The sequence below is a fragment of the Elaeis guineensis genome, chromosome 11, assembly GCF_000442705.2.
Source record: "Elaeis guineensis isolate ETL-2024a chromosome 11, EG11, whole genome shotgun sequence".
Taxonomy (NCBI): Eukaryota; Viridiplantae; Streptophyta; class Magnoliopsida; order Arecales; family Arecaceae; genus Elaeis; species Elaeis guineensis.
The window spans coordinates 107246094-107318182 of record NC_026003.2 but is presented as its reverse complement, the minus strand read 5'-3'; the positions used below and the strand labels follow the sequence as shown (position 1 = coordinate 107318182).

At 36.6% G+C, this 72089-nt stretch overlaps 2 protein-coding genes and 2 pseudogenes across 5 annotated transcripts; 3 read left to right on the top strand and 1 right to left on the bottom strand.

The window, feature by feature from the left end:
* Positions 1 to 853: 853 nt before the first annotated feature.
* Positions 854 to 1734, bottom strand: LOC105054387 (heterodimeric geranylgeranyl pyrophosphate synthase large subunit 1, chloroplastic-like; annotated as a pseudogene).
* A 1846-nt stretch (positions 1735 to 3580) lies between these two features.
* On the top strand, positions 3581 to 10108 carry LOC105054389 (polygalacturonate 4-alpha-galacturonosyltransferase-like; annotated as a pseudogene).
* A 2746-nt stretch (positions 10109 to 12854) lies between these two features.
* Positions 12855 to 38323, top strand: LOC105054282 (PGR5-like protein 1A, chloroplastic). 2 transcript variants are annotated; one of them, XM_073245279.1, is made up of 11 exons: positions 12855 to 13221; positions 14603 to 14721; positions 14854 to 14950; positions 15090 to 15190; positions 17306 to 17362; positions 30518 to 30594; positions 31223 to 31274; positions 34795 to 34905; positions 35009 to 35106; positions 35213 to 35289; positions 35440 to 35627. In XM_073245279.1, exons 1-10 carry the CDS (start codon positions 13023 to 13025, stop codon positions 35280 to 35282), a joined length of 981 nt encoding a protein of 326 aa, XP_073101380.1. In that variant the 5' UTR covers positions 12855 to 13022; the 3' UTR covers positions 35283 to 35289; positions 35440 to 35627. The 2 variants fall into 2 exon arrangements, with proteins under 2 accessions (XP_073101380.1, XP_010934076.1); XM_010935774.4 differs by lacking the exon at positions 35440 to 35627 and adding an exon at positions 37917 to 38323 and having other exon boundaries at positions 12859 to 13221.
* A 5934-nt stretch (positions 38324 to 44257) lies between these two features.
* LOC105054283 (uncharacterized) lies at positions 44258 to 57107 on the top strand. Of its 3 annotated transcripts, XM_073245276.1 has the most exons (8): positions 44258 to 44517; positions 44604 to 44635; positions 47670 to 47767; positions 47856 to 47938; positions 54038 to 54115; positions 54209 to 54304; positions 56247 to 56300; positions 56457 to 57107. In XM_073245276.1, exons 1-8 carry the CDS (start codon positions 44428 to 44430, stop codon positions 56745 to 56747), a joined length of 822 nt encoding a protein of 273 aa, XP_073101377.1. In that variant the 5' UTR covers positions 44258 to 44427; the 3' UTR covers positions 56748 to 57107. The 3 variants fall into 3 exon arrangements, with proteins under 3 accessions (XP_073101377.1, XP_073101378.1, XP_073101379.1); XM_073245277.1 differs by lacking the exon at positions 56247 to 56300 and having other exon boundaries at positions 44259 to 44517; XM_073245278.1 differs by lacking the exon at positions 56247 to 56300 and having other exon boundaries at positions 44260 to 44517; positions 56481 to 57107.
* The last annotated feature ends 14982 nt before the right edge of the window (positions 57108 to 72089 follow it).

Sequence of the window (72089 nt, the reverse complement as noted above, 5' to 3'; positions counted from 1 at the left end):
AGTTAAATAAAAGCTGTACATAGTTAATTGCCACTACATACAGTTAAATTAACATAGTATACAGTTAAATTAACACTACACATAGTTAAATAAATATGATACACAGTTAATTTGCTATTGTATATAGTTATATATATATATATATATATATATATATATATATATATATATATATATATATATATATATATATATATATATATATATATATATATATGATATACAGTAAATTATCACTGCATATAGTTAAATTGATATGGTACACAATTAACGAAATATAACACACAGTTAAATAAATATAGTATATAGTTAATTTGTTATTATACACAGTTATATATGTATGGTACATAGTTAAAATTAATATGATATATAGTTAAATTAATATAATACATAATTAATTTTTTATTACAGATAGTTAAATTAATATGGTACATAGTTAATCTGTCATTTTATATAGTTAAATTTATATAGTACATAGTTAATTTGTCACTGTATATAGTTAAATTAATATGATGCACAGTTAAATTAACACACAGTTAAATAAATATGATATACAGTTAAATAAATATAGTATACAGTTAATTTGCTATTGTACATAGTTATATATAGATGGTATATAGTTAAATTGTCACTATCCAGTTAAATTAATATGATATACAATTAACTAAATATGACATACAGTTAATTCATCATTAATTACACATAATTAAATAAACATAGTAGATAGTTAATTTGCTATTATACATAGTTATATATACATGGTACATAGTTAATTTATCACTGCACATAGTTAAATTAACATGATACATAATTAGTTTTTCACTGTACATAGTTAAATTAATATGATATACAGTTAATTTATCACTGCATTTTTTAGCAACTCCTTGATGTACTCTCTCGACTCCTTCAACCCCATGAGCTTCTGATATATAGTCTTATCACTGATGAGATCCTTTCCGGCCATCTTCCCTAACTTCTTTAATGACTGGGTTACATCGAGGATGTCATCTATTACTTGGAATAGCAATCCAATACGCCTAGCATATCGTTGTAGTAGCTCGATCTAATCATTGGAGCCCCCACTGATATTTGCTCCTATGACCATCGAGACCTCCAACAGGTGGGCACTCTTGTGGAGGTGGATGAATTTGAGCCGATCGAAGCCAAAGGGGATTGCCAGCCCTGTGGACTCGATGTCCACCATTGCACCGATGACCAACCCCTCAAGCTCGATGGAGCGGGAGAGCTTGGCGACCATGCAGACGATGTGGGCAGGTGGGATGAGATCATCGACTAGATAGGAGGTGGGGTCGACGAGGTGGTCGAAGGCAAGGGTGAGGAAGGCATCGTCGGTGAGGATGTCGATGGGCTTGCCTAAGACACGGAGGTTGGAGGGCTTGCCACGATGGAGGTCATCGTCGTCCATGCAGGGAAGGTCATCGTGAATGAGAGACATGGTTTGGATCATTTCGATGGCAATAGCAAGGGGCATGGCTGGTGCTCGTGGCTGCCAACAAGCTCGTAGGTGGCAAGGGAGAGGATAGGGCATACACGCCTTTTCGCCAATGAGAAGGGAGCAATGTATTGCCTCATGGACTTAGAGTGGTTAGGGGGGACAGCGGCGTCCAGAGTCTAGTGCACAGCATCAACTTTTTGGAGTATGTACTCCTTAAAGTCACAGTACTCCACCAGCTTGACGACAGTGGCGAAGGCAGCGAAGGCATGGATCTTCATGGCTGCCTAGGGTAGGTGGGTGGGCTGTCCACAAGTGGCGGCGATGGTAGAAGAGGATGCGGGCTAGAAGGAAGGAGAGAAGAAGGAGGAGCAGTTAAAGAGATGCGCCAAAGAGCCCACCACTGGGCTGTATAAGAGACGAGATACAGAAGTCATTTTCTTATTTTGCTGCTTTCTTCTCCTCTATTCATTTTAAATTAAATTTTTGTATTTGATTTGGAGGCATTTTCGTTTCATGAGAGTCAAAACTTAAACCCCTATTAAAAGTGAACTAGAAGTTAAAGTTTTAGTCAACAGAGCTCAAAAGTTAGATCTGGTCCATTGATGGACCAAGTGTTAAAAACTTTTTACTTTTTTTTATTCAAAAAAAAATAAAAATTATCAGCTGACAAATCATAATTAGTTAATTTTTTATTTAAATTTTTAATTAAATTTGGATAATAATATATCTTTTTTCAATATTAGATGATATCCTGGCTTATTATTGGATGGTCCAAGATACATTCTAACTAATAATTTCTTCTTTCTTAAGTAATGTGATGATTTTTTATTGGATGGTTCAAGATTTATATAGTAAAATAATTTTAATCAATAATTTTTTGAGTGACAGAGTATTGCAAAATGATAGTTAAACATGTCTTCCAATCTGTATGGACCACTGTATTTCACCTTTTTATATTATTGATCAAATTATGTATGTTTTGATAATAAGTTAGGAAGGTTTTCCTGCCCCTTTTCATCACCCAATTTGTCCTCTCTCTCTTTCTCTCTAGTTCGTTGTTCTAAACAATTCTCCGGCAGGTTCAAGGGTATGGGTATCCCACGTGCTACCGCCGCCTTGCACCACGCCCGGAGTTTTATCTTCCCGGAAACACCTTCCAGCTTCCGGCCTCTTCTACGTGTTCATCTCTTTCTCCATGAGCCAAATAATTTGTTTCAAAACTCAGATATCTATAAAAATCTTTCACCTATTTTTGAGAGGAAAAATGGTAAAAAGATCGAAAGAGTTACCGCCCAGGCTCTCTCGTCCCACTTCTTATCTGATGTTTTTCATTTTTAATTTTATCCTTCTATGGCTTATCATATGTAGGGATGATAAAATCGATCCGTTCCGATGGATATGCATCTTATTCAAATATGATTAAATCTGAAAAATAAAATTTAATCGAGTTTGAATAAAATTCGAAAATTATAGTACGGATATGGATAGGATATACATAGTACTGTTTTCTACCCAAATTCGAATCCGAACTCGATCCGAACTTACGGGCATGGATAATATCCAAACCCATATCCGAATATATATATTTATAATTCTGTTCTAATAATCCTGTTTTAGTTGATAATATGTATAAAATTATTTTAATTATTTATATGTTCTATGTTGAATTGTAATTCTATTTCTATGTTTGATTTATATAAATCTGGACTTATAAATTATATTATATGTTGAATTGATAATTTATTTTGATTGATAATATATATATAATTATTTTAATTATTTATTTTTTTTAGATATAGGATAGACACGAAGTAAATTAGATATAGAAAAATAGATTATCTGTGAGTATCTTCGAATCCATTGAATTTGAAGATGAATATTTTTTTCTTATCCGATTGAATATCGAACAGAATTTAAATATAAAATATTAAATTTAAATTTAAAAATAAATAATATAATATTCAATTCAAATCCCATCTATTATCATCTCCAAACTCTGCCATCGCCATCTCTAATCGGCAAAATTGGCCGATGGTTTCATCCAACGGTCTACGTGGCGAAAGGAGAACCATCAGGCGCGAAGATGCAACCCGAACCCCTGACCTTTTTCATTTCCCGCTTGCGCTTTTCGGTTCCTTCCTCGATAACTTTATTCGCATCACATCGATCTCGTTCCCCTGCCGCTCCTCGTCCGTCACCAACCTCATCTCCCTTCCACTCCAAGATGTGAAACCAAACTCTGATGGTGATTCTCCGACACCATTAGTTCTCCCCAAACTTTAAAATTCCTTTTCTTTTCTCTTCCGTCCTGTAGGGCTCGGGTCGATCTCGCCAATGCGCCCCTCCAAGCGCCCCGTGGCGGCTACTGGGTTAGAATGCTTGCGTCATGATGTGCAAATCGTTTTCCTCAGAGTGGATCTAACTCGTTGAAAGGGGATTGAACAAGAAAAACTTGTTTGGTGGATTTTATTCATTTATTTATTTTTTTAATACCGTTGACTTGGCTGGGAATGGCATTATTCTACCATTAACGTTTTGCGTTCGAACTAAAGCAATCTCAACATATTTACTGGAATCTTTAAAACACGCTGGTCCTTCATTTGATTTGTTGTTCATGCTGAGGTGTAATATCATGGGAAAATTTGGTGTTCGATTGAACTCAAATTTGTATCTGTTAGATGTAAGTTTGTGTTGTTTTGGTGTATTCTTGGATAACAGTGTCTGAATTTAGCATTGTTGAACTATTAACTGTTATAGATATGTCTCTCAAGTAATGGAAAGTAGGTTGGGTCATTAACAAGGTCATGAGTGTAGAGTTAGGAATTGGAATTATTCTGTGAGCATTATAACAGATGCTCGATGTCTATGTTGATTCCAGCATTGCTGCTATGTATTGCGATGCATACCCATTTTAAGACCATATAGCGGATTAAACCACAGAAGATTTTGTCAGTAGGGAAATAAGTTATCAGTTATGGTGTACCAGAAATCTTCTCCTAAATATTCTTGCATTTTCTTGCCATTTAGGCCTTTAAAGTCTCTACTACTGCACGAGTCAATGAAATGATGCGCCTGCTTGTCTTCCAATTTCCTAGCATTCAGTTACATATTTGTTTGTGTACTTTTGAATGAAGATGTTTTTATTTCCTATATTCGTATGATTTTCAGAGTCTAAAAAGTCTGTGTACTCAGGAGAGAAATGTTAGGATTTGACGCCTCGAGATTCAGCCCACATTGAGTCCACAGCGAGGTTCGCGGCGAAAAACGGAGTCCAACGAGATCAAGATCACCCCAAACGGAGCTCGGATGGAGGAGATACGAGTTTTTGAAGTCGGCATGAGACTTGAGGCGGCGGAGGACCGCCGGCGGCCAGCGGCTGGCGGCGGGCTGGCAGAGCGGCTGCGGTGCGGCTGCAGACAGTGGTGTGCGGCCCAAGTGGGGTCAACGTGCAGGACGCGCGACCCAGATGCGAAGCCCAGGCGGGCGGGCGGCCCAGGCCCAGGCACCTTGCCTAGGCCTGTACCCCGATCCACCGTGGACCGAACGATCCACGGCTGGGCCTGTGGACCGTGTGGACGTTTCCCATCCGTTTCACGCGGTCCACGGTACTATTCTGTGGACCGATCACGATCAAACGGTGTGGGTTGATCCTGCTTTCGATCCGACGGCTGGAGGAGGTTATTTAAAGTTTGTTTGAGCCGGATTAGGATTTCTAATCCTAATCTAACTCTTGTTTAAGGCCTATAAAGGCTTGAGAACGGGAACAGTGGCCAATGTGGTGTGGTCTTTTGGCTTGATTTTTTCACGGAAATCTGAGTGCCTGTGGCGGCGTGAACCCGAGAAGGAACTGAGGAAGAGAGAGAGAGAACCACGTGACTGCTGAGAGAGAAGGCTCTTGGACAGCGGACGCCGGTCACTTCAGGGGTTCAGAGGGTCTTTCAAGAGAAAGAGAGCTTTTGTGAGGAAAACTTCTAGTGAGAGAGAAATTGGGTGTACGAGGATTGAGGATGAGATCTTCTCTTGTAAATTTTTTTTCATAATGAAATTTGCATATCCCGTAGAGACGAGTCCTTTTATGGTTGATCCACGTATTTTAATTATTATTATTTTTTTTTCTTCTTACTGTATCGTATGGTACTGAAAAGATTTTGGGAGGTGGTGTTTTAGTCATTCATCCAATAAAAAATATTTGTACTCTTACTGTCAGCAGGTTATCTGATGATTATAAAAGAACTGATTATAAAGGAGAAAAAAAAGGGAAAAGGAGTATGTACTCTGATAATTGTTGATTTTTAAAAGTGGACTCCTGGAGGTGTCCGTCTTTGCAATGCTTTTGTCAGAAAGCAGACTTTTTAAGCAATAAAATCTGCTTTTTATTGGTCCTATTTGTGTCCCTACATGGCTCTTCTAATAGTTTCATCTGTGACTGAGACCCACTATTCTAAAATTCCTTTGCTCACAATACAGATTGGAAGGGCATTCTACACATTTCAAGCAAACCGATAGCACACTATTTAGTGTTTACTTTCATACTTTTACTAGTTATAGGGTCAATTTGATGTCTCTTTTCCTTATGCATGTTAATTCTATAAATACTGTTGCAGATTGTTGATTGGAGGGAACAATTGGCCATGCAACACATGAAATCTATTTTTACAAAAGAGGTACATGTTGAATGGTTTGCCTTCTTCTAGTCTTCTTATGGACTTTGTTTAGTTTCCATGAGTTAGTATTCAACTAGACATACATGCCTCTGCATTATGTTCACAGGTAATTGATATCATTTCTGCAACCAGGTATGACCCAGGACCATGGGGTCTTGATTCACCCAGAAGAAACTGTCATCTTCATGGAAAATTGGTGGACAGGATGAAGCTTATCAGAACTTGACCATTTCAGATGTATTTCCAGTTTACTCTATATAAGTTTGTGGGGTTTCCCAGCCTCAATGTGCCTATTGATCTGGTTGCATGTTTCAATTTCTTGAAGCTGATTCAAGCAGCTTCAGATGTTGCATGAAATGCTTCCCGTGTAGAACTAGAAAATGTTACCGGGGTTGGTGATTTGCTAACAATCGATAAAGGGCTTAAAGATGATTCTGCTGCCATTTTTAATATAACGTTTCAACTGTTTATGTCTCTACTTATACATGAGCACTTTCATGTCTTTCTGATATGCAGATGGACATCAACTTCTTGAGAATCCTGTAACAGTTGCTTGATGGGTATTTAATTTTTCTTGCTGGTGCTATGCTTTTAAGATTGAACACCAATTCCAACTTCTTGGCTTTTGAAAAGTTCTCTCAAAGTGTCGAAGTGTAGTCGTCCTTGAAATCTTATTTGAGTAGATTTGTTGAACTAGGTTCCCTGAAGACAAGAATAAAGAATAGGATGCACTTTTTGACAGCACACATACATACACATATTTTGATGTTTGATACTTTGGAATTTCTGCTTCCATTAATTGGATCTGTCTTTTTTAATCTTGAGAATTGTAGCGATTGAGAGTGAGAAGACCAGGGAGGAGAGCATTTAAGTTGGTTAAACAGGATGATGAAGCACTGGTGAACTTGAAAATGCTGCCATTCAGCGCTCAAAGGGTGTAAACTCTGCAGTACTTGGAAAATATAGCATATGGAGGAAAGATATTGAGAATGGGGACTCTGATTTGACTGTAAGGTTGATGCAAGACTTATTATGGCTAGGGTTTATTCAGTCATTTCCAAGTCAAAAAATAAGACAGCTTTATGAGGAACTACATAATCGGCTAAAGGAAAGTCAAAGTGCACTTAGAGAAGCTAATGCTGATTCTGACCTCCATCACAGGTGAGGCTGTTTTTCTATTTCTGTCTTTCTACATAAGTGCATTATTATTTATTAACTTGAAATATAGTATTTCCAGTGGACCCGAGAGAATGAAAGAAATGGGTCAAGTTTTGTCAAAAGCAAGAGAACAGTTGTATGACTGTAAGGTAGTAACTCCGAAGCTCAGAGCAATGCTTCAGTCAGCAGATACACAGATTAGGAGCTTAAAGAAACAGAGCACTTTCCTAAGCCAATTGGCAGCAAACACAATTTCCAATGGGATCCACTTCTTCTGCTTATGTATGTGCTTAAGCATAGCCTACTATCTCCTTCCAGAAAAAAAGAGAGTTTCCAAGGAGTGAGAAATTGGATGATCCAAATCTTTACCATTATGCGCTCTTTTCTGACAATGTTTTAGCTGCATCAGTCGTTGTGAACTAAACAATCATGAATGCCCAGGTAATGGGTCCCTTTCCTTTTCTCGTCTCCTTTCTTTTCTCTTCTTCTTTTGGTTTTTGTAATTACTATGATGCCCAACTGACCCCCAACCCTCTTCTCTGTGTGCCTGTGTGCATTGAGCAACTAACATTCATATTGGTTTCAGGAGCCAGAGAAACATGTCTTCCATCTGGTTACTGATAAACTGAACTTTGGAGCCATGAACATGTGGTTTCTATTAAATCCATCTGGAAAAGCAAATTCATGTTGAAAATGTGGATGAATTCAAATGGCTGAACTCATCATATTGTCCAGTTTTGTGGCAGCTGGAGTCCGTTGCGATGAAAGAATATTATTTCAAAGCTGGTCGTCATACAACTCCCTCTGCAGGTTCTTCAAATTTAAAATACCGTAACCCAAAATATATCTTAATGCTAAATCATCTGAGGTTCTATCTACCACAGGTTCATCCCAAATCGAATAAAATCTTGTTTCTGGATGATAACATTGTTGTTCAGAAGGATTTGACGGCATTGTGGTCCATAGATCTAAGGGGAAAAGTAAATGGTGCCATAGGGACTTATGGCCAGAGTTTTTATTGGTTTGACAAATACCTCAATTCCTCAAACCCTCACATTTCCAGGAATTTTGATCCAAATGCATGTGGCTGGGCCTATGGGAGTGAGTATGTTTAATCTTAATGAATGGAAGAAGAAAGATATTACTGGGATTTATCTCAAGTGGCAGTCATTGGTAAGTTGACCAAAAGCCTCACTTGAATGCTATTCTTCTCGAGTTATTGGTATTTCATATAGAACACTGATGCTGCTGTATTTGGTCTGGTTTGTAAGATAATATCGAAGACCTCTTAATCAATCAATTGAGCAGGAGCTGTCTTTATGCATTTTGTTATGCCTGTGTTTTTCTCAAAGCAGTATCTATTAGTGAAACCTATTTAATTCCCTCTTCATATATTCGTAGTTTGTAGATCAAAACATTAGTTATGCAGGCTGCATAAGGCTGCATGTTTGTGTATGGATTCCTAACTATAATAAAGTGATCATAATCTTGACCAATCAACATTATCTCATATGTTTTAGCTTGATTGATGGATCTTTGCTTGTCATACATTCCTGTCAAAAACCCAGTCATTTCTACCAGTTTCTTTTATTCTTTTATGTTGCCTTCTTAATCTTTAGACTATTCAACCTCCTCTCATCATCTAGGCCACCTTTCATCTCTCGTGAAGACCATCCAAATCATGTAATTTCCACGTTTTTGCGACTCATCAGCTTCCTCCATTTTATATACACCAGCTTTCCTTTGTTGTTTTCCGGACCCTCAATCTCTGTCATCTCACCCTTATAAAAGTTTGTTTCATGTATCTTCACCCTTTATATGTCTAATATCTATAACAAGCATAATGCCGTATCATCTAAAATTTCCTAAAAGCTTACAAACATTTGAATATTACTTCAGAGGTATGTCTTGGTTTCATATTTTCTGATATATTTCTACCGAAATTTTTATGATCTATTTCCTTTCCTGTGTCAGGAATCCTGAGATGATGGAAGGAAATGATTTCACATTTTCTTTAGGTTGTTGATAAAGAGTAGAGACCAGTGTCTTGCTCCTAAACTTGTTATCACTGAATACATGCGAATCGCATACTCTAGCTTTTACTGATTATATCATGTCATCCTGTCAAAGTTCTCATAAATCAAACCAAAGATTTCATTTTCTTTATCTCATCTGTTCATAGATCATCAGTACGCTTATCTGTGAATATTGTAGGGTTAAAAGCAAAATACATAATGTTGGTAGACTCACTGTAACTGAAAAATCTTGTCTGATTGTGTGAGAACCATCAATCTCCCTGACCAGTTACTGCTCAACCCTGTCTTCAGTTGTGTCAAAAAAGCCTTATTTATGTCTATCATAGTTGCTTTTGGCATTTTATTTTCATAGCTTCTTTTAAACCTGAGAAACTCAGCATATTATTTTTTAAAAAGCATACATCTCATTTGCATCCACTCACTAACATGCACGATGCATGATATTCTTATGGTTTAGGCATTAATTAGATTTCTTTCCTATGCTAGAATGAGAACAGGGTGCTATGGAAACCTTGTACACTTCCTGCTGGACTTCTGACATTCTACAACTTGACACATCCACTAGACAAGTCCATGCATGCTTTTGGCTTGGGGTATAATCCAAGCATTGATTGCTTGGAGATTGAGCGTGCTGCTGTCATTCATCATAATAGGAATATGAAGCCTTGGTTGGAGATTGCGAATGACCAAGTACGGGCCTTACAGGACCAAATACATCAAATACGACCGCCTGTATGTCAAGCTATACAACCTTAGTCAATGGTTAGACATGGTATGATTGTGCTTGGAGGATGTGCTCGGCATTCTTTGTCCGGTGCAATTGTGGATCATGTTTATCCTCTGTTTGGCATGAAGGATGGATTGAAGGAAGGATGAATAAAAAAAAAGATAGATGGAACATCTATCTATCATCTCATGTTTAGTGCAACACGAAAGAACAAGTGAAAATGATTTTCTTCTCTTATTGATATAGAAAAAATAAAAAAAAAGAAGAATGATATTTATATAATATTTTTACTAAATTATGCTTTGATAAAGATATTATTATTATCAATTTATAACACTTATTTATACTAAAAAAAGTAAACAATGTATAAACTTATAATCTTTATAATTTATAATTATATAAAAAATTATATAAATATTTAATTTAATACATGATTTTATAAATTAATTATATAAATAATTAATTAATTTATAATTTAGTTTAAATAGTTAATAAACATTATACAACTAGTTAATTAAAAAATAATAAATATAAATAGAAAATAGAGGATAATTTAATTATTTAATTATAATTATAAGAATTATATACTAAAATTAAAATAATGACTAATTAAATTTAATAGTACATGTAAAAATATATATAAATAATATGAATAAAAAAATAAAGAAGTATTATATTTTTATTAAAAAAATTAATGAGAGGTAATTTTGTCAATGTAAAAGTTTATCTTTCAATGTTCTATCCATCCATTCTTTATCCATTCAAATTAGTGGATCATGATGGATAGACAATCTTTTTTTTTTATTCATTTTTTTTGTAATTTTTTGAATCAAACGGTAAATAAAGACCATTCATCTTTTCAATCACATCCATCCATCCATTTTTCATGATCTCAATCAAACATAGGGTTAATTTTTATTCCTCGTTGATGAATTCTGTAACTTCTGATCTATAGTGAAAGGCCATCTTAATACTTGATTTCTGGAGGACAATCTTGCCTTTTGTTGGTATTGAATTTGTAAATCTCAATTGATTGCCCTTATCCCGCTATATCCTATTTTATCACCCGATTATCTCTATCCCACTGTGCCTTATTTCTTCGCACCATCTTCTCCTTCTCTTCTTCTCACTCTCCAACATCTGTCCATTGATGCGGAGGCTGTCATCATCCTCCCGGCGTTCCATTTCCTCCTTCTTTAGTTTGAGTGGCATCTTCTTTTTTTTATTCATTTCTTTCTTTTGTTTTTTTTTGCAAGGTTTCTCTTTGGGATGCATCTTTGATCAACCGGTTTGATCTCATTATTCTCATCTGCAGCGGTTGTCAACCTTCGGCAAAGTGAAGGTAAAATATTTGCCGAAAATACTGAATGTTCATGGATTTTGTGAAAAAAAAGAGAGATTACAATGTTATCTTGATTAATTAACTTTAGTGTAAGAAACCTGATTAATATTATTTTTGGATGTAAATAGAAAGAGAAATATGGATTAGGTTTAATTTTTTTGGTACTACCTGTATACGTGATTCCTTAACTATGGATCATCACATACTAACTGTGTATCATGCTTCCTTAACCATTTATTATGATATATTAATTATTTACAATGTTAATTTAATTATGTATGATGATTCCTTAATTATGTACTATGATTTCTTAACGGGTATATAGTTAGAGTTAGCATATCATGGTATACAATTATGTATCATGATAAACAGTTAAGGAGTTATGGTACACAAGTAGCACCAAAAAAGTTAATCTAATTTATATTTATCTTCGTACCTATGTCCAAAAATGATTTTAATCAAACTTCTTGCACTAAAGTTAATTAATCAAGATAACATTGTAATCTTTTTTTTCTTTCACAAAATCCACCAACATTCGGTGTTTCGACGGGACCTCTTTGCTGGCTATTGACAACCCAAATGGAAGAGGATGATAGGATGAAGCTGGTTAACCAGGGATGCATGCCAAAGAGAAATTCTATGGATAAGCAAAGAGAAGTAATAGATAGAGGGGATAGGCATTACTCGTCAAAGATAGAGGAAATTAAATGCCGGAAAGACCTCCATGTCGACCTATGCCAGATGGAGGTGTGAAAAAAATGGGATACAATAAGATGGGCAATCGCCGATCGAGCGATGAAATATGATATGATGGGGCAAGGACAATCGGACGAAATTTAAGGATTCAATATTAATGGAGATCAAAAACATCCTCAGAATCCAGAATTGAGATATTCTTTCGGACTGAAAATTATAGAATTGATCCATGGGGATTAAAGATTGAGGCTCCAGTTCATGATTAGATCGAGTCTTAAAAAATTTTATTTTTTAATATCATTTTCTTTTTGCTGCACATTTTGTTTCTCTATTCCACATTGTTGTTTCATGCAGAGCTCACTGAGTGCCGTCGATTGTCAGGCGGTACTGTACATGCATATATTTGGAACATAATTAGAAGATTAATGGAAATGTTAGAGGGTTAATTTCCCATAAGCTCACTACTTTTCTTACTTTCATTTTAATTCATGTCGCCCAGTAATTTTTTTTTTTTTTTTGGGAACCCATCTAGTTTCTGGGTGGTTGCAACTTGCAACTATCAAAAGATCTAGGATCCAGGTTCGACCTTTTGCATCAAATCTTTAGACCAGCCTCAATATCCTCGCCGCCAGAAAAATCAGGAGACTCGATGGCTCCCCGCTCCTCACATGTACCTGGTTACGCGTCAGGAAGTGATTTGTTCTCCTGAATGCCATTCCGCCGGGCTTCCTTCACCCGCTAGGCGGCCCCACACAAACAACGGTCGGGGAGACTTCGATCTCCTGCCTCTCCGATCTCCTTCCCTCCACACGTTGCCCCATTCCCTTATCCCGCGTCCATCCCCCACCAGCATGGCCCAATCCCGGTTCTAAGAAGCACATTCTTTCCTTCTGGGCAGCACCCACCCACCTTTGTTTGCCATCTATCGCTCGACCAGAAACAGATGGCCTCCGAGGTCTGGCTATCTTCGCTCTCCCCTCGCCTTCCCTCCGGATCTCCTCTCCACTTCAAGCCCTCTCTCCTCCCCTCCTCGTCCTCTTCTTCCTTGCGGAGATCTTCTATCTCTGCTGCCTCCCTTGGGCTTCCCTGTCACCAGCGGCGCAGGGTGCTCGTGCTGCGTCCCAGGGCCACCGATCAGCAAGGTCAGAAGGCCTCATCTTTCTGTCTTCTCAATGTGCCTTTTCTCTTCGTTTTTGTTTTAACTTAAATTCTGATCTTATGTCGGTAATTTTGCAACCTAAACTTTGAAGGTGTTGTGGAAATGCAATAAGAGAGGCACGACAAATGAAATTGGCGTTTCCCCTGGAAGTATTAGTTGATTGTAATAATGAAATTACTTTGTTGATGATGGCATTTTTTTGCGTGACGTTGATAGCATGTTCGGAATGTGAAGAGGGCTCTAAAGTAATGGGGATGAGACATGCTGTGTGTGATTCAGTGAAGTATGAATTCGGGAGTATGGTGTTTAAATATTTTTTCCTCTTAAATAGTTTGCTTGATATCATCTCCATTATGTAAGTATCTTTCTTTTGAGAATACATGTTTAGCGCTTTGGAGGACCAGTTTCTGAACAAAATGAATTGAGTTAGAGTGAGAATCCCATGCCATCAGTGGAATATAGTTAGATTAAGCAAATGATGGAGTGGATACAAATCTTAATGACCTCAATCTTGAAAATCATGACTTGCACTCACTAGAGAGGAGAGGAAAGAGGAAAAGGATTGGGAGAGAGGAGAAAGATTGGAAGAGAATTTTATATAAGCCTGAACCTGGTTCAGTTCCGGAAAAGGCCGAGAGCATGAAACTGGACAAAACCAAACAGTTTGACACGCTTCAGGCCAACATTAACATGGAACATATCGGATTATTGAACTGTCTTAGTTATTAGCATGTCTTGGTTTGGCAATGCCCTGGACTTCTCTGTTTGGTATGGTTTAGCAGTTCTTGCTTCTTATGAGTTGTTAGGGCCCTACGTGTTGATAATAGTCCAAAGTAAAACCAAAAGTACTTAAGAGCAAACAAGAATCTGGTGTAGAATGAATTCAGCAAAGCATTAGCCCTTTGACTGAAATCACCTATTCCATTAAATGGAGCTGCTACAACAGCAACCAGGATAAATGTTGTGAAAATTGCTGTAAACTCTCGCTTAGGAAATTAGCCCAGATAGAGACAAACAGCACAACTAGATTACGAGGCTGACTGCAAATAAGTTTGTTCCTATAATGACTAGAAAACTCACCACCAATGAGTTAATTCATTTGTCTTCTCTGATATTTCCACCTTTAGAAAGAATGATGTTCCATGCATGACTAACTGGAGAACTTGCTTCAAGAGATTGCTTAAACACAAAGTAGATTTGATGGGAAGCACCTAAAGTTGTTCTTCAACTCAGCAAGTTATGGATACCATGAAAAACTTTCATCTCTTATGCTTCTTCGGCATGTCTCTTGCAAATTTCTTATACATTTGTAGTCAAAGTGGCATACAATCTAATTTTATCCTTTTGTCAATGTCCCATTCCAGGTCAGGTTCAGGGTGATGAAGTTGTTGATAGCAAAATCTTGCCATATTGCAGCATAGATAAGAAGGCAGAGAAGAAGACGCTGGGAGAACTTGAACAGGAATTTCTACAAGCATTACAAGTATTCTATTTACACATGTTTATTTGAGTTATCATATCTGTGACAAACATTCGTAATTTGACAATTTGACATAAATATGCCTTACTGAATATATTCTGAGAGATGGTCACTCGTTATTTCTTCTGCATTCAGTCGTTCTACTATGAGAAAAAGGCAATAATGTCAAACGAGGAATTTGATAATCTCAAGGAAGAATTAATGTGGGAAGGAAGCAGTGTCGTCATGCTAAGTATGTCTAACCTTTCCTATTACACGTCATATGACTATTTCAGTCCTTTGGCTATTCAATTGAATTTCTATTTACAGCACATAGGAAGATATTTTAATATTATTATTTTCTGAATATTCTTTTTTCTGTGTTATAATAGGTCCAGATGAACAAAAGCTTTTGGAAGCTTCAATGGCTTATGCAAGTGGGAAATCCATAATGACAGATGCTGAATTTGATGAACTGAAGTCAAGATTAAGGGTTCGGTTTCTATGAACCTTTTCTGGTTTCATCACAATGAAAAGGGGAACATAACTAAGAATGAAATTAAAAGACAAGGCTTTCTTGAATATTTTTCAATCTATCCTAATATTATGCAGTCGTGAATAATTGGACTTATTGGAGGTTGGATGGTAGCTTTGCCATGATTTTAGTGGTTGACACATTAGCTTTGATTAACCTTAATAATGTTTAGCATTTCAAACATGCTATGCCTGTGATTGATTTTTACGGATGGTATGATTCATTACAGGCTATGTGTCCAACTGAAAGTGATGTCTAATGGATGGTTAATTTACCATCATTTTGTTATGCAAATAATGTGACACATAATTTATTGATGGCTGTGATCCCATCACATATGATTAGGGGTGGCAATCGGGTCGGTCGGTTCATAAAGGATCGGGTCAATGCAGGTCGGGTAAGAAAATCGTCAACCCAAATCCGATCTGTTTATTAAATGGGTCAAAAATTCAAACCTGGATCCGACCTGTTTATTAAATAGGTAACCCGCCCGATCCGTTTAACCCATTTATTAAATAGGTCAAATTAGGTTAAACGGATTAAATAGGTTAAAAGGGTTAAACAGGTCGGATTAAATGGATCAGAAACAGATTAAACAGATTTTAAACAGGTTAAACGGATCTTAAATAGGTTAAACAGGTTAAACAGATCAGGTAAAATGGGTCAGAAACAGGTTAAGCAGGTTAAATGGGTTATTGACTCAACCCGATTTGAACATTAAACGGATTAAACGGATCAGATATCTAAAACAGAAATCCGACCCAATTATTAAACGGGTTAAACGGATCGATCCGTTTATGATCTAAACCCGTTTAGCCTAAACCCAAACCTGTTTATGGTGGGTCGAACATGGGTCGGGTTGGCAGTCGGGTCATATTTTGCCAGCCCTACATATGATGCAGATGACTCTTTAATTTAGACTGAATGATCAAGACTGGACACCAAATAGTGGGCTTGTAACATTATTCATTTAGATTCATTTAGTTCAAATATCTCCGGTGGATTAAAGGGGATACAGAAATTGTTGATTGCATTTAAGAGTCTCAAGTCTCAACCATTTCAAAGGTTAAAATTTGAATAGAAAGAAAAGCTGAGGGTAAAGATGGAAAAAGAAAAGGATAACACACTTCCTTCATTGAAGTAGGAGAGATGGATGAGTAGTTGTTCTCTCCAGATGAATAATAGCAAACATGTTTATGAATTTGTTTGGACTGAACCCTTATTCTACAAGATTTTTTCACTTATGCTCGATAGTTAGTACATTTGATTGGTTAATTTTGTTTCATCAACAAGAGGTTCCATGCACCCATCTAGGTTGTTTTTTTGACCTCAATTTAGGGCAACTATTTTTTCATACATGCATGCATGCATACATATGTACAACTCATTCATGCATGCTTCCTTCCATGCATACATATGCATGCATGCATGGTTACATACGTATGCATGTACTTACATACATACATACACAATCACTTTATCCAAGGCAAACACGTAAATTACAAATATCACTTCATGGTATCTCCTTTATGCTTGCCATGCTTGATAGACATCTCAAAGACATGTAATTCATAAATTATGGGCAGGATGGCTGTACATATTGTTGATTAAAGGGCAAATTACAACCTCTAATTTAAAATTGTTATTCTCAAGGGCAGATTACCTTTTGCAAGACAGATCACCTCATCTTTTGATATTTTCTATTTACCTTTGATACGTGTACGTTTTGTGCTAAAATTTTGTCAATGTAGAGATAATTTATCAATAAAAATCCTAGACTACAAGAATTAGTGGTATCCTTTGATTGGTGGATGCATGGGTTTGTTGATGTCGTGTTTCTTTTCTTTTCTTTTTGGTCTGTTAATCCCTATGTATTCTTTTGGTTTATTATGTAGGAAGCTTAAATCAATTACATTATAGTCTCCTACCGAATAATTTTCAGACTGTTCTATGTGTCCAAAATAATTCTAGCAATCTAAAGAAATGAATTATTATCTGTCATACCTACAAATGTTATCTGGCTCTCTTTTTGTTCTTGTAGTTTATAAAATTTTTTATGTGCATGATTTTTAGAAAGAAGGGAGCGACATTGTACAAGAAGGCCCACGATGCAGTCTTCGCACCAGAAAGGTACATTAGTGAGTTTTCTGAATATTTTTGATTGTCTGTGGCCCATGTATCATAAGTCAATATATGAATTTCAAATTAAATGATTCATTTGAATGTCTTGAAGAATCTGAGAATAATAATCACATAGACCTGCTTTTCTGTATATTATGCCATGATTTTTGATGTTTGATAAAAACTGCAGCTTTGTGTATTTTCTCTCTCATCCGATTCAATGAATAGATTTTGCATTTTTCTGGGAGACTAGTATGAGTCTTGTAGGATTATTTGTTTCTCTAGAGTCAGTGTTGATGGCTGTGGTTGTTGCTTTTTTACATTTGATGGTTCGTATTTTTTATATTTTCTGTATATAAAGCACAAAATAAAAGTTTGTTTAGCTGATGAAGATGGTAAGTATGAAATGGACAGACTATTAAGCAGTTTGCTGTGTTTGAAAGATATGCTATATTAGGCTTAGGTATGGTGAGATGGACCATCTTTCTAATAATTTGAATAAGAAACATGTAAGATCAAGTAGAGTTCCCTGTCTCACTGAACCTGATGTTTCAGTTCAGTGGGCTTAGCAGCAGTTCTAGTATCTAGTGATCATAAGATATCTCAATAGTCAAATTTTGGTTAGAAATTAAATATTTTTTCAGACTATATGCAAGCTTAAGGCTTATGACATAGCATAGGGGAGCCTAAATTGTCTTAGCAAATACTCTGAAAGCAAAAGGTATTGGGTGCCCATATGGGTCATACATATCATGCTGTTAGTTGGCATGCATTGGTACCATAAGATGTTCTTTTTACATAGGTCAAATTTAATCAATTTATATCATTATATAGAAATGTTTTAGATAGCTAAAAATAGTTCTCAACTAATATATAGAAATCTATATTTATACATAACCTTAGATATATGTGATTATTGTTGTTTTAAAACATTTACCCTGCATGACTTCAAGTCATACAGACTAGTACTATAGAACTATATCTGCACATTAAGGACACAAAATAATTCTCAACAGCTCAAGTTTCGTGATGGCAGCTATAGGTGAATTGCATATATTCTTACATTACAATTGACACTGTAGTTACTGTATAGATTGCTGCTACCATAGGAAGCTCATATACCCATAGAAATGTCAAAATGATGTTTTTTTTTTAGTTTTTAATCATGTCCAATTTGTAAAGTCAACCTTCAAATCTTCAAAAAAAAATAGAGCAATTCTTGATCTTTTTCAAATAAACAAATCTATTGATCGCTGTCATAGGCGGTCAAAAATAAAAACCGACTCAAATTATATAGATAGGGTGAGTTACGATCGTATTTACAAGGATCAGAGGGCTGAAATGCAATTAACTAAATAAAAGAGAAAGGTTGATTCTTAAAAGTTGATAATATTTTAATTAAAACTAACTAATTTAAATCAAAAATAAATTAAGAGATATATATGATAAAAGATGTCTTCAGGTTTCCAGATGATCATAGACATAGATTCTGATATTTGTTCTTATCTAAGCAATTAAATTCATAATCAATTAGGAATTTTGCAAACCAATCCAAGCATTGGCTATCTTGTTGAGTACGAACTATATTCTGTCAAGATCATGGCCTGTCCTACAAGTATAGGCTATCAAACGATTAGATTGTACAGATCTTAGCAAGTTATATAAATATCAAATCCTAGAATAAATTACTTTTGCTGAGCATGGGTCATATCTTGTCAAGATTATGATCCATCCCATCTATAGGTAACTTATTCAGGAATCAAGTATAAAAGAAAGTGAATAGAACTTGAAAGCATTTTATTAATTACAGAGAATAGAAAACAAATACACAAAATTATGTAAAGACATCTATGCTCCCCTACAGACTGCATCTTAACCAAGCATGGCTCCTGGATACATCTTCTAAAAGATTCAGAATCCTATCACAGTACCTCCTCTTCCTGAAGATATCTTCTTTTTCTCCGCTCTCCCTTCAAATTCGAAAACAAAATCTAAAAAATAAAGAAAAAAAAAATTTGTGGCCGACTGCCTGCTGCCTCTGCCTCTCTTCTCTTGTTTTTGGATGCATTTCTCCTATACGTAGTCCCCCCTTTTTATAGAGTGCAGGCTTCCCCGAGTCTTGGTAGTCCATGGACTCCTGATTCCTCCCAATTGTTAGATGTGTGCCCTAAATGCCAGATTGGCTGACACATTCCTGTACAAATGTAAGGGCAAATTTGTAATTTTGACTATAAATGATTAAAAGGGTTATTCTACTATCACATTGTGTACATTATGTCTGTGATACATCCTTTGAGTTAGTAGGAATGTTAATTCATATTTTCAAGAGTTGAAAATTTAAGGCATGAATTTACATAACTAACTCATAAACAGCTCCTGACTATAGGATCATCACGAGGATGGTGATCGATCCGGAAGGTTGGTGTACGATCGCTTTCTTAGGGTAATGTGTCTTGAGTCTACGGTGTGGAGACACCGGAGCGAGAGTACAGGTATTCGTTGAGAACGAGAGTACTGAGCGTGACCACCTCGAGCAGTCATAAGAAAGTCTACCTTCTCGTCGATGACTAGTTCGATGCTGCAGCTATGTGTTTAGTTTTTTGACCTGAGTTACATCGACAGTTCACCTTGAGTGTGTTATAGTTTGACTATACATAACTCGGTCTCCTAGCCATTCGGAATCCTGAGGTGTATGTTGGCTGCAGCATATTCATTGTAGGAATCAGATTGTACCAAGATGGGATCTATCAACCTCGGTAGATGAGAGTAGTCCTATGATGATCGAAAGATCGAGTCCTTAAGCCCATGGCCATGACAGAGTGAAATAATAGAAAAGAATTTTTATTGAGGTTTCACATCGGACTCGGATCGATCGATTGATTCATATGATTGATGTTGGGTTTGACGAGTTCACCTTAACCCTAATTCAGTTGAACTCATAATAGAAGAACTCAATCACACAGGTAGCTGCATCGAGAGGTTCGTCTTCATTTCTGATTGGTTGTCACCATATACTGTTAGGTGTCACTGGTGGATTTTGGGAGCAATTAGAATGATCTTGATGATTGATCATTCTAATTATCTGAATCAGAAGAGTTTTGGTCCATCGAAAAGAGTTTCGATGATGTCGATGATGAGATCACGACATATCTCATTATCATACAGAAATGAATCTAACTGGGTCACACAAACAAGAGTTAGGGTCTGGAGCTCATCAATTGAGCTAGCCCAGTTCGATTGATTTGGATTAGATCCAATTAGGTTCAAGAAAATCGTGCTTGCATACGATTGAGCCTAACTTTCTCCTCGTATAATCTTTTCTATCTCGACTGAGCCAAATGTGATTTGACTCATCCAGAGAACCTTGAGAAGGTTTCTTTCAGTCTGACTGGAGCCAGTTTAGCTCAGAAAGGATTGTCTTAAATTCATCTCATTAATTCATGAGATAAATTTAAGACAACACCTGCTAATTCTGTCACCTGTCATTTTCGTTTTAGGACATTGGTCAAACGTTGACCCATGGATTTTGGATTGAAGGCCACTTGGCAAGAGGTTATTGGAGATTTTTTGTGGAGTGTCTACCTACTAAATTAGGCCTCAAAGTGGGCGCCATATTCAAATTGGGCATGCGCCCCAAGTGGATAAGGATAGAGTCCCATGAGATGAGGACTCTGATCCCTTGATCAACTTGGACTGTGGAGCGCCAATGTCACTGTGCTTATCCAGTGTTGGCGTCAACAGTAGGAGGATTGTGGGGATTCTTATCTGATATGATCAGATTACATCACTCCATCAATCAGAATTTTTTCAGAATTAATTAAAATTTTCTGATTGATCGAATGATGTGGCACTGCATGGCGTAGCAGGGTCTATTTAAACCCTGTCTGCGCCTAGGGTTTAGAGACTCTGCTCAATACCCAGCAAAAGCCTGAAACCCTCCACTTCTCCACGCCCCCTCTGCTCCTCTCCCTCCCTCTTCACGTCCAAGAGGTTGGGCGTCCTTCTGGTGCTTGTCCAAGGCGTGGTGGCTTCCTGATAGAAGGCTGCAGAGATTTATCGAGAAGTTGCTGCTCCAGCTTCAGAAGATCTTTCAGATCAGATCCAGATCTGATTTTTGGAGCAAAGATTCACGAGGAGAAGACGATCCAGATCCTGCTCGAGTGGATATCGGTAGAGGCCAGACAACTGCGTGGCTATTTTAGAATCTCGGGCATTGCTGCGATCATCTACAGGGTAATCTAGTTATCCTAGAGGTATTTTTCTATTCTTCATGTTTTCAGATTTAATTTTAGATTTAATATCAGATAATAGAAATTAGATCTAATAGATCTTAGATATGAAATATCGTAAGATAATTTTTGAAATATTCCGCCTCAGATCTCATTAGATCTGGAAGATCCTACAAGAAAAAAGCCGATTTTTTCTTCACCAACTTCATGTCCCAACCGTGTCTCAGCCTTTTGGCCATTAGATCTTGATCGAACGTCTCAAATTCCATCAAAAAATCACTGTCCAGCTCCTATCTTAGTCGGAATGAATATGAGCCGTTGGATCAAGCTTGAAATCATTATGAACCGTCGGATGGTGCAAGAAGCTTTGTTTCAGTTCTCCCAACTAGCATCAATACTCACCGTCGGATCTCACAGGGAATTGCTTCGAACCGTCCGATCGCGCTAAGATAGTGGGCCACCGCTAAAGTATATAAGAAGCTCTGTTGGCCATCCGATCCCGTGAGAAAATTGCCGCCCATCGTTCGATAGAGCAAAAACACACCTGCTCGCCCATGCGCTGCGATAAAAGATCGAGCGGCCTGTTCCCATGAGCCACGTATAGACTGGCATTGCACGGTCTATGGACCGCGTGTGAGGCCTCCTATTCCGATAAGCCGCACGTGGATCGTGCGGTCGGCTTTCGTGCACCGCATGTGGACCACGCGGCTTATTTTGGGTTTTTTTTTTTTTTTTTCTTTTTGGCTTTTGGGCTTCATTCGGGATCCGTTTTGAGTCCGATTTGCTTCCAATTTTTTTTTTTACCCAACGAATCGAGTTTTTTGCATTGACGATCATTTTTTCTACAAAATACAAGCAAAAGCATCAATTCTTAAAGAATAAAAGTCAATTAATATATATTTTGATGCTTTTATTAGGATATTTATTGTACTTATCACACCCTCCAACTTGAGCTTTGCTCATCTTCGAGTAAAGAAAGGAATTAGTATTAGATACCGTCATATTCTGAAATGGGTATTTTATCAAGCAATTTTCTAAACAGTCCATTGATATTTAGAAGAATATTGTTGAGATAGGTCATAGGGGTATTAATACTTACTAATATGGTGGTTAAATAAAGAACAAAAATTATTTCCAATCCTTTTCTAGATTAATTCCTACTTTCACCTCCAAATTGTCTATTTTAATACAAGCAAGTGCAAAGTAACTCTTGTTCCCACTTTTTTCTTTTTTTTTTTCCAAAAGAGGCATCTTTACATTGCCTATTTTTTGACGCGAACATCAATGCTTCCTGAGGCAAAGAGGCTCGGTTACTTGGTGGGAGACCAATGTTTCGAACTTGCCTTCTCTTTTTTTTTTTCAAAGGATAAAATTCTTTAGTATTTTTCACTTTTTGATGCGAGACTCAATGCTTCCTGAGGCAAAGAGGTCCGGTTACTTGGTGAAAAATGCTCAAAACTTATTCTTATTTTTCTATATTTTATGAAGGAACGAATAGATACTTATGTTTATAAAAAGTAAACTCTTCTTTGATTCTAGTAGGGAGAGTTAGAAATGCTAGAATGATTTTTGTTCTAGATTTAACCATTTATTAGGTTTTCTTAATACTTGATCTCTCGGCATCTCAAGAATTTTCTAAATGAACATCAATTGCTGTTTTAAAATTTACTTGATTCAACTCAAGTCTAGGGTAATCGTGTGCCTAAACACTAAATACTCATTCGAGAATTTTTTTTAAAAAAGAATTATTATCCTCACCCGCCAATTTAATTTTCATTGTCCTCAATGGAGTAAGGAAAAATAAAATAAAGACACGTAAACAAAGCAAGAAGAGATGTCACCTGACTAGGTGTGCGTGTGTATTGCCAGATGCTTCCGTAAGGAGTTATCTATTATTCTTAAAAAAAATAAAATCATTAGAGCAAAGATAGAGAAAATAAAAAGTTTGGATTGCCTCCCAATATGTGCTAAGTTTAATGTCTTCAGCCAGCCTTTTATTAAGACTACTTCTAAGAAATTGGGTTGTCTTCCAACAAATGCTAAGTTTAACGTCTTCAGCCAGACACTATGATTCTCGTCTATCGTGTATCAAATATTGGATTAACAAATTCTAATGGTTTTGAATTATTAATCTCAAGTACATTCTTCAGTGTTTCAAAAGGATAAGGCCAATTAGGAGGCCTTATTATTATGACCGTAAAACATCCATGGAATGCTCTACGGTGATTAGCCTGGATCAAAAGAGTGTACTGGGCAAGCACGTTATACCAGGGTCTAAAAGTACAAAGTCAAGGAGGGATGATATTTGCTAGATTGAGAGTGGAGGTGATAGTTTAAAAATTTCTTCAATTATAGCGTGATCTACCCCAATCCCAATCTCAGATACTATATGTTTTGGCATATTCTCTTCCTGATCTAAAACCTAATACTTTTTTCAAATTAACATTAACTTTGTCTCCATATATCGCTTTAGTACTGTAAATAAATTTTGGAGGCAGTCCTCAAAAGTCGTGCCGAATATAGAAAAATCAATCATAAACATCTCAATATCGTTATTCCTCATTTCAGCAATATCGCATCCGACAGCTTCTTTATATGCTTTTAGAATACCAATAAATTGGGCTTCCTGATTAAGGATCATTGGAAGGGTGTCAGTGGATGCATCAGAAAGTGGCTTCAGCTCTGGAGTAGTTGGTGATTCTAATAAAGGAGCTATTGGTGGGCTAGGTGGTGGCTCATATTTTCGATTTCAAATGGGGTGGTTTTGGAGTAGGACGTATCTAGGACATTTACTTTTGTAACATATCCATCTTCATCACACTCGTCCATCCCAAAATGAGCCTAATAGGGATTTAACGGATCCTAAGAAAGAATTGTGGGTGTAGCTTCCTCTATTGTGTTATTCATTGATGGTTTTTGGGAAGTTCAGTTAATTCCACCATTTCTTCAATTTTTTCTTCCTTCCCGTTAAAAGGAATAGGTGATTCTAGGGCACTTGGGAGTGGGACCATAGGTAGATAAGGTGATGATGGAATTGATTCGACCCACCTTTCTGATTCTTCCCTATATATTTTAGCCTTAGTCAAATTATCGGTGTTGGTCTCTTCGGTTGTGCAAGATTGTTCTATAACCATTTCATTCTCGAGAGTCATAATTGATTGTTCAGAAAAAGTTACAAGGACATTAAAACTTCTAGCCATGTATTGTCCCTCATGGTCACTCTCGGACTGACTAGGCAACTTTCTTCCCTCTGATTGAGTGTGAGCACTAGCTTCTTAGTTCTTTTAAGGATTCGACTGGGCATTCACTTACAAAGTGAGTGGGGCTCGAACATATTGCGCAAACTTGTTGCGCAGGAAGATAAGATGGATAGGGAGAGTGTTTGATGGCTTCTGGACGATCTAATCTATGGGACAACTATCCAATCTACTGTTGAGATCCATCTTGGATTGTTCTGATTGTTCAGATATGCAATCAAGTGTTCGAGATCAGAACAATCTTCTTTTTTTTTTTTAATTTTAAGATTGAAGAATGTGAAGAGGTACGAGGGGAGAGAATTCTAAAGATAAGAGCCTAAAGGATTCTAAATCTAAGAGATGATAGAGAAGAGTGTTTTAATTAGGTTTAATGTTTGTATGTTAGCAATCAATTCTAACTAAAGGTTACCTTAGATTTAGACAGCTCCTAACTGCCAAAGTTGCCTTTGAGCACTCCAAGTAAAAGATTAGCCACTCAATTGGTCAGATAAGTGTAAGATTGGTGGGTCCCTCCGTTGCTTAGACACCAATTAAAATTGACCAAATAAGCGAACGAAATCAATTAAATAACCACCTTCCTTCGGGACGTAGTCTGCGAACCACTTTTCTAGACATCAGTTAAATTGACTAACCCTAATCTGATCCAATTTTAGGATTTTTTGTCTTAATGAGCTCGAGAGTCTTTAGGGGCCAATGTCTAATTGATTTTAGATTAAGGTTTAGGTCAATGCAATATGTAGGGTGGTGGTTTTTGGGCTAAGGAAAGGTGATCAAATTCCTATCTTATTTTGTTTAATTCGGTTAACTGCCTTTAAGGTATTTATGAATATGCAATGCAAATACAAGAAAGATGTCCAATACAGGTTGAAGCTTTTAAGGTTTAATTAGTTTCTCTATTTTAGTTAACTGTTATGTGGTGTCTTCGTTTTCTTTTTATGTTATGTTATCTTTAGCAAAAGGAATAAGAGATAAATTTTAAATTGGGTTAATTAGGTGTGAGAATATCTAGAGAGTCTAAACTTAAAAAAAAGAAACTAAATTAAATTAGAAATATAAGAAAATAGATATCCTACAATTAAAATAAAAATCAAATCTATTTTCAGGACAGTAAGTTATTCTAAGCTATGAAAAGCAATAAATCACTAGAATAATAAGCAGTAAAATATTTTTTTTTTTATTTTTTTTCTTATGCTTAGTCAACACAACCGTGCCAATGATCCCCAGCAACGACGCTAAAATTTAATCGCTGTCGTAGGTGGTGAAAAATAAAAACCAACTTAAACTATATAGATAGAGTGAGTCAGGATCGTGTCCATAGGGATTAGAGGGCTGAGATATAGTTAACTAAATAAAAGAGAAAGATTGATTCTTAAAAGTTGATAATATTTTAATAAAAACTAACTAATTTACATGAAAGATGAATTGAGGGATATTTATGATAAAAGATGTCTTCAGATTTTCAGATGATCATAGACATAGATTCTGATATTTGTTTTGATCTAAGCAATTAAACTCATAATCAATTAGGAATCTTGCAAACCAATCCCAAGCATAGGCTATCTTGCTGAATACGAACCATATTCTATCAAGATCATGGTCCGTCCCACAAGTATAGGCTATCAAACGATTAGATTGTATAGATCTTAACAGGTTATATAAATATCAAATCCTAGAATAAATTATTTTTGCTAAGCAGGCCATATCCTGTCAAGATCATGATCCATCCCACCTATAGGTAACTTATTCAGGAATTAAGCATAAAAGAAAGTGAATAGAACTTGAAAGTATTTTATTAATTGCAGAGAATAGAAAACAAATACACAAAATTATGTAAGGACATCCGTACTCCCCTACAGACTGCATCTTAGCCAAACATGGCTCCTGAATACATCTTCTGGAAGATTCAAAATCCTGTCACAGTACCTTCTCTTCCTAAAGCAATCTTCTTCTTCTCCACTCTCCCTTCAAATTCGAAAACAAAATCTAAAAAATAAAGAAAAATAAAATCTATGGCCGACTGCCTGCTGCCTCTATCTCTCTTCTCTCTATTTTCTGGATGCCTTTCTCCTGTATGCAGTCCCCCCTCTTTATAGAGTGCAGGCTTCTCGAGTCCTGGTAGTCCACGTACTCCTGATTCCTCCCAACTTCGCATCCCAACTGTGTCTCAGCCTTCTGGCCATCAGATCTTGATCAAACATCCCAGACTCCATCAAGAAATCACTGCCCAGCTTCCTATCTTAGTCGGAATAAACATGAGCCATTGGATCAAGCTTGAAATCATTGTGAACCGTCGGATGGCGCAAAAAGCTTTGTTTCAGTTCTCCCAGCTGACATCAATGCTTACCGTCGGATCGCGTAGGGAATTGCTTCAGACCGTCCGATTGCGCCAAGTTAGTGGGCCACCACTGAAGTATAGGGAAGGAGCTCTGCTGGCCGTCTGATCCCATGAGAAAATTGCCTCCCACCATCCGATAGTGCAAAAACGCACCCGCTCGTCCATGTGCCACGATAAAAGACGAGCGGCCTATTCCCATGAGCCACAGATAGACCCGGCGTTGCCGGTCTATGGACCGCATGTGAGCAGCGCCTCTTGTTCAGGTAAGCCACGCGTGAATCACGAGGCCGATTTTCGTGCACCACGCCGCTTATTTTGGATTTTTTTTCTTTTTCTTTTTGGCTTTTGGGCTTCGTTTGGGATCCGTTTTGAGTCCAATTTGCTTTCATTTTTTTTTACCCTACGAATCGGGCTCTTTGCATTGGCGATCATCTTTTCTACAAAACACAAAAGCATCAATTCTTAAAGAATAAAAGTCAATTAGTATATATTTTGATGCTTTTATTGGGATATTTATTATACTTATCATCTGTTCAGGATGACTGAGCACAAGTTAAAGGGAAAGTAAGGTCCAATTTAAAGGGTGTTGGAACATATTGCTTTCATACACATACACAAACATACATATATAGGTAGGTGCATAACTGTACAAAAAAGGGCACCCCTACATATTGCAGACAAAATATCTGCATAATCCATCTTGTAGACATGATATGGTATGGTTGGGCACTTAAATCCTTGTTTAGAAAGCATAAATTAGACCAAGATCATAAGCGATTGAAATTATGCCATTAACATGGAGAAAAGAGAAGAATAGGACCATAAGGACATTCATGAACATGTGATGGTCGTGGTTGCTATCCCTTGATAGAACTTGTCAAAGTAGGCATGTGACTCTATTGAAGACTGCAAAAGCACTTCAACAAACATGACAAAATGAATTAATAATGTTAGAGGGAGGCTACACATAGAGTTCTACAAGAACCCATGTAGACAACATTGCTTGCATGAAACTTATTGGTGAAAACAGTTTCCAAAGGTAGATAAGAGATAAAAAAAAATATTAACCAAGCATTGTTATTAAGCAAGAAGGTGAGCCTTGGCGCAATAATAAGGTTGCTCTCTTATAGCTTAGAGGTTAAGGGTTCGAAACATGGAAGCAGCTTCTTGGTACGTGAGGGTAAGGCTATGTACATCTAACTCTTTCCATTACCTCACAATGGTGGAAGCCTTATGAATTGGGCTACCCTTTTTATTGTTATTAAGTGACTAGAATTTCAAGAAATTAAAAACAAAACAATTCACAAAGTACCTATTTTGTGTATGAGAAAGTAAACTTATTGTATTCATCTTGCTGCCGTAGTACTCATAGTTGAAGCTATAACAACTAAAGGATTGTGTTTCCTATAGTCAAGGAAAGAGAATTTTGAAGAAACAACCCACTTTATTTTTGTTTCTGTAGACTTGAACCATTTTTATTATCTTTTTTTTTTTTTTGCAAGAATGACCCAATTTTGAAAGCTTTGGATCAAGGTTTGCCATCTTGGTATTATAGTGTCGGTATGCATTTGGATATGGCATGAGACAGCATACCAGCATAGAATGTATGCGCGATATGGTACCGACTGGTACAGCATACCTTGCTTTGGATGCTTTTGCCCCTTGTCCCATGGATAGAACTCTAGCCCATGAATGTATATTATACAATCAACAAAAATATGTCCATTAAATATTAAAAGTATTTGCATTGGTATAAAAACAATAAGCATCCAGTATCAAAATGTGCACATCCAACTCCACTTACTAATAGAATATATCTGTTGGGTTCAAGGTCAAAGTGCCTGAAATTTTGACAACTTCGCCATTCTTGCAAAAAAAAAAAAAACTATAATGATGATGATGATGATAGTCTAAATTTGAAAAATAAAATAAAATAAAATAGGCTGTTTTTGCAAGATCTCCTTTAAGTAATTCTATTTTTATAAGGCAATGGAGCTCTAGACTATCATGTTTTGATGTAATATTTAATATGCGCATCCAACTCCACTCACTCATAGAATATATCTATTGGGTTCAAGGTCAAAGTGCCTGAAATTTTTACAACTTCACTATTCTTGCAAAATAAAAATAATGATGATTATGATGATGATGATGATGATAGTCTAAATTTGAAAAAAAGAAAAGAAAATAAATTTTGCAAGATCTCCTTTAAATATTTTTATTTTTATAAGGCAATGGAGCTTCCGACCATAGTATTTTGATATAATATTTGTTCTCCAACCTATTCTTGGCATCTCCATCAGTTTTGGTAATTCTCCTGTTTCTTGTGAGCATATTTTTCATGATATAACAATCTTATTTCTAATTGTCTTGTGCTTATACTATATGTCTATGCCCTACCATGTTATAAGCCCTTCAAAAATAAGCACAAATTACTTAGGGGAAAATATCCCAAACATATTTTTTTTTCTACAGTAAACTTTAAATGATAAAACTTGTAAAACAATCACATAGATTGAACATGACTTAATGGAGATCTTATTGCAATTCAATCTGATAATGATTGGCCTAAGTATGAGGACATGATTTCCATTTTCAATTCAAAAAACACTCTGAGGTCCTCTTTCCAAGAACACAACTCAACTGTGGATAGCTCGAGTTCACTAACTAGAGTGAATCAAAGGAAACAAACAATAAACTCTATAAGGCCCAGAATAATTCTCAAGTCTCAAGGAAAAGCTAGATACTGGTAAGAAACCAAGTGTATTCCAGCACTGAAATAATACCAAGATGCTAGGCATACTCGTGTTGATACAGTGTATTGCTTCCATGGCTGAGAACCAACTATATTTGCAATTGTCTAATAAACAGCAACTTTAGAAATAAGATGTTAGACTCTTTTCAGTTTTGGACAATCCTAAGCTATGCCTCTGAATCTGGTTCCCTAAAATGCTATTGGTGGATTATTCAAAATAGATGTATGCAGTACAGCTCAGTGTGCAGTGCAATTCTTTTTAGTAAGTATATTACATGACAAATGACATGAATGTAGAACTTGCATATGCAAATTGGTCCCGTGGCACAAACAACTTTCATTTTATTTTAAAGCCCCCCCCCCCCCCTTTTTTTTTTTCAAATAACATGATCGCTGGGATATGATCTCAGCATACCTCATCATAGTGGAAGGGTGGCCAAATCTTTACGTACATAACTTGCTAAAATGCCAGTAAAACAACATACCTTCACTTTCTTATCTTTTTGGAAGATCCACATATTAAAATAAAGGTAATCTTTATTTCTTTAATTTTAGTTTCTTTCATATTTTTAATTCTTTTTCTTGCAGGTGTACAGCGACTTGACTGTTGACTACTTCAAGATGTTCTTATTAAATGTACCGGCAGCTGTTATTGCTCTGACCTTGTAAGTAGTATTGTGTCTATGTATACATAGAAAATATTATCTCTGGCTTAATCAATTTTCAGAGAATTATATCAATTGTCATAAGAAATTAGTCAATTTAACATTGTTATTTATCACATCTTCACTCATTTTGTTTTTGTCATGCATGATGAATTTCGAGTCTTATTTCTGTTGTTAAGTTGAACCTTGACCATATAAGTAACAGGTGAAATGACTAAGATTCCTTCTTATCAGCATATCTCATAGAGGAATATCTGATGGTGCCTTATTGACTTTAAGACTTCTTCTCCATGGCCAACCCAGTTTTGGTGGGAAAGGCCTGGATGATGTTTGATGTTTGTAGTAACTTTAGTTCCCAGAGAGGAATGTGCTTAAACAACTCTGTTTTGGGCATATATTATAATTCTAATGTTATGCATGCATGCACAATTAGCATAGGCATAAATAGTCCTATCTTCTAGTAAAAACTTTTTTCCTTCTACTAATTGATATTTCATTGATCTTATATAACGGTAGCTGCAACTTTTACCTGAATGACATTCAAATTGATAATCTTTCATGTAATAATTTATGTCGCTAATTTCCTAAAGTAATGCTCTTACCTCCCATCTATTTTTTATTCTAACAGGTTTTTCTTTCTAGATGATTTGACGGGCTTTGAAATTACACATCTTTTGGAGGTTAGTTAAGACCCCTGGGTTTAATACATTCTCCTTTATGATGCCAGATTTCTGAATGACTGGTTTAATACCTTGATAGAATTGAACTTCTACTTGTTCTCTTTTTTCATTGGAAATACATGCACCCTAACCATTTTTTTGGTACACACTCCCTGATCTTTATCATTTGTTTAAAGTGTTTAGTTGAAAGAGAAACATGCACATGCACATGAACAAATAAACATGCAATACAACAAGTCTCGGAGCTTCAACTAGGACCTGGTATTTGCTAGGGGTAGGCCGTAGATAGGTCAGGTCAATCCATGACCTGACCCAGTTAGGCCTGGTCCAAACTGATTATCTAGATCTTTGGGTTGGGTTTGCATCTGAAACATGACTTGTTTAAAAATCAAGTCAAGTTTGGTCATATTTTTCCTTCTCAACCATGGTGAACCACCTGTGTGTGGGTTGGGTCTAAACTAGTGAAACATTAGATGACCTAATTCAACCTGGCTTGGCCCTATTATTCAACCCAAAAACCCATGACTTCGAAAAAGTCACCTTGTTGCCATCTTTGGGTTCGTGGGTTTGAACTAAAGTCTAATACTCATAGGTCAAAGGTTCAATTATTTTTGAATTACATCCTTGTTAGTGATACCTATTTTTAGTTTTCTCCATTTGTTTCCCTGTAATTAGTAGTTTCCGTCTGGACACAGAATGGATGATGTACCTTCTCTTTTATCTTGTATTGGACCTGTTGGGTATGAAGTGCCCCCGGCCGAAGTCTGCAGAGGACTGATCCTTCGGGCTCCTCTGGCTCCCGACCTTGTACGTGACGCCTCTCCGAACTCCCTCGCTGTCCGGACTTCTTCGATGATGGCCTCGTGTTCACCCATCGGCCGCCCCAAGGCCCTCTGAGCTCGCTGTTAGCCGTCCTTCTACAGCATCGACTACCCCGAACTTCTTTCGAGCTTCGTCAGCATCCGAGCTTCCCCGACAACGAGATTTCTATAGTAACCAGGCTCTTTCCACGTTTCTACGACGGTCGACCGCCTTATGATTCCAGCCGAGCTCCTGCGATAGCCGAACTTCTACCGCGAGCGGCCTACTCCGAACTTCCACTACGAGTGGTCTGCCCCGAACTCCTGCTACGAGCAATCTACTCCGAACCCTTACAGCGGACGGCCTACCTCGGATCCCTATTGTAAGCAAATCCCATCCGAGCCTCCGCTGTAAACATATACCTTCCGAACTTCCATTACAGGTAGACTTCAGCCGAGCTTCTTCGTAGTCGGGTCCCACGACAACTTAACTTCGACCGAGCTTCCATAATAAGCAGTCTCCTTTCAGCCTTCTACAAGAACCAGACTTCGACTGAACTTCTATAGCGGTTGGATATTGGATTAGCTTCTACGACGATCGGGCTCCGGCAGCTAGATTCTTACAACGACCGATCGCCTCCGATGTCTGCCGAACCTCCCCAACGCCATCCGAAGTCCATCACCGGCTGACCCTCCATCAGATCCTTCATAAAACTGAACTTCTCCAACGGATCATCTTCAGGCGAGTTTTCACATCGGGCGAATCCCAGACGGACTTCTCCAACAATCGGATTCCTACCGGACTTCGCCAACGGAAAGTTTCTATCCGAGCTCCTGCAGCAGGTGACTCCCACCCGTAGTATCAGCGCCTAAGCCACCCGACAACAGTAGACTCGTCAGCAGCTTCGGGGACATCCGAGCTTCTCCCAGACCAACAATAGAGAGCCATTCCGTTCCATCAGATGTCCCAATCGAGCTCCAGCCGACGGATCAGAGCTCTCTGACAAGTCACGACAAGAGCCGCGCTCCTGCTCCACTCCCTGCAACGGATTTCATGCAGCTCCACCACTCTCTGGCAAGTCTCGACAACGGACACCACTCCACTCTCTGCAACGAGCTCCACGTGGCCCTGAACGACCCTTGATGCCACTACTCTCAATAACAAACTCCATGCGGCCCTGAGCGGTCCACTACCAGACGGTTACAGACGTCGCTGTCAGTCAGTTTCACCCTCCGTCTATAAATAAGGAACCCCAGACACATTCTTCTCTAAGCTGGTAACTCTATCTCGAATTCTGCAAATTTTCACTCGAGCACTCCATTTCTGTTGAAGCAGAGTACTGACTTGAGCGTCGGAGGTCTTGCCGGAGCACCCCCTCCGGTTTAGATTTTCTTTGCAGGTCCCGCGGCGGCCGCGGTCATCTCAGCTCCAGCTCCTCCGACTTCGACGGAATTCTGCACCACAGACCCAACCTATACCCTATCTGATCTGAACTCAAATGTGTCGGGTTGGATTTGGACCCTGCTTGAGTTAGCCTAGTCTAAATGATCTAGTGGGTCTCAAAAATTTCCCATGGACCCAAGTCAACCCGACCCAATTAGCCAACGCTTTGGGTTTGAGTCCAAGCATAACTGGGACACAATCTGGCCTAGTTGCAGTCATAGGTAGGGGCTTCAACCTACTCAGCATCATAGTCTGTAACTAGGAGTCTACTTAAGTATCATTTAGTGTTATCGGAGTTCAATCATTTACTGATGTTTGATGAAAACATCTTAAGTGGACTACTTATTCCATGTTTCTGCTTGGAATGCTTGTACAATGTCAGATCCTTCCTATTTCTTCTTCCAGTTTTGTACCCAAATGTCTTACAAATACTGATGTCTCAGTGTCAACTACGAGTTCTTGAGGATAAATGAGAGAGTCAGGGTAACATAGCCTAAATTGTTATTTATATTATAATAATTTACAGAGCAGATTCTACATTTCTTTTCTATTTAATTTCTTTAATCTTGCTTTTTTTTAGGAACAATTGGCATAGTTGAGTTAACAAAGATCCCTCAGTTGTATTTTATGGAAAATTGATATTTGATACTGACAATTTCATAGAACATATATGAGATTAAAGATTAAAGTTATCAAGCATCATGGGATGCTTTTGCTGCATTATCTTGAGTTCATTTTATTTTCGTTTGTGAGGAATGAGAATAACTTGAGTTCAATTTTCCTCTCCAAATATGTCAGATTTTGTTTTGGAGATCATAACATAACTTGAGAAGTTTTATTTTTCAAAATTTTTTCATTCAATTAACTGATATTTTCACATCATTGGCAGTATGATTAACACATTGCATTGTAAATGATTACTTGTTCCTAACATCAATAGTATGAAAAAATAAAAACTAATTACTAAATTATTATAATAGACTGCTGGCCTAATTAGTTGCATTTTAAGAAGTCACCAATTGATCATATGAACTTGCATCTAGGACTTCTACCAATGCCCTATGCTTTTTGTCCAATTTGCCAGTTTCCATAATTCTTTTCGCTTCAAAAGGATAACTTATGCTCTGTTGGTGTATCTAATTAGTCTTCTTGTATCTTTCGCTTGTCCTTTGTACTATTGGAGCATTCACTTAGCTTAGCAAATTTCACCATTATTCAATGCTATATACTTTTTTAAAATTGCTTCTTAACTTACATGCTCATTGTCCTGATGCAGTTGCCAGAGCCCTTCAGTTTCATTTTCACATGGTTTGCTGCTTTACCTTTTATATTTTGGTTAGCCCAGTCACTCACTAATGTCATCGTGAAAGACTTTTTGATCTTAAAGGTGGATCTTCAATTGATATTGTTCTTTGTAGCTTAAAATGATTCAAATTTTGAAATGCCATCTTTAATATAAGTGCAGACTAATAGATACATTGAATTTCCAGGGCCCTTGCCCAAACTGTGGCACAGAAAATGGTTCCTTCTTTGGAAATATATTGTCCATACCTAGTGGTGGTTCCACAAATACTGTGAAATGCTCAAAGTAAGTTATTTTTTGAGCTCCAGATTTCCTTTAGGCAAGAATCTAAATAATTGTACATTTGCATCGATTTTTTTGTTTTAAGTGCTGATGTTGCTATACTTATCAGTTGCAGCACTAAATTGGTTTACGACTCAGGAACACGCTTAATCACACTTCCAGAACCACCTGAAGCATAAGCTACAGGTAAAATATTGGCTTTCTGATTTTGTATACATTGGTGTGTATTAGGTGCCAAGACTTAGAACAGGGTAGCTATAAAGTATGCTACTCAGTTTGGACAGAAATAGTCATGATTGTTGCTTCAATTTATGTGAGATGCATTAAATATTACAGTGGTGGAAAATTTAATCTAGAGGAGAGACTTGGATGAAGTTGTCAAGCTGGTTGCTTCACTTCTCATAAGATGCATTAAATGTTGTGTAAAAGAAATATTCTAGAGGAGAAAGAACAAGTGACATTTTCTGTTTTCTTCTGAACTGCAGATGAATGAAATATTATTTATGAAGTTCAAACTTTGAGTCCTCTTTTATTTTAAATTTTTCGTTTGTACTAAAAATTTAATTATGTCATCGAGTCATTTCGCTGTCCTGAGCTTCACATTGATTGTGAAACGATGAAACTATCCTTTGCATTTCAAATCCTCTCTTTCACGAAAACATAATGAACCATCGTAACTGTCACTAATGTGCATGCCTTCGTTAATTTTTATGGTCATTCTTGTCGCTTCAATACTGAGCTCAGTTTACCTTATCTTCCCACTTTAGCCTGGTTTTGCAAGTTTGAAGATTATTCTAACCAAGTAACAATGCTTCCTGCTGGTAACTATCTGACAACTTTTCACACCTGAACTCACAATGTATCTTTTTATATCCACATCTACAAATGATCAACACTCCTACAAGGATTTTTCAGGATTCTTTAGAATTTGAAACCTCTTACTACCTTCTGTAGTTGTTGACTGATAGATCTCATCCATGTTTTGGGGGGGGGTGTGGGTGGGGTGGGCTGTGAAGTACTTTCATGATGCACTTGTTTCAAATTCATTATTATAACTTTCATTCAGGATAGGATGAGCATTTCTCTCCTCATTCTGAACCTCATGCACAAAACCTGTGACCAAATAGTTACCAGGTTCTCCTCCAAGCATGCCTATATCATATAAATCTGGTTCATCATTTTATCCTTGATGGGTATAACTCCTATACTCCATCTGCACATATCTCTCATCTCCTAATCTAGTCATACAACCACCTCATCATTCTCATATTGATGCTAAATTATGTATCTGAAGATTCTGAACCCTTTTCAATGCACAACATTTTGATCCATATGGCATCACCAACATTGGTGTTGACTTACATAAAATTTTCCCTGCTTATAGGCATGTAGAGATCACAAATTAGAGCATGCACATGTATGTTCTAATGCACTATTTTTTATTAATATTTTTTTTCCACAAACCTAGATATGAAAGTAAAAGATAAAGTAGATCAAAAGGGTTTGATAGAGTTTTAAGGGTTTAGAGTTAATAGAATTGGGTGTGTCTCAATAGCAACATTTTAAATGGGATGAAGGTGTCCTCATTTCTCTGTGGAATGGGATACCCCACTATCCCGTTCTATCTCGGCAATAGTTCCGGTCATGCATCCTAGTAGATATCCTTTGTCTCTTCCCCTTCTTCTTTCCTTTCTCTTTCTTTTTTTTTTTTCTTTTTTTCTTTCTTTTGTTCTACCTTCCTTTCTTTCCTTTTCTTTTTCTTTTTTTCTTCTCCCTTCCTTCTTTCATTTTTCTTCTTCTTTTCTTTTATGTTTTTTTTTTTTTTTTTTTAATCTTTCGTTCCTTTCCTTCTTTCATTTTTCTTTCTCTCCCATGTGGATGGGTTTTGGAGTCCCAAACCCATCCGCTCCTATTTCCTTACAAAAGCAGGAAGGGACGGCCAGGACACTCCGTCTCATCGGACGTCAAACCTTAGTCAATAGGTCTAAGTTGTAAGACGGATTGACCAACAATGACCTACTAGTCAGCCAGGTTATGAATAATACTTTAACTTATTACTAGATCCATCACCCTCCTTCCTTAGCAAAGACCATTCCAATTGGTTACAGTGACATAAAGATACTGCAATTGATGTTTGAACATCATTCCAGTGTCTCTACCAATGGAGTATTTTTGAGGTGCACAGCTTGTCCATCATTTGAAACTACTACTACTACTGTAAAGTATAATTAAAAATGATCCAAGATTTCTCAAATCTTATGTTCGAAACTTTTACTAAATTTTGATTATTGTTATATCTGTGCTGTCCTCACAAATCCTTTCTAGGCTCCACTAGCCATTGTTCAATTAAATGGAAAAGACAATAAAGTAGAAATTAAAGAAAGTCTCGTCATCAAAGTACTGCTGTATGTATCAGAGCAGAAAACAAGTGTTGGTCCTTCAAAAGATGTCAACTTCTAATATTTTTTTGGCTAAACAAAAGATTTAAACTTCATAAGCTGTAGCATAATAGAGAGGCAGGAGCAAGTCCATCTGATTTTCAACTGTCAGCAATATCTCCTTTTTTGTATTTTGCCCATTACAGCAATATAGATTTGTAATTTTGCTTTTTACCCTCCAGGAACAAGCCTGATATATCAGAATGACCATCTGTTTCATTTAATGTTTCATTGTCCAAATACTGTAAATTTTATTAATATAATTGGTCCTTTTTGTTTCCTTCCCAAATATGCTGTTACTAGTTTTTTTCCTGCAACACAATCTTTATTCAAGCTAGTGAAGAATTATTGGAAGTGCATGTGTGCATGTTGCAGGTTTGAATATGTTAAAAGGTAGAAAAATCAAAAAATAAAAGTCATGGATCGCAAGTAAAATCCTACAAGCTATACCTAAAAGGTTGACAATGGACGAGCGTGTTGTGCAGTGCAAGGGGAAAGAGGAGCTGGCAGCGAAGCATCATGTGCCAACTGATAAATTCAGACTCCATTTGCCATTACATGCAGTGTGTAGACTTGTAAAGAAATTGGGTTGAACTGTCATGTCCATACTATCTTCAGTAAAAGCTTTTTATGACAGAGGTTTGCATATTTGTGTATACCTACTGTTACCATTTGCTGTTCTTTGCAGTTATTTCCGCATAGACTACTGAAATCAGGCAGGATGGTCTATGACTATCCATGTAATTTTCCTTGTATATATAGAAGCTTCAGATTTGCTAGTACTGTTCCAATCTTCTTCTTTTATTTTTTGAACACTAATTAACAGTCAAAAGTGAAGATGATTTATCAAGTCCCTAAGAAAATGCACCTGATGTATTCTTTACTACTGTTACCATCTGATCGCTTGAGTTGAAGGCACCACCATCATTTTACCAAATAAAAAAAAGAGATTTTTTTTATTAAAAATCAATATATTTTAAATATTAATTATTATTAAAAAATTAATCTACATGTATTTTGTAATGTAAAATTTTTATAAATTTTTTGTAATCAATATTTAACAATAATTCTTCCTCAATAGATGGTATAGCTAAACCATTTAATCTTTCTTGTAACATCATTGATCGTAAATATAATTTTAATAATTTTAATTTTGAAAAAAAATTTCAGCAGAGACAATAGTGATAAGTATGATCAATAATATTCTACATGTAATTGATATATTTAGATAACAATTCATTTATAAAGACTTTGTAAATGAAGAGCTGGAAAAAAAATTAGAAGAAATAAATGGCAAAGGAAACGAACGAAAGATGCACGTGGATTAGAATCTTTTTTTGACTCCACCCACGGAAGATCTCATAAACTGTCAAAGAATCTTAAATAATATAAATTAATCTCTAATTACACCTCTCCTCCTCCATCCTCTTTAAACCAACCCATCCCTACGGACTCCCTCCCTCCACCCCCAAGGCGGTCGATGGATTCAATGCCGGCTGTCTCGCTGTTGGCCAACTCTCGACTCGATCGGCTTAACTCGGTCGTGGCCAAGTTTTGATTTGGGAAGTGGCTCAAACTCACCGAGTGGGGCTCCACCTTCATGATGGAGCTCCGTGCTGGCACCGTTACCTTCCTAACCATGGCCTATATCCTCATCGACTCCAACACCACGTGCTCGATCTTCGACTGCAACAACCCCATGCCGACATACAAATTTCCGCCAGTCGACCCCGGCTACACCGTCCATCTCGAATGCGTCCGTCGTGATCTCATCGTTGCCATGGCTGCCTCCTCCATCATCGATTCCGTCATTATTAGTGCATTCGCCAACCTCCCCCTTGCCCTCGCCTCCGGCATGGGCGCCAATGCCTACTTCGCCTATACCATCGTTGGCTTCCATGGCCCCGGCAATCTCTCCTATGGCATTGCCCTTGCCGCTGTTTTCCTTGAAGGCCTCCTCTTCCTTCTCAGAAAACTTGGGGCTCAGGGGCTGGGGTGGTCACCTAATTCGATCCGCTCTAGGGCCAGCCTGTTTGTACCAACTATGATTAGATGTTACAGTGAGACATGTTCATTCAGAATCAGTTCTAATTGGATATATATTCAATAGCAGTGCTATTTGACTTGAAATTAGTGTTGAAGCACGCATTATCATAGCAGACTATATTTGAAAGTCAACATGTTCGTTATACGTTTCGTTTTAAGTGGTACATTTTATTTTGTAGAGAGGATGGGCCTATTTTAGTAAAATTGTGGCTGATCACTTAATCTTTTGTGCATGTGTATAATTTACTTAAACAAATATATGGCTTAGTTTATTGATAATAGCTCTCTTTTTTTTCTGCACTTCAAATTATATAAAATGTAATTGCCATGTGAAAATTCCAGAACTTTACAAACCTTGTAGACTAGCGGTATTGCAGTTCTCTATGTCACTTAATTATCTTTTTTCATTGCAAAAATAAGAAACATGTCTGTAAAAGTTGTTCCTATCAGACTTTGCTTGTCTTCCTTCCCTATTTTTAACATCAGAGTGCCCGGTTAATTATGTTTTGATTTGTTCATGTGGTGTTCTGCTAGCACAGGTTTAAGCAAACCATGATTGCGCCTTCTCTTCATGGTGCCAATTGTCGTGCATTCGCATCTTTTTCCTTGTTTTGCTTTTGGCACCATATTACTGACCGCTGGATACCACCGTACCTTAATGTCCTCAACTTTGCACTCTTCCAGCTTTGACATTTTAACACAATTTCATGAACTCTATTACACTTTCATAGGTTGCTGTCTAGAGTTATTTTGCTTCGTCTTTGCTTTGTTAAGTACTCGTCTCAGCTCTCTTTGATCATTTGCTCATAATTTATGGTGCGACTGAGTGACGACAATATTTCTAAGATGTTTTAAGACAGCTACTCTGTAATCTGCACACATATTGATTAAATTTTTCGTCCCCAAGCTTTTTTTAAGCAATCCTTTTGATCCCACTATATGTTTTCAGCTTTATAAACAAAAAGATGACTCCAATAAAAGGGTGGAAATACTTTATGAATAGAAGCTTTAAATCAAGGAATGTATGTTCAGCCTTGTGAAAAGATTTGGCAACAAGGTAGCACAAATATTAGATAAACATGCAAGTCATGTTGAAGACTTCACAATTTAGGTTAATAAGCCTTCAAAGTTATTGCAAATATTTTGTTCGTATTAATCAATAAATTATTTTCTTTTTCATTGGAAAAATTATTTCACATATACATTAACAAATGATTATAACGCAACAAAGATCCTGGTTTACAACTTCTCTCTCTCTCTGAAATGTAGCATCATGTTTTAGTCAGCAAAAGAAGTAATTTTGAATTGCAACTTTTAATTCATTCGCTTGCATTGTATAATTAGCAAATCATTTATGTTAATGTTTTGCCCCTTCAATTAATTACGCTTCCTGGTTAAGTTAATCAATTTTTTTTTTAAAAAAAAAACATAAACACCTTTCACAGAAAATTACCTTTTTACCTTAGTTTTTTTTTTTTTGGTGACTACCATTCTATTTCTACAGGAACTCGTCGGTGCCTCTCCGGCTCTCGTCCCCTCCGGTCGCTTCTCCATCCAGCACCACCGTCGCCCCACCTCCACTGACCGCTCCCTTGCAGTCGCTGACCATCTCACCCCTCGTCGGATACCCACTGCCATTGCCCCCTGGTGCTCCCCCCACCACCCGCCCGGGTTTTACCCGTTGGAGCCTCCCACCACCAACACCACGTCGCTTTCTCGCCATCCAATAATGAATAACTCGCTGGTTTTGTCTCGGGGCCATGGAGGGGGAGCGGGTCAAGCGAGCCCTCAGCACACCAGTAGCGGCTGTCCGCGGCGCTCCAAGCGCGGCTCAACGGCCTCTCTTTCGGGTCCAAAACCGCCGATTCATGATCTAAACTACCATGAAAAAAAAATTACATACACACACACACACACACACACACACACACACACACACACACACACGCATACATATATACATACATACATATATATATATATATATACACACATATATATATATACATAGATATATATATACACATAGATTTATATATGTCTATATATATATATCTATATATATATATATATATATATATATATATATATATATATATATATATTATATATTTATATTTATATTTATATTACATATATATATATATATATATATATATATATATATATATATATATATATATATATATGTATGTATTTATCAAGGTTTTCTGTACCGGTGGCCGGATCGGCCGATCGGTGGTACGATACGGCACGCCTCCGTTCCGTTCCGAACCGAGGCGAACCGACGAAGGAAATCGGGAAAGAAAAAGAGAGAAAGAAAGAGAAATAGAGAGAGAGAGGGAGGAAGAAAGAAAAAGAAGGAAGGGGATCCGCGGAGGTCCTCCGGCAGACAGCCGTGGCCGTCGGGCAGCGGAATGGCCTCCCGCGGCTCCGCGCGGGGAACAGGGACGGATCACCCCTGTTTCTCGATTTTTTTTAAAAAAAATTTTTTCAAAATGAAGTCGGCAAGTGGTTTGCTGACTTAATTAAGTGAAGTCGGCAAATCACTTGCCGACTTCGTTTTGAAAAAACTTTAAAAAAAAAAAAAATCCGAGAAACAGGGGCGATCCACCTCTGTTCTCCGCGCGGAGCCACGGGAGGCCGTTCCGCCGCCCGACGGCCACCGCTGCCCGTCGGAGGGCCTCCGGCGGCCCCTCCGACGGATCCCCTTCTTTCTTTTTCTTCCTCCCTCCCTCTCTCTCTCTATTTCTCTCTCTTCCTCTCTTTTTCTTTCCGAAAATGGTATGTATCGTTTAGCATGCCGGAACCATCTCGATTCCCCACCGAAACGGTTCGGCACGTCCCATACCGAGCAGTTCAACCCGATATGGCAAACCCACTATATATATATATATATATATATATAAAAGTGGAGCACTCATATAACTCTCCAATGAATACAATAAAAAGGTCAAAAAAAAAAAAATAGAAGGGCATTGGAAACACCATAGCATCAGTCCATAAGATCTCTCTAAAATACTCGGCAGTATAGATGGTGATCCAATTCACAGTATTGTTCGTCTTGCAATAGATGTGTTTGGTATTCATGGGGCCACATTTTTTTCAATAGCCTTTAGATATCATGTATGAGCAAATGCACAATAACTAAACTCTTTTCCCTTCGCATCCGGCCCACCATCATGACAAAATTCCTCCAATAATCAATTGGTCAACCCATTAACTTCGTATGCATGATGTTCTCTCAGACCGTCTGTAATCTTAATCTTCATTAGTGGTACCGAATTTCAATAGGGACTCGGCAGCCGCGGGCCTAGATCAAAATTATTGTAATATAGCTAATTTTTTATCATATTTATAAATATCGGTAACATAATTTTTTAATATAATATGAATGATGCATAATTTATAAAATAATCTGCAGTAACAAACTGAAATATGTATATATACGCCTGTTTGTAAAATTGCTTCCATAATTTAATAAAAGAGTTGAAAGTGAACATTAATCTTTGAGCTCATTATTTACTTTTCTCCTTTTGGAGTATCAGGTTCAGGAGTCGGCAGATAGCGCTTGAGTAAACTTGGAACAAAGACCCTGATGTAATATGAACTCAATCTTGTGTTAGAGTCTTATTGGAAATCTTTTTCTGTAAACATCATTTTGTAGAACTTAGTAACCTGAGACAATCTTGACGGGCAATTTTTTTGTTGGTCGGTAGATGTTTTAATATTTAGCTTGTAGTTATTTTCGAATTGTTATATGGCCAATTTAAATTACTATATATCATGATGTAGGAGAGAGGTTATCACTCTGACCTGTATAGAAAGAATCGTTCTTTTAACGTGATGCATCTTTGATGCATTATTTCATATATATATATATATTAATAAATTAGATAAAAATTTTTATTTTATATTTCAAATTAAAAATATCTTTCATTTGAATTTAAATTAAAAGTAACTCTCTATTTCAAACATAAATTAAAAATAACTCTTCATTTTTATCTGAAATAATCGTTATACCCTTATATCCTTGTACGGTTATACAACAAGACGGTATTATTTTACAATAACACAGTACTGATTTATAATAAAATAGTACTATTTTCTAATATCACAGTATTATTTTATAATATGTAACGCAATACTAATTTATAATAAGACAGTACTGTTTTTTAATATCACAGTGTTGTTTTATAATACGGTAGTATTATTTTATAATAAAACAGTACTGTTTTATAATAATGTTATATTATAATAAAACAGTACTGTTTTGTAATATTTTTATATCATAATAAGATATTATTATTTTATACTAAGACAGTATTACTTTATAATAAAGTAGTATTATTTTTTAATATCATAATATTATTTTAATATTAATTTATAATTGTAGAAATAATTTAATTATTTATATTAATTAGAGAGCTACTTTTGAGTAAAACTCAACTGTTACTTTTAAGTTTAAATTCAAACAAAAAATTTTTACTAATTTATCATATATATATATATATATATATATATATATATATATATATATATATAATTATTTTTTAATTTTGTTTCTCTCGAACGAGAATGAGTGCCAGCATTGGCGCATGATTTTTGTTTGACGGGTTTGGCTAGCTTGCGCCGGTTCGGCGGGTTAGCGCGCCCCTTGGCTCGGGCCGCCGGGACGAGCGTGCGCGAAAACCAGAAAGGGAGAAAAAAGAGCGTACGCGAAAACCAGAAAGGGAGGAAAAAAAAAAATAAAAAATCCAAGACTCGGAAAGAGAAAGAAAGGGGGAGAGGGAGAGAGGGTCTTGAGATCTAATTCTTTCTTTCCCTCCCTCCCTCCAAGATGGACTCCCAACTCTCTCCCTCACTCCTCCCCGAGATCGGCCCCGACGGGATCGCCAGAGAAAACCCCGTCATCGCCTACACCGAGAAGGTCTCTCACTCTCCTCGCCTTCTCCTCTCTTTCTTCTTTAATTTAAATCTCGCCCCCCTTCTGACCGATTTCCTTCGCGTCACCAGGTCATTGAGGAAGAGCAGCTCCAGCTGAAGAGGTACGCCTCGAATGCGCATCTTTTCCCTTTTTCCCTCCATCTCTTTCATATCAGATCTGCCTCATTTTTTCCTTTAATATTTCCATACAAGTTGTTACCCAGATTAGGGGCGTGAATTGCGCGCCGATTCCTCTCCAATCCTTCGTTTCTTGTACTACCCTTGTAGTAGTGTTGTATGCTGGAAACTGCGAGGTGTTTATCTGTGTATACGGATTCAGGCTGTCTTTTTCTGACGCGTAATAATTCTGCTGTTTCTGTTTTCTTGGTTTTGCAAGTTGAAGTGCCTTCACGTCGACTTTGCGAGAATGCTTGTTAATTATTTGAACTAACGTACAAGTTGTACTGGGTAGTTTAATCTTTCTTGAAGAGAGGTGCCGGTCTTGCGGCAGTTCAAGTATGTGATTCTCATTTCTGCATCAAGTGATGGAGAATTTTCAAGATCTGTTTATTTGGCAGATGTCAAATTTATGAAATAGGTTGTTCATTACATTGCAATTTTAATTCTTATATCCATCGTCAGAAGGGTTAATTTTAACTCGGCACCAAAAGGAGAGAGAAAAGATAGGGCAAAAGTATATAGAAGCGCTAGCATTTTATATAAATTTGCTATCGTGGCTTGAAGCTGCATGATAGATAGAAGTCTAGAAAATCAGATTTTATGCTGATTCTTTTGATGCAGGCAATGCTTTACGGTCATAGAACAACCAATTTCCGGAAAGGCAGAGACATAGTTTAAGGCTCTAAATTCTCAATGGAGCAAGCATAAGATTTAATACATGCAATGGATTTCCTCTTAAGTAAAGAAATTTCTAATAAACAATAAAAGAGTCATATACATACGCAAATAGCATGACCATTTTTTTTGAACTTGATTATTACAACAAATATTGTCAGAATTTGAAGTTGCAGACTTTAAATTTACAAAATTTCTTGCAGATATTGTAGAGAAATACCTTCTTTTGTTCAATATATGCATTCTATTGTTTGATAAAGATTATGAGAGAATTGATCTGAGCTTTTCAATTATTTTCACGCTTAAAAACTTCATTCAACTTCAAAAATGAAAAAGGTCATCATTTACCTACTATTGATACTTGAAATATTCAAAGTGTAATCATGCGTTAAAAGGATTAGTTAACTTCAACGTTTGCACCTCATACAAGCCTTTTTTAATTGGTATGCTTCAATTACAGAGCCTAAACCATGAGCCTGAAGGCATCACTAAGAGCCTTTAAGGCTTGAGGTGAAGCAAATTTTAGTTGAAACTTTTAAGAAAAGCTAAGAATCATTGGTATGGTGACAAGATTGAGAACATGAATAGCTGCAAAGACTTTGAGGTACAACAGGATTTTGAAGATTCAATCTTTATGAAATTGAATCTTTTAATTAACTCATTTTGACTTTATGAAACTGAATCTTTTAATTTAACTCATTTTGACTGAGGGTCGTGTTGGAATTTAGTTGATGGACTTTATAAGCAATTGTTCAACATCTTGTTAATATATGTAAAAAATTGTGGATTAAATCATTATGATTAGCTCATTCATTGACTTCCAATGTCTCCTACGAAGATAACCAAGCATTCTTATAAACTTCTTGACACAATATTAACAACATCGTGACCTGACAATGAAAGTAAATTTACCAAGTCACCAATATAAAGTATCTCTGTAGTTTGGTTGAACATCTTGTGAAAACTTTAAGGGCATGTTTGTTTGAGGGAAGTTGGATTCTAGAATGGGAATGGGAATGGGGGACTCCCGTTCCAGCCGTTTGGTTGGGGGAATCACATTTTTGTTTCCATTCTAGGGAGAATGGGAATGTCCCAATCCCTCAAAACCCAATTCTTACTCTTCCCTAGTATTCAAATCCCATTTGGATTTCGATTTCAATCACGAACCAAACATGTCAAGGAATATGGCCATTCTGATTCCCATGCCAATCCATTTCGATTCCCATTCCAATTTCAATTCTGATCGCAAACTAAATGCATCATGAAATAATTTGAGATTTTCTCTTCATTCTTCTTATAAACATGCAACTCAACATTCATGTTTTCCATCCTCGATGCAACGTCGTCACATAATTCACAATGCAAGTAGGCATTGATTGAGTAGCCAAATCATACATCTTTGCTCAAAGTGAAGGATTTAAGGAAAAAAGAGTTCTTTCATATTTAGTGAATTCACTATTCTAAAAGACTATAGGTGCGAGATAGGTAGCCAAGGGTTTCCCAGTGCCTGAACATTGGATGGGCACCCAAAGTTTGCAGTGCCTGAACATTGGATGGGCACCCAGAGTTCAAAGTAGTCCACAGACGTAGAAAAACCAAAAAAGGAAATTCTATTAGAGGAAAGATGATTCCCGCAATAAAAAATATTCCAGTGGTGCGGTCTACTGTGACCAAATACATAGCAGAGCAAATATAACAATGATTTGCTTTTTCCTTTACTAGTTTGAACTTCTAGATAGTCAGATCAATGGCCCATTATTATGTATTTAAATTAAATCAAGTTTTTGAGCTGAGGCTAGTTATATTACTAAAGTTAAGGAAGAATGAAGGTTCGATTATCTAATTGTTCTTGAAATCATGAGTTTTTTCAACTGTGCCCAATGTTTAAAAGGTGAAGCGAGAAAAAAAAACCTGCATCTTTATGTTAAAAAGGAACAATGCTTTAAATGGTCTATAAATGTTAAAGTTTGTTTACTTAGTTTGAAATGCTTGTGAACATATGATAGTGTGCATATCATTACACTGTCCATCTCATGCCAGAGAGATGCCAATGATGTTCCTTCTATTCACCTCTTTCATGTTCTCATCTATTTTATTCAAAGGTTACTTTGATTCATACATATGGTAAAGGGGGAGTGTTTTTATTCCTTTATAATTAACTTCATATTCTACACAAATCTGTCACCGATAAGCTGACATAATATACGTACTAATGTTTGATTGGGGCTTGACCCTATGAAATTCCCTTATCTGATAAGATTGCTTTAATAAACTTTTAACAAAGATTTATAAATGACTCAGATATATTCAAGAAAATTATTCCAAGATTCGTGATGTTGAACGTGAATTGGAGAATCTTACGTTGGAGTTGAAACTTACGGCTGGTCCAAAGAAAGCAGGTAGGTGCGCCATATAGTTTATCCTCATCTGTAGATAACTGGTTGTTGTAGCATGCATCTTCCTTCTCATATTTTGGTATATGTGAAGCACTGGAGCACTTGCGGAAGAAGATTGAATTACAGACTGAAAGAATACATGTGGCTAAGCTCAAGGAAGACCAAGCAAAGAAGGTTTTGTTCTGCTACATAGAATTTCATGTACCTTGTCCAATTTTTTTTATTGTTATACTTCTATTTTTCTTATTATTTACAGGTGTTTGATTCACCTTCATGTCATTTATGTGTTATTATTAATTGTCCTTCACCTGTCAACTTCAAACTTGCAATGTGTCTTTGTATACGCCACTATACTTTAGCCTGAAGGGCTATATTCTTGAAAGTATTTGAGTATTGATTAAGAGAGTGCCTTATGGGAGAGCTAAGATCATCATTTTGTTATTGGATCATTTTTGAAATCCAACTCTAAGAGACCACTCATAGACCAAAAAACTGCGATGGCTAAGTGGTATTTACTAACTGCGTACTGTCTATTCATTTCAATATTGCTCTTTTGGTGAGCATTGTAAGAGTAAGATAAAGTATTTATAAGTTGAGATAAAACATGGAAAACTTGGTTCCTTGTCGACAACACCTTTATTTCATCATCTTATGTATCTTGGGCCAATCACTAGTTTGTTCAAACTTCCTCATGCATCAACAAATCAATTGTTGTTTGTGATATCTTACAAAGGGATGCTTGAGATTGATTATTTCACTCTCATTGGCGCTATAGTCATTTATTCTTACATTAACAATAAAAATATATTTGTCTCATATGAATGTGCACAATTTTGTATAGTACATATTTCGTAAAGAAAATGGCAAACTTAAGGATTAAAGTACTGCTTTCTGTGCCTATTCTGGTCATACGTTGGTTTTGTTAGTGTAACATAACACGTTGTGCCATGCCATTGTTTTGTTAGTCACATGCTTGGTCATGTGCCAGGGTTTATGACAATAGAATTTATATTTTTCATGGACTGGAATTGAGTTCATGCCAGTCCATATCAGTCAATCGTGTTGCGTGCATGCACTAGCACAAACACAAATAGGTCAGCATAGATTGGTACTACCTACCCTTATATGGTCCCCTTATCTTGTTTGCATAGTATGTTTTACATGGCATTGACCAGTACAACATGCTACTCTGTCTATCTTTTTCAGAAAAAATGTCTGGATTGACATTGTGCCATAGATGATGACTGCTAGCTGATAAGGAATAGATTTCACTATTTGCCTATAGAATGTAGTGTATTATTGATGTACTTTGATGAGCATCTGGCCATAATGCTAGTAGGCTGTAAAAGTTCAAATGAAAACTATCCATATGACTTGCAGCAAAATTGTGTTTTCATAAACCACTTTGAAAGTGCCTGAGGTCTGGCTGTAACTAGGATAAACTTTTGTTTTTTGGTTGTCACATCACTGGTTCATATGACAGTCACATTCCTTATTTGCTGATCTTCACCCCAAAACTGTGTTACCCAAATACTTGTGTCTATATCATAGAAGTCTCAGATATGTACCGAAGTCGGATTTGTATCAGACACCTGGATACTTATAAAATTATTTCAGTTGCAACTTTTAAAACTTAGCATTGAGTTGGATTCCTCCAATAATAAGTTTGACCCACTATGATAACATTAAAATGAACTTTTATTTCCTTTTAGAGATTGATAAAGGAAGTAGATATTACAATAATTTAATAAAATATCATTTTTCTAAAACCCATAAGCCAGTCAGGAAGTTTGGATGAGAATTGTGCATGTTGGAGGACCTAAAAAATATTTTTTAATGTTTTCTTTATATAATTTTAGTCCAGATTATTTGTTGTATACATTATCTATATCTCCTTTTTTTACGTGTTCTAAGTCAGACACTTAGACATGTCTGAATCCGATTGTCATGTTCATATGCATTAAACACTACTCCAAGTTAAACTTCTTGACTTTCTTTTATGCAAGATTACAATAGTTTTATAATTTGTGATCAGAGGTGATAACCTAATAATAACCTTCCTTAAATAAGAAATTCTTTAGGTGGGTTACTTACATAGTATGAAAAATATGCAAATTTTAACAATAACATTGACAAAACAAAACAAAACAAAAAAATTAAAATAAGTCACACTGTCACCATAGTCCATACTCCATAGCTGACATTCTGGTGAGGTGGCCCAAAATGTGCATTGCAAGCAATAGTCAGCCCTCACTTCTTCAACCTCATTGGGCCAAGCAGCTGTTGGGAGAAGACCCAAGATAAAGGAAAAAAGCCATAATACAGATGGCCCACCATGGATTCCTATAGGTCACAAGTACCTAATTTTACCAAAGCTTCAGTTATCTGCCATTAAAGTGAAAAAACCCAGTGTCCCCATTTGTGAATCTCCAGTTAGTCAGGCTCCAAACTTATTTTCCTATAAGACCCACCATATGCTATTTCTTTTAATCTTTCTTTCCCTGTTATACTCTAGTTACAACTTACATTCATCTCATGTTTGCCAAATTACAGTAAAGTTGTGAACAGTGGACAATGAGCCACAAGTCGAAGCATAATTAAGGCTAACCAAACAACTATTTGCATATGAAGGTCAACTTGCACCCTGTGCAGGATAACCGAGGACTTGCTAATCTAGGATGCCACATTTGAGCACATTGCCAATGTTTGTGTGAATCTCATAGCCCAAAGCAGTGTTGAGCTCAATTTCTGGGTACTTACGGGTCTTATGGCATTATGAATGATATAGTTGGCTTGTACTGAAGCTTGATACTCATTTTTGGTTGTTGCCTTCATCCTCTGCTGCCTTTTTAAGATCTTTAAAGGATAGATCTTCTTGCTTTTTTTGCCCATCATGTTAGATACATGGAACAAAACTTTCAAGTTTTTGATAACCGAATTACCAATGAGATTGTTTGAGAGAAGAACTTCATGGCTAAGATGGGCAGAAGAAAACTTTGTTAGTACCTCATTCTGATACTCAGATTTCATCTCGATGGATGTTCAAATGATATAGATTATTTCAGTGTTATCAACATGCAAAATCTTTTTATTCATCTTTTCAAGGTTAGTTGCCATCAAGGTTCGCCGTACCGGGCTGAACCGCCCGATACGGGGTGTACCGAACCGGATCGGCGGCCAGCCAATCCGGTTCGGCCATTTTTTTCGAAAAAATACTCTGAACCGCACCGAACCGGACGGCTCCGTGTTATTCGGCTCCAATTCGCTCAAAATTGGGCGGTATGGATCGGTACGGTTCAGTTCGAACCGTACTGACACTTCACGTGAAAAAAGGAGGGGGAGTGGGGGGGGGTGGTGTGGGGCCTGGGCTGTCTTTTAGTGACAGCCCAGGTGGGTTGTCTCTCTGAGAGGCTCGAGAGCTCTCAGGGAACTCTCGAGGCATCTCAGACTCAACGAGATGCCGAAAACATCCATCCTTGCAGAAGTTCGAGCGACAGATGTTTAGACGAGGTCGGCAGTCAGCAAGAAGATATCCATTCTCCCACTCACAGGAAATTCAGTCACAAAAGAACACAAGGAGAAAAAAAGAAAAGACAGTTGCACATGCACCACTTTCGAGAGTACAGGAGCAATCTGATTTAGATTCGGAGATCAGGGAGAGTGATGATGATACTGGTAGTAGTAGTCATGGATCTGATGATCAGGGAGGAACTGGAGGACAGGAGATCACTGTTTATGAGACACAACCGCAGGGTGATATTCGATTCACCGGTGAGTCTCAGTTTACACATGCCACACAAGATAGAAACCATGGTGGACGAGTCAGTAGAGACCGTGGGGAGATGATTTCATATAGCTGATTTCGTCTAGCACACGATGCAGCTGCAAACGATCTTGCACGTGGAGTAGGGTCCATAAATGTATCTGAATCATCCTCGCATTATGGATCCTATTATCCACAGCCACCTTATGATCCATATGGATATGGTGCATTCGAGGCATCGTCTTCTAGTGGTTACTACCCTATGCAGTCTGGAGCATCTTACGGATCGGATTTTGCTATCGGCATATCGGATGGGCTCCTCCACAGTCATACCATCATCCAGAGGATACTTCTCAGAGCTAGAGTTTGAGTGAGAGATCTGAGATGTCTTACAATCCATAGAGGATGCCTTATAGGATGAATATTCAAGAGTACAATGCATCTTGTTTAGAGGGTTAGATTGATGTTCCTCCAGATTATGCTAATGATCTAGATATCGACGAGCGTCACAGACACTCGACGAGAAATTAGATGTAGAACAGATCTTGAGCTTAGTATATCATTTTTTGTGCTTTGTACTTTAAAAATTTAGATACATTTTAATGCACATTTATATATATATTTTTTAATTTTAGGATGATATAGTTGTAATATAATGTAAATAAATATATATTTGAAATTTTGGATCAAATGTCCCTGTACCGTTACCGAACTCAAAAATTGACTCCAAATATGTCAATAATATGCAATATAATGTAATTTTGGGATTGTATTTATGAATTAATAACTTGAACACCCAAAAAAAAATGAAACAAAAAAAAATTATACCGGTATCGAACCGGTATGCCGAAGCATACCATGTATTGGTATGGTACGCTACCGATACCGTACCATACCGGTCCGCCACCAGTATGGGGTCCGGTACCGGTATAGCGGACCTTGATTGCAATGGTTGAATTAAGTCCACCATATTGTTTCTGGACATGATCCACTTGTCAATCACATGCAAAATACAATCTAAACCTTTTTTATTGAATAATCAAATCCCTAATGCAATGAACTTGGTACCAAAATTAAGCCAGGATTATCTTGAATCTGGTTCCAAGTGATGAACTTTTAGATTTGCTGGGATTTCAGCACACTGAATTTTTATTACAATTAGCTCAGCTATGGAGTAGTTGATTTCATACCACATAGCAATCTAAATTTGATTTTTCAAAGGGGTCTTACGTCTGCATGCATTAAAGTTTATCTTTGCATTTTTGAGTTATTTCTTATATTTGAATTTCAGATCAAGGAAATTGAAAGAACAGTAAAGTCATTCAACCGGTTGAAAAGATGCAAAATTAGGGAATCTCATTCTCATCTTAAATACGGTGGAAAGCATATAAGTCATCAACGGTAAACTGACCATTGTTTTCTTTGAGAAGAAAGAAAGACATGAAATCTTTATTCATCTCTGCATGTACCTCCTTTCCTTTTCCAACCCCCTTCTACGACATTATGCTACTCCTAAGGGCACACTTAATGTGAGGTTTTTCTGTAACTAAAGAAAGCATAAAGTTTCAAAACAGTTGAACTTCTAATTGATCTGGAGTCCAGTACAGAATAATATCATGTCAATGACTCTAGAACACTCCAAAGTACTCTAAAACTCCCTTGACTCATCCTTGAAATACAATGACACCTAAAACAACATTTTGTCAAAACTGGATTCAGAAGCGTGACTAAACTGTTGCCATAGTTCCTAAACTTCCCGGTAGAATAATATTAAACCACTAGATGTACTTTAGAAGATAAAAGGACAGTAAATTTCCTGTGCGGACTCCTATCTAGACTTCATTTTGTATTCTTCAATGAAAAGGATTCCAATGTGGGGAAAAGAGTCTGCACATTCTATTGAAGTGGTCCAATTTTTTTTTCTGCAATTTTCAGCCACCGTCAATTAGATCAGTTTGTAGGTCTCATACACACACCTCACTAGCTAGCTGGCAACTTGGTTTCCCATGGAAAGATTTATAAATCAGATTAAATTTATTCTGAAATTCAAAATAAAAAAGAACGGTGATGATCCAATTTTGCACTCTTGGATATATCGTTGTCCATCTCTTTGTTTATTTCTCACATATGGTTTACCACTTTACCTTATGTTCCACTTGTTGTATGTTTTGCTGCTAACTGTGGTTTTCTGATGATCTATCATTTCTTTTCTGCAAGCCCCAACACTTTGCATATTTGCTAGAAATCATCAAAGTTTATATGCTGATTTATGAAATAATCAACAACAGATACTACATATGTATATATAATTGGATATGCGGGAATGATTCCCGCCCACTATTCTGTTGCATTTTGTTCCAACCAATATAACAGCATTCAATTATTTTTAGGAAGATGAGAGTCTATGGATGTCTCTGGCTGATGGCTTTTTGCATCTTTTCAACGTTCTTTTGCTTCATTATTGCCAGCTTTTGGATAATCTTGGGGATAAAATAATTTTGGCATCTTAGGTGTGGGAGGCTGCAGCTCAAACTGTTAGGGATGAGGAGGAAACCAAGAAGATGCTCTGTGATGATCTAAATCAGTTGGTATATTTGTTTTCTTTTTTTTTTTCTTATTTTCTCCTCCTTACTCAAATTTGATGCTAATTCATAATGTTTTGCATCTTGCATATTGAATAGATCCAAGAAAGCACAGCCACTCAACTTACAAGACTGGAGGAGTTAAAAAGACGACTTGCAGCTCTTAACCCTAGCCGGGGTTCCTCTGTTGTTCATGTAAGTATTCTTTAGTGTCTTCCACTATAACGTCCTCTCTGTCCTATATAGACTTCATTATGTCAACCTATTTGGTTGATGTCTCTTTGTTGTTATGTTTTTTAATTCCATTTTAATGTTTGTGTTATGTCACTGTATGTTTGATATGAAGTTCTTTGGCTATTCTTTATGGTGGAGAACTTGAAACAAAAGGACTCTTCTGCTCAGATCATCTGTCACCAGATCACAAAAAAATATTGCAGCTAGTGTTGCATAAAACTTCTGCTGCGACAAGCTATGTTATAAGTTGGATAATCATGACTGGTCTGTGAACTGACATATGTTTCTCGGTTCTACTATAAGGACTCTGGTATGAGTGTTAAGTGTGGATGTGTGAATGTCTTGATTGTCTTCTAACCTTGGAAAATTTCTTTTTGCAGACCCAAACCCTAGTGTCATCCTGTACCACTGGTGGAGCCAGGGGGCAAGGGGAGCAATTGCACCCCTTGAAATTCTAGGATTTGCTTGACTTGCATTTTGTTACCCAAAAAATTCAGTTGAAACTGCCTACTGGTGCACTTCCTAAAAATATGGAATTTGTTAATTGTGGATAGTAATTATGGAATGCCCACCTGACTTGCCCTCCGTTCTTTCTCGCTAGTACTATATTTTCTCACCATCAAGAGTATCCCAAGACATCCCGAGACACCCACTAACTAATGTCATAGTAGAGAATCTGAAGACCCTTCAGATTAAAAAGTCAATGCAGGTTTCTTTTTTTTTTTTTTTGGGTACAATCAATTCAGGCTCTTGCTCATGTTAAACCATTTTTTAAAAAATAAATAACTTAATTTATATCTGAGATTTCCACTGAAATGTCTATATCAAACTGGTAAAGAACATCCGAAGATGATAAACCAGGTGAAGCATGGCTAGAGTACACTACCTTTTCTTCTGCTCCTTTTCTTTTTCTTTTTCCTTTTTTTTTTTTTTTTTTAAACCTCTTCAAGAATGTAATATTGCTACTCTCTCTCTCTCTCTCTCTCTCTCTCTCTCTCTCTCTCAATATTGTTGCCATCAATATAGATGTATCCGTGCTTCAATGTTTATTTCCATACAACTCATGATACAAGCTTGATGATTCCTCTCAAGCTCTTGGCTAGAACTTTGACAATTATGAAATTTATGATAGAATATCATAGTTTGATTATTTCGAATGACTAATTTATTTTAAAATAATTACAGTAACTTTTGTGCCCAAAATAATTTAATATTCTGTTGAAAAATAAAGCAAAAGATTATAGATTACCATCATTGCCCCTCAGGATCAAATTTCTGGCTCCGCCATATACCCATGTTCAAGTGTCCGGTGAGTATTTTGATTAAATCAAATGGGCTGTGTAACATATCCCTTAAATCATATAGGTATCTTTTGGGTTGATAAAGTAAAAGATATAGATTACTATCATTGCCCCCACTGAATCAAATTCTGGCTTCGATATACCTGCGTTCAAGTGTTGGATGTGAATATGTGGAGTAAATCAAAGGGTCTGGTAATATTCCTTAAATCATATAGTTATTTTTCAGGTTGATAGAGCTATTCTAAAGTTGGTGTTTAAGTTATCATGTCCAAAAGCCCAATCAGCTGCTGAAATAGCTTACAGATGAGCCTTTCTGGGCCAAGGAACTGCTAATAACTGTATAAGCACTTGGTTTTTGCAAATCATAAAAGAACGTTCAAGCCTTTCCGCTTGCCACATTCTGGAGTTTGCCCAGTATCTGTTTGTCCATAATCCGGCAACTGTCTCAGTGGTTGGATTTTCTGATTAGTAGGTGACTCTAACTGGCTGAATATTTTTGTTAAATTAACATTTTGGAAAAGGAATGGTATATTATTTTATGGCATCTACATTTGCTTTTCTTTTTCTGAGACTTAATTAAAACCACGACTAATTTTGTTTAGGTTACAAATGGCATGGGTCATTTGGTTCATGATCAATTGCATTATGCACATAAGGTAGCATGAAATTTCAAACTTTCACAATTTGTATTCCAGTAAATGGGTAATTTGCCTGTTATTTTATCTAGGCTACATCAATTCAGTGGACATAGAAGTATTTGTTCATGCGTGTATAGAATATTAGAAGTTGAGTTTTCTTTATTTTTATGTCAGAATAACGGTGTATCTGTGCAACAGACGGCCAGCAATGTTACAGCTTCGCAGCCTGCCCAGCTTCAGCCAGCAGAATCAGCTGGTAAAGTCCCTGAAAATACACTCACAGGAGGAAACAATAGTGGTCAGCCAGCCTCAGATGGGCACAACCAACGACCTGTTGAAGTGAGAGAAAAGAAAAGAACCCCAAATTTGGGAAGAGGGAGGGGCAACATGATCCTGCCCAAGGGAAGAGGTGCTTCAGGACCTGGCTGGACTGGGGCTGGATTTGATGTTGATAATGGTACATGATGGTTGGGTAATTTCAGACTTCCCCATTGCAGCACCAAATGGGTGGCTAGAGGATGGTACTTATTTCTAGAGGCATCCTAATGGGATGGGACGTAAGCATTTCCAGAGATTTCTTCCTTTCTATTTTCAGTCATCAGCATCTTAAGATCTATGTTCTTCATTTTTTTTTTTTCCTTTTTTTATTTGTCCTTCTCTCAGCTCATTTTGCTGTTCTAGACAATGATGATTCCAAAATATGTTAGTCAGCCTTCCTGGCAGATCTTGGACTTCGCTGTAACAATATATTGTTCTTCAATCCTAGTTAATTCTTGATGTATAGAAAGAGAAGGAAGAAAGGATTTACCATGCAATTTTTGGGTATATTCTAGACTCTAGATGCACGCTGGTAATTTCACGTGGAAATGTGGAATATAGCACTTTATAGATCTGATTATGAAGCCCATGGAATTAAGCAAATCCATGGATGTGCTTGTTGCCTCCACGGTTTTTACCACGCCAATTGAAGTAGTTTTTCATGGCCTATTGTACGGTAAAAGTGGATGTGCTTGTCAATCATGGAAGACCATCGCCGTTTCCTTCAATTTATTCATTCCCGTGACTCGGGTGACAACTGGTCTATATGGACTTTGGCAATACAAGGAGGGTGGATGCAACGAGCTAAAGGTTGATGGCAAATGGGCAGGCCATCAACATCTTTAGCATGCCCATTGGGGAGGCCGAAGAAAATGCACGAGCCCCACCTGCTTGTATGCTCGCCATATCACACCATCCCTTCCATCCTAATCTCTCGTGTAACACGAGCACAAAGATGGGCCCATCCCTGGGCCTTGGGAGCACAATTGGGCAAAGATACGGGGGCAATTTTCTTCTTTCATTAACACAAGATATTGTTGTTATTTGTGATTGGCTTCGTTCCACTTAAGTGTGCACAATAGATTATATTAATTCAGTGAGAAGTAAGGATCATATCCAGAAAGGAAATCTATAAATACAATATCACTAGTTGCATCAAATTCCTGATGATTATAATAAAAAAGATCAAGAATAAAATCAGTAGATTCTAATAAATCAAAGTAAAATAACAATTAGTTGTACGATAGAAATTGTGATCGAAATTCAGCTGTCCAGCCCTTCTGCCATCTCCTGCTCTAAACAATGATTACGTGCATCTCATCTTTGCCTACTTTGATCTCCATAATTGCAGCTGGCAGGTATCGACCCTTTATGAAAGTTTAGTTGGTATATTAATTAGTGATTTGATGGTTATTTTAATGGCAAAAAATCTCCCAAGAACAACTTTAGAAGCATTTTTAAACCGATCACAAATCCTGAGAAACTTTTATCCCTTCCATTATTTTTCTTTTGCAATTTTACTGCGGTCCACTACACTTTCAAATACAGAAGTAGGGAATCTCCATGATTGGCATGGTTTTCCTTGTCAACGTGCAACACAAGTGGGAGAGAGTGGTTTTGGTGATCAGATGCAGGCGATGGAATCCTATACTCGTTTTCGCAAGACAAGCTTCTTTTTTCGTTAATGCGGAACCATGTGAAATAAAGACGAGTTCATATTCTTGGTGGGGCTAACGTATTGATCAAGGCAAAGAGACTCCCATCTCTAGTGATGCACCATCTTGGGTCCTCTTGGAAACACATGGAGCAAATTCCGCACTACATCATCATCCACCTTCGAGAAATTGGTTATTAAAAATCCAATAGTTTAGCATTATCTCGCGCGATGTCCCTTGGAACATAGATCACACCCAACTGTGTTATATATCCCATAGTTTTCAGATTTTTGGAATCTAGCTCATCAACCATCTAAGTGGTTTTTCATGGAGTTTTCGGCTAGGAAAATTGAGTGCCACATGCCGCGCCACTTTTGTGCGAGGGCTTATGTGTCGATTGGCTCATGCATGATTGGCCATGCACCTTATGACTCGAATAATAAAGAGTGCCGGTGTAGCTAGCTAGTTGCATCCTACCATGCCAGCATCTCGTTCATATGAATATTTGTGCTTTGAGATTAGGATTTATCCATCAATAATTGAGAAGCATATGCTCTTCTTCCAACCGATCAACCATGTTTAAGAAACTCAATCAACACCCTTTTGTATGTTGAATGCAGTTTAGATGTGCTTTGCAATAGTAACCTGATTTCCATTTTCAGGTAAATATTGAGACTTGTATTTGGCTATTCACTCTTTCAAGCACCATGAAATGATCTTAATATGCATACGAGTGTAGACGATAATGTAACTAATGCTTCTGCTAAGAAGCCAATATAATTAGTGTCCCTATCACATGTTGATGTGGCAATGCATGGTGGAAAAGCAACCATTGAATTTTAAGAACCGCTTCCAATCACATACTGCCTTGTCAGTTTGCCGAGAAAATTATATATACACAGTGTCATTTGTGCTCATAGCAATTCACTTGATCATTTGTCCGTACAGTCTTTTTTCTACATCTAGAATTAGAAGTATAAAAAAATATATTGGCCGAGAATTATATATACATATGGTGTCATTTGCGCTCATAGCAGTTCACTTAATCATTAGTTTCTATCATACTTTCAAATTATTCCCCATGAAGGCAGGCATCAAGCGGCGAACTCAGCCTCCATCTCAACTCTCACTTACTTTGCCCACCTTGTGCTCGCCTGCATGCACCGCCTTCGACCCAAACCCAGTGATCCCTCGTATTGGCCACCCGACAACTAATCCTCTAGTCTTTTCTAGTACGGCCATCTTACTCCTGTAGCACATACACTAGCTTACCATCTCGATTGCCATTTTGTCGGGACGAGTTCATTCTAGTGGTTTAGCACTCCGTTCGCTTCTCTTCCGAAAATAATAATATATGGGGATGCATCCACGCGAGCGGCTCCCGCCTCACCGCCCAGCGACAGCAACCACGACGACAAAAAGGGCAGCAGTAAAATAATAGGAGACTTTGCTTGCTTCTCTCTAAGCCGTGCCATTAATTCCTCTCACCGCCCGATGGGCCACTGCTATCTTTTTATCCTGTCCTCCTCTTCCTCCCCCCCCCCCCCCCCCGCGAATGCGACGCTCCGCGCTTCGCCTCGGCCCCGGTGATCCGATTCGATCCCCACCACCTTGTCGTTTCCTTTGGACAGGAAAGGCCACGCGTCTTTTGGCAGCCCCCGTGCTCTTTCGACCGAGAGATCCCCCGGGATTTAGCTTTGCTCGCCACTGCCCTTTTCCGCTCGATGCCGTGGTTAACCGACCCAACATCCGGGGTGGTACTGTCTGGGCTCGATGGGAAGGGTGCTACATGCGAGAAAACGGGTCTCACTCGCTTGCCAGCTGACAGCGAGCGTTGATTGCGCTGGGCTGTCTTGCATTGTATCGGATGAGCTTTTCTCTTGCATGATTGACACCAAGGTTATAATTTTGAGGATGGATCTCCTGTGGTGCGCATGTGGCTCGTAGTTGACCGTCGATCAATGGATGGCCATCAAACAACACGCATATAGACACCGACCACACTACGCATATGACGTGTCATCCATCGTTTGATGATAGCTATTTATCTGTGCGCGCACCGTAAAGTTCTCTGGAATATAATCTTAAGATAAAGAATGGAAATCAGAGAAATTTCAGAATATTATTATATCTGAATTCTCTTCAATTCGAGACTCTTCTGGAGGGATCCGATCTTTCAATCAAGAGTACCACATATCGTATGATGGCTATAATCACATGGATCCCATCTCGGACATGTTGTTTTTCATGTATATTGTACAGCGCAAGTCACATGGAGTCATGATCGTTGCATGATATATGGAGAAGAATGATTGCTTGATTGAACCTCTCCGATCGGGCACCAAACGTGGAAGGATTCCAACTCGCATTTCTTTTAGTTAATGAGTATGAATCTAGCAATAATTACATGTTAGATGAAAAGGAGTTCACCATATCTTTTGTGCATCAAATTTTACATTTATGGTTGCTGACAAATTAGACATGTGGAAAAAAAATAGAGGTCTAATCCACATCATCTCAACCATTTTTGGCCGCGCAACTGTCGAAATGGTGAAAGCCACCAGCCAAGTATCCTATGCCATGTGCAGCCAAGCACCAGACAAAACTTCGAGTAATCAAGTAGTACACTAAGTCAGCATCTCGTATTAAATTAAAAGATGTTTGGTTCACAATCAAAATCATAATTGACATAAAGTCAAAATGACTTGAAATTGAAATTGAAATATTCAGATCCTCCAAAGCACTTGATTCGTGATCGAAATCGGAATGAAAATTTAAATTCGTAGAGAAAAGTAGAGATTAAATTTTATATAGATTGAGCTATTTTCATTCCACTCTGAAATTGAAATCAGAATCGAACTTCTCTCAATCAAATGGTTAGAATGAAAGTCATCTATTCTAATTTCAATTTCAGACCTCTAACCTTCTATCAAATATTTTTTAACATTATTATTATCTTCCAATTAGTTTTATGAACGGACCCTTGGCCGTAGAAGCGTGCAGTTGCCATGATAACCACTACGATTCCCTAAACACTACGCAAGTCGATGCACAAGCATTTGTAAGCTTGTTGACTATGAGAACTTCACCCTCACTTGTCAACGTTATGGAAAGTTTGCTCTTTTAGTAAAAAGATATAAAACTGAAGTGGTATTACTAAAGCCGACACCTAAAGTAAAGAAAAATGTCATAGTCTCTTTCTCAAATGGAAAAGCACTGATTATTAGGGTTCTGATCTAAATCATAAAGAAAATAAGAAGAATTCTTAAATAACCAAAAAAGACATAAAAATGAAGTGGTATTTTTAAAGCCGACACCTAAAGTAAAGAAAAATGTCATAGTCTCTTTCTCAAATGGAAAAGCACTGATTATTAGGGTTCTGATCTACATCATAAAGAAAATAAGAAGAATTCTTAAATAAGCAAAATTTGCCCCACCATAGGATTTCATATAATACACCGCTCTTAGACGGTCCTTAGCACTTATTTTGTAGACATGAAAAACCTTTAACTCTTTCCTCAAAGCCTAAATTATTTCTTTTATATTTAAAGTTAGAACTTGTTTTAAAGTAATGATATCAGCTCCAAAAAACTAATTAATGCATTCCTTGTCAAAATGGAAAAGGAAAAGGCTTCACGGTTCAAGCTACCATATGGAAGTTTATCTCAAAATAGAAAGGGCAATAGTCACAAAGTGCTATAAATGTGAAGATCTACTATTTTTCTAGGGAATTTTAACAAATTGAATATATATATACTAAAAGTTGTTCATTTAGTTAATTAAATTTGGAATAAAAGATCAATATAAAAATAATAAATAAATAAAACGGATGGATATAAAAATAGATAGAAAGCACTAATTAAGAACTAAAAATAGCCTAAAGTTGAGTAGGGAAATTACTGAAAATTCTTCTGTAAGAAAATTTTAACAAACTGAGTATTGATACTAAAAATAGAGGTGCATAATCAAAAGATCGGTATAAATTTAATCAAATTTACTTGTGTTAATTTTTTTTTAATAACTCAATCCGACTTTATAGGTTTTAGCTAAACCTATGCACTTGCATAATATTGCCAAAAGTAGAGATATATATCCATATATAAAAGGGAAGTCAGCAAGTTTCCAATCATTTTCTTCGCTTCATCTCTTACATAGAAACCAGTTCAATTGTCACAATCCACAAATATGGCGTCCAATGCATGGATCCTGCAAAATTGGATGTACCAGGTTAAATTCACTTTATTGCTTAGTTTACGAAATTTTCTCAATTAGCTCTTTTTATTTTAATGAAATTGTGCATGATTTTTGCATTGCATGGAATCCATAATTGGAGACAAGTTAATGTAGAAAGTTAGGTTAAACTATTTTATGCCTTTAGAAAGTCAAGATTGGCAAAATCTTACAGGTATAACATTAAAGATACTTCATGGAACTCTAAAATCTAATACAAGAGGCCACCCTAAAAGATTTAGAAGAAGGCACTTTTTTGTCATTTTCTTGTAAATAACTTTTTAATACAATATTCTCATCAAATGCAATGAAATCCCTCTATTATAAAGGATAAACATTTAACAATTTTTTCATAACTAAAAAAGGAGGCAGTTTTATATAGGTATGTGCAATATGAGAGTTCCTTCTTGAAATTCTAAAATATGAGGAAGATAAGTAATTTAAAAAGAATTTAAAAATACAACTACTGTATTTTTTTATTGGCATAATCACACTCTATGAAAAAATTAAATTCATATATAAAAAAAATCATTATAAATTTCATTATCTTGAATGTTTGGTTTATAAAAGAAAAAGGCATTCTATGATGTTTAAGAAAAAGATCCTCTTTTTCTGTTTGGTCTATAATTTTAGGAATAACTTTTGAATAAGGTTTTTCTTGGTCCCTAAAAATGTAAAATATGGACATAATGATAGCTTTATGGCAAGATTAACCGATGATGGCTCCCCCTTAAAATGGTTATGCTTGGCATAAATAAGTTTGACTAACTTAATTGTCCCTTGCTTAAGCTTGTTTTCTAAAATGCATTTGGCATCTTACCAAAAAAAAAAAAAAGAACTATTTGGCAAGCATAAGTGTGATACCTAGCCCATAAATCCAACTCAATAAGCTATACGAATCTTAAAATGGTGGAAAAAAGAAAAAAATATGATGAAGAATACTCCTGATGGAAGTTTATTCCATCCAATCTCATCAGAGAGGAAGCCAGTTCTGAGAAGGATTCGGCCCTCCTCCAATCTATTTAAGGACCTCGACTTTTCTCTACCATCCTACATCAAAAATCGAAGCTAGTCGAAGATCACCAGAGCTTTCTCTTCTCATCTTCTTTCTAAAAGTTCATCCTGTGCCTGTTTGAATCATAGCCAAACACCACGGGAGGCAAGGTAAAAAAATTTCTTAATCCTTTAGCTAATCTTTCTCTCCAGCATTTCGAGCCCATGGAGGTTAGATTCCGACCGGCAAACCATCGGATTTTGTTGAAAAAGGGGGCTCGATTGATTCCCCTCTTTTTTTAATTTTCCATATGTTTCTCTTGATTTTCTGGATGGCGGTCATCATCACCGACCGCTGATCTATGATCCCCAACTATGTTGAAACTACCTATATCCCTGGCCACTGCCATCATCGGAGAGAAGCTCTCCCCTATTCCAAGAAAGAATGGGAACAGACAGTCCCCTATTCCACCAAGAGAGAAAGAGGAAGAAAAAAGAGAAAAAAAAAGGAACAAAAGAAAAGAAAAAGAAAGAGAAAGAGGGTTTCTCTCTCTTCTTCCTCTTTCTCTCTTTTCTTACTTTCTCTCTCTACTTTTTTCTCTAAAAAAAATTATTTTCTCTTTCTAAAAGTATCCCTCTCTAGATGATTTCTCTCTTTTGGGGTTTTCTGAATTTTTCAAAGATCTTTGAATAATTTAATGCGACCCTAATGAAAGGGACCTTGATTCCATGGTCACCAGGCAAGCAGCATGCCGGCCTTACCTTGGCTTTTGTCAAGCTGTTGGAATTTGGTCTCTTGATTTCTAGTGACCTAGACTAATCATGATTAGATAAAATCCCTTGATTTCTTGGAATTTGGTCCAAGAATTTTGAAAAGCTCGTTGTTCGTGCTAGATTAAGATGTCTCCACGTTGGATAATAAGGGCTACTTGAGGGGTTGCTAGAGAGACATCAAACAAATAGAATGATGGTACTCTTTAGTAGATCAGTCATCAGTGGCATCCTCAGTAAGAAGGAGTCATTGATCCTACCGAAAATATTCAGATGGAGTAGCAAGAACCAAAAATGGTCTGAAAATCTAGACCTTAGTCGGCTTGGTACAATCGCAATAATAGTTATGGCAACAGTTACTACAATAACGGCAAGTGCAACAACAAATACGGCCCCTATAATAATGTAGAGAGCAGCCGAAGCAATGGTGCAATATTATAGAATTTAAGAAATTGTCTTCACTGACTTTCATGGGGATTATGAAGTCTTTGGAAGCTGAGAATGGCTTATGGAGATGGAGAAAGCATTTGTTATATGAGAAGTCATATGATGAAAAGATTTTACATACGTCATACATATTGCAAGGTGAGGCGTTCAATTGGTAGCAGAAACTGCAACATAAATATGGACAAGATGGAGAACAACTTATCTGAAAAAGATTCCAAAGGACATTTAATGATCAATATTTTTTTCAGAATGTAAGGACACAGGAAGAACAATAATTTATTTATTTGAAATAAAAAATATGACAGTTGCAGAATATAAAACTAAAGTTATAGAGCTTACCAAGTTTATTTCAAGGTTAGTCGAGGATGAGCATGATTGAGTGTATAAATTAAGATAGACCTAAGGACAAAAATTAAAAAGCATGTAGTGCTGTATGTATTAACTATTTATATAAATGTGATGAATAAAACATTGATAATTGAAAAAAAGTTAATGATGAACATACAGAAAGAGAAAGAAATCAAAAAAAAATTAAGTGGAATGAATCTCAACGATGAAATAGTAAACATACTGGAGGTTCGAATAAGAGGTTAGTGAGTGACAAGTCTACATCGACTAGTAACATTAAACATTTTTGATGTGGTGAAAATCATATAGTAAATGATTATCATTGGAATAGAGGTGCATACTTTGATGGTGGTCAGAAAAACCACAAAATAGCCAATTGTCTACAAATAATGGAGAATTGGCCTATCTTGATAGTGGAACAAAGTAAGAATGAAAGCCTACAACCTTGGAGCAAAGGAAGGGTCTATGTTCTTATGCAACAAGATGTATAGATTTTTGATGCAATGATAACAGACTCCAAAAAAATTCTCAAAATTAATTCAACTTATTAATTAATTCTGCTTACAAGGTAAGTAATGTAATTTTTTTTTAGATTTATCGACAAGTTGCATAGTATTTCTATTATTGAATTTTGAGTTATATATAGTATATGTGATTTATGAATATGAAGCATGATATTTACTTGTTAAATTTACTTTATTATAGAATATTATTTGATGAATTATCGAATGTATTGATTCTAATATAGAGTTATGATCAATTAATTTTAATTCTAGATAGTTTTGTATATTGTATGATTGAAATATGAAATTGATTTAACCAAAAAGAGATATTTGAATTGAGATAGATTTTGACTTGCAACCTTAATTATTGTTAAAATTCTGGCAATGGGGATTATATGTTGGCATATCGATACCTTGCTAGTGGATATTGTGCTTTGGTACATCAATATCCTACTAAGAGTTGTGCGCTGGTATATCGATGTCTTATCAGTGAGGATTGTGAGTTGATACATCGATATCCTATCAATGGAGATTGTGCATTGATACTAAAGATGGCAATCGGATAGATTTTTTCGGATATCCGATCCATCCCAAATCCTAATAGGATCAATTTAGCATACCCTATTAGGGTTTGGATGGGTTTGAAATTTAAAACTAAAATCTGTTTGGATTTAGGATGGGTTTAGATTTATCCCTCAGGTATCCACTATCCGAACCCGTTTATATATAAATATATGGTGTTAGCCCTAACCAACATCTAAACTTTTTTATCAGTCGCTCCAAGCCTCCCACCCAATTGCGACTCTTGATGATGGAAAAAAAATAAAGGGAAGATCAGGGAAAACAAAGGAAATATTAAATAAAACAAGGAAAAATAGAAAAAATCGAAAGGTAAGACCTTTTCCCACGTGGATTGATCATTTTTTTCTTTTCCCTTCTTGTTTTTGGTCATTTCATTCTCTTTCTCCAGGGATCCATGGGAAAGGAGAGCACTTGAGGGAGATGGGAGGGGTTCTAAGGTTCCAAGCTTCCCACCTAATTGAGACCCCTGAGAATGGGAAAAATAGAGGAACAATTAGGGGAATAAAGGAAAAATCAAGGAAAACAAAGAAAAAGTAGGAATAATTGAAAGATAACTAAGACCCTATTCCACATAGGTTGATCATTTTTTTCTTTTTTGCTTCTTTTTCTTTTCATTTCATTCTCTTTATTCGAAGATTTGTGGGAAAGGAGAGTACCTGAGGGAGATCGAAGGGATTTTGTGGGAGTTATGGTAGTGGGAGTTGGTCCCTTGACATTTTGAGGGCTTAATCTTGGTAGAAGCATCACTACAAGAAATTCATATATTAGCAACGACTATTAGCGATGGCAAAAAAGCCATCACTGATAGTGCTACTCACTGACCGAATATTACAATCAAAAATCTTTCCATCATTAAAAGTCAACAAATTATTAGTGATGACTTAATTAGTTATTAGCAACAGAAAAGCTGTCGCTAATAATCTATTAGTGACAGAGTGCATGCCGTCGCTAATAAGTAATAATTTTTTTTAGATTTTTTGCATGTATGTCTTCCTAAACATTCAAATCTACGAGAATATCCTTTCAAAATTAATATTTATATGTATATCCTTATAAAATACTTATTTTATATGTATATCCTTCTTTTTTTTATTTTTTGTATATGTACCCATATCATTTAATGTTATTAAAAAAATAATAGTTTAAAATTTAGATGACTAAAATATCCTTATGGATAGATGTGCAAAAAAAATTTATGAAGATATATATACAAATTATAATTTTATAAAGATATTCATGTAAATTTGAATGTTTAGAAGGATATACATGTAAAAAATTTTAATTTAATTTTTATCTATTTCATCTAGATGGATTCAAGCCCTCTTACTCTACAATATAGTAACATATTATATAATATATCAATATGATGATGATATTATATAATATTTTATATATTAGAATACTATATTATATTTTATTTTTATGTAAGATGAGATGATTATATCTATCTTATAATAACATGATATACCTTTTACACTTTACAAAGATATTTTTAAATAAAATTTTTAAAATAAAATATAATAAGATTTTAAATTATTATTATTACATAATATCCAAATTCATAATTATATCTATTTTATGCAAATATACAAGCTATTCATCTAATATCAGATTTAAGACTTTTCTTAGAAGCATATTATTATATATTAGAAGAAATATAGATGGTTATGATATGTTTATTTTTTAAATAAAATAATTTTGATCTATCATTTAATAAAAAGATCATTTTATCTATGTAAATTACTAAATTAAGTAAATTTATTATTGTAGTTGTATATGTTAATTTTTCTCTATTAGAATAAGGAAAGAATTAATAAATCAAGAGAGATGTATTTATATTAATGGATTTTTTGCGTGTATACCCTTTCAAATATTCAAATTTATGTAAATACCCTTATTAAATTGCTATTTACATATATATCTTTATAATTTTTTTTGCACATCTATCCATAAGGATATTTTAGTCATCTTAATTTAAAACTATTAATTTTTAATGATGTTATATGATATAGATACATATGCAAAAAAAATATTTTATGAGGATATACATATATATATATCAATTTTGAAAGGATATTTATGTGAATTTGAATGTTTAGAACAATATACATGAAAAAAAAAAATTTTCTTAAAATTTGACCATAACCTTAGTAGCGACGAAAAATTTTATTTGAGACAATATTTTACCGTCGCTAATAATATTAGCGATGGCTATAGCGACGGTAATTTTACCATCGTAAATACTACCTCTATTTCTCCCCCCGTTTAATTTTTGATTTTTCACTTTCTCTCTTTCCTATCTTTTCTCCACCTTCGGTCCCCCCGCCATCCCTCTCTTTACCCCACTTCTGGTCTCCCTCTTTCCCCCGTCGTCAGATCCCATCTCTCCAAGCCTCCGACCGTCGGATCCCACTTCTCCGAGCCTCCGACTATTGAATCCCGCTTCCCCAAGCCCCCGGCTATCTCCTACCTTTTCGAGCTCCCGATTGCCTCCCGCCCCCTCAAGCTCCCGATCGCTAGCCCTCGACCTTCTTCTACCTTGCCGAGCCCTCGACCCGCCTCCCCTCGACTACCTCCGATCCTCCTCTTTCCTCCGCTATCAGTTTCAGCTTCTCCGAGCCACTGGTCGCCTCTCCGAGCCTCAAGCCGCTGGTCTGCCTCCCCTCTACCACCTCCTCGAGCCCTTGGCGGCCTTCTCGAGCCTCGGCTTGCCTCCTCAAGGCCCCAACCGCCTCCTCCTTCTTCCCCCTACCTTCCTCTTTCCTCCTTCCTTCTCCTTCTTCTCCTGCTGCGCAGCACCACCTCCTGCCGTGCAGCACTGCCTCTATGGGTTTGATGAGTATTAGCGACGGTGGCGATGGTTGCATAGTGGTCATCAAATGTCATTGTTTTAAATTTTTTAATATTTTTAAATTAATATTTATAAGATTTAGTTAAATTAGATTTAATATTTAATTAAATTTAGTTAAATTAGTTTTAAATTAATAATATTTAATTAACTTAAATTAATAATAATATTATTAATATTATGAATAATATTATTTTCCTCTTTCTCTTGTTACTTTATTGGTCTCTGATTTAAGTATTATTTTTAAGTTTTTATTTTATTTTTTTAAAAAAATTCAATGGGTTCGGGTCAGGCTTGGGCCTCTCAAAGTCATGATACTTAGCTGAAGCATTTGAAAGATGTGATTTCAAATTACTGTAGGTAAACTACTTTTAGGTAAATATAATGAATACAAGTGTAACATACCTTTCGAGGTGGCAAGATCCGAGTATCAATTGCAGCAAGCTGATTTCTATCCATGATTCCAAACTCGTTTGCATACTTATCATGAGGAAATTAACCTGCAATATTTGGACTCAAGATGCACACTTGAAAGGCAAAATCAAGTCAAGAAACAAGAAAGATTCAAACCTTTAGGATATTGTGCTCCCTATCTTGAGGGCATTCGCATGTAAAGGTCAATATTTTAGTTACTTGTCGCTCATTTAGTTGAGCTCATTGTCACAGCCATCACAGCAGGTAAGTCAAGCAGCTGAGCTTGTTGTCACTTATTCAGCTTTAAATTTTTATATTTAGAAGCTTCATATAGTTAGATTTGAGTCGGAAGAAAGAGATATATGGGTCAAAAGTTAATCTTCTATTCGATAGATAAGATGGAGGTGTAGATATATCCATATCACTGAATGGGACGTGTAGGATCTATTCGAGAATCAGAGAGTATATCCAAATATACTCTTCTGTGCCATTTAGACTTGAGGTGAAAAGGATGGGTACAAGGAGGTTAAAATTTAATTTAACCATCCGATAGATGGATCGGAGGTATCTATAGCTTTGTATCATCGAATGAAACGTGTAGGAATAATTTGTTTGAGAATTAGAGCAGTATATTGAAATATATCCCTCCGTACCGGTTTAGGCTTGAGACGTATCAATTATAATAGTTTTTCAGTTTTAATTAACTTAGTTACAGATCTTTGGGTTATTGGCATCCATAATTGTATAATTAATCTATGAATCTATTTATTTTTATTTTCAACGATTATAGATCATGTTTTCTAGAGGTCGAACCGTCACAATCACTGAAACTGTCACAGTCAAGGAGAGAGCTCTCATATAGCCAGCTCTAATGATAAACTCTAATACTTTAGATATTTTTTTTATATTATTTTATCTTTTATTATCTAATATAATATTTTTTATGATGTCTTGATACTCTCAGATTCGAACGGCATGGGGTCACCAGTGATCGCACACTCACATGGAGCAACGTTCGGCTCTCAGAGTCAGTGACCTAATAGAGGACCCGTCCAGCTCGTTGCACCTCCAACTCGATGGAGGATAGAGAGCTTATCCATATTTAGAGCCACTCGTAAATACTATATCTTCACTGAATATGTTTAAAATTTAGTCATTTTGGATACTAATATTTATTGTTCAAAATCAATTTTACAACACATTTATAGAATTTGGGGTGCCTCGTGTGGTTACCGAAATCATCCGACGATTGATGCTGGGGCCGATGAACGAGTTTTTAATTGGCCATTGGAGGCTCGTGATGCAGTCTGGAAGATGTTCCTGGTAAGTCAAAGATATTTAATTTTTAAATTCGTGATAGGTTTGTATTCTATTTATTAATACACGGTTGCTTCTACTTGCAGAGGTACTATCGATTCGAGACTCCTCAGGATAAGGAGCTGGCCATCGGACCTTCGAGAAGGTGGCCACACGAAGATTCCAAGATGGCTATACAGCTTTCGACAGTCTGTCATAGAGCACTCCAGTTTTGAGTCACCATCGGACTGAAAGTCTTATATAGATCACTCGATGCAGGCAGATATATGGAGGCCTCTGCGATCAATGGAGTACTGAGGAGTATTTTGATAGATGATAGAGGGCACGACAGAATCAGTCTGCCTAACAGCATCCGATCAAGTACACTGGTAGCTCCATTGGCACACATGTTGTAGCCGATAGATTGATAAAAATTTTATACTTAAATTATTTCATATTGAATTAATCATATGATATTTTAATTAATTTAATTTTATTATTTATTTATTATAGATATGAAGCTGGATCGTGCGTCAAGATAGCTGCAGATATGGGAGGCCACACACCAGTCTAGGAGACTGGTGATTACTTAGATCCTCGATCTCGACAGATCATGGTAACAACTTAAAATATTATTTATTAATTTTTATATATACTGATATATATAGACTAATAAATTTTTAAACTGTACAAGTAGATTATATGGAGTATCTTGTATCGCGAACAGTGAAGACCCATTTAAGCCCCTCTTAACCTCGAGGGATGGCTCAAGGCCACCGAAGGGGTGAGTAGGAGCCAGATCATAGGATTTAGTCATAGCTTTGACCCTCCAGCAGCTCGATATTTCTCTCAGAGCTCGACGATCCAGACGTGGCTGACACACATGTGGAGGAGTCATGCAGAGACTTTGGAGCCAGCAACTTCAGATCTTCGAGATCCATCTGTGATACGGTTGTTGAGATTCTCCGGAACCTACATCTGCACAATCAGCTGGGCTCGTTGTCACAGCCATCATAGCAAGTAAGTCTATTAATAATTTTCTTTACTTATTTTAAATTTTAATATTTAGAAGCTTTATATGTTCAGGTTTCAGTCCAAAAAGAAGATATAAGAGATAAAAATTCAATCTAACATCCAAACGATGGACTGAAGATGTTTATAGCTCGTATCATCGAATAAATGTGTAAAATAATTTATTTGAGAATCAGAGTAGTATATCAAAATATACATCTCCATATCAATATATACACTCTTTTATCGAAACTTATTAATAATATTTTTTTTTTATTACAGAATGTTGGAACATTCGCTCACATCCACCAGCTGTTGGAAAAGACGTACAAGAGCAGGAGGAGGATGAAGAGGATGATGAGGAGGATCTTATATGATTATATATATATAT

Bases quoted from the DNA above. Each gene is read 5' to 3' on its own strand.
- LOC105054282 (XM_010935774.4), top strand. From the start codon at position 13,023: ATGGCCTCCGAGGTCTGGCTATCTTCGCTCTCCCCTCGCCTTCCCTCC. The intron at 15,191-17,305 runs GTTCGGTTTCTA...CATGATTTTTAG, and splicing joins AACTGAAGTCAAGATTAAGG to AAAGAAGGGAGCGACATTGT. The intron at 30,595-31,222 runs GTAAGTAGTATT...TTATTCTAACAG, and splicing joins GCTGTTATTGCTCTGACCTT to GTTTTTCTTTCTAGATGATT.
- LOC105054283 (XM_073245276.1), top strand. From the start codon at position 44,428: ATGGACTCCCAACTCTCTCCCTCACTCCTCCCCGAGATCGGCCCCGAC. The intron at 54,116-54,208 runs GTATATTTGTTT...CATATTGAATAG, and splicing joins GTGATGATCTAAATCAGTTG to ATCCAAGAAAGCACAGCCAC. The intron at 54,305-56,246 runs GTAAGTATTCTT...AATTTTGTTTAG, and splicing joins GGGGTTCCTCTGTTGTTCAT to GTTACAAATGGCATGGGTCA.